Genomic DNA, 72,089 nt, shown 5'->3' on the forward strand with positions numbered 1-72,089 from the left:
TTGCTTGCTTGGTGAAAGATAGTTCCTTTGATGCCTTCATATGATGGGATAATTTAATGAACGATCAAAGATACATTCTATAGACAAGATTTTCCTAAATGTTATCCATCGCTAAGGGGAAGGACAGCAGAAGACCTTCTAAGCAGGTTAACTCGGAGATTGCCATTGATCTGCAGGGTTGTATTTCTCTGCTGAGATCATTAGACGACAGGCAAGAGAATCTGACACTTAGGAGTAGAAGCTTTGTCAGTCGTTACAATCCATCAGAAGAGATGTGCCTGTGAAATAGGCAAATACGAACAGGAGAGGTACTACCAGCAGAGAGAGAGAGAATAATAAATGATAACAAGGTACAGCTTCCTTCAGAAGCTCCCGAGCAATCTCACTCTTGAATTCAGGTGTAAGGAAACAAAACTGGAGAAGATGCAGGGAAGGACTCCAAATATGATCAAAAGTCTAGAAAGCACCTATTGAAAAAAGAAACACCTGGGCTTGGTTAGCCTTACAGAACGAAGGCTGAAAAGAAATCTACAATTTTGGTCTATGCACACTGCAGGGGGCAAAGGGGAAAACAAGGAAATAAAAGGAAAAGATTCAACTTATCCTACAACTGGATATGAAGAAACACGTAAACAGTAGTGTTAGTAATATCTAGGCACATATCATCAGTGTGTTAGCAAGGTATTGCAGCAGAGTTAAGGTGGAAATCAAAAGGAGTTAGTTTTCAGAGCAAAGAGGTTTCTGTTTTTTAGACTCAAGTTTGCTTAGGAAAAAAAATTCCGCGTGCATCTGCTTCTATAGTATACTAAGCCTGGTAAATGGTTAGGTCCTTTCCCTACTGTTTATATACCTAAAATATAAGCACCTGTAACCATTTAAAGACACTAATCAGGTAAAGCTTATAGATACGGCTCCAACCAAATACATTTGTAAAAACCAGTTCCACAGCAATACACAGCAAAATTAAAGGATAATAAAATATTGCAACTCAGATTTTTGGCAAACATTTTATAATTTTTATATAAAAATCTCAGTAAGAAACCAAGCAGAATATCTGACGGAAACATCTGCCTTACAACAAGTTCAAAAAAACCTCACAAAAGAAAAAGTGAAAAAAAGGAAAAAAAAAAAGTAAAATCCCCCCCCAATCTTTTTTAATTATAAAGCAGAATATCAACAAAACACTTAAAATAATCTCAGATTGTTTGGCAACTCATCACATCATAACAAGAGACACATTTGATCATAAGAAAAGTTTAACTTTATATACAACTTCACTTGAACATTTGCTCTTACCAGAGTTAATATACATTAAAAAAAGATTCTGGCAACAATACCAGGTTCTATTTTTAATACCTGCGTATAAAATGTAACATAAAATGCTGAAGCTCTATAGTTAGGAGAAGTGACATTTGCTTTCAATGGGTCCCTCTGCTGAAAAAGACAAATACTGAAAGAACAGGTGTTTAGTTGCAAAATGAAACTGTCTCATTTCAGGGTAGTGTTGGCGGACTGTGAATAAATCTAACCTAATACTATTTATTTCTTGAGGTTGGTAGTAAATTCACAAGTGAAAATATAATCTAGGAAGATTACATTTTAAATTTTATACTTTGTCACAAATGTGAACAGAAAGGAGCCAAGTCCCTTTCACTATGCTAAACTACTTTAACGCATGCGAGAAAATATACTTTACCAACTGTCTGAGCATATTTTAGAGAACTTCAGGTTTTAAGACAGCCCTGGGGGAGCGGAGGGGAAGTTTCCTACTGACATCTGCATAGAATGTAAAATATATAATTAAAAAAACCTAAGGTATATACTAAAGTTTACAGAACAATGCTTTCCATATAATAAATAAAATGTCCATCATTGATTAGATTCATACACAGAGTAAAATACAACCTATTTTTACAAGTTTATATACAAAGTGTATTAGTAGGCCCAGGGGTGCCTCATGGGTTGGAAGCATCTGCATTAGCATGTCACATTGGGAAACCCCAACTTTCCAAGTCAGTGATAAAATATATAACTACTTTGTTTTTCATTCAGATACAAAGTAAACTTATATTTCATCTGAAATAAATGTACATAATATTCTGTATAAACAATAGTTTATAAAGCTGTTTAAAATGTAACTTAAAAGTACTGCATTGTTTAACTTAGACCTCTGAAACAAGCACGTGCAAATCCCTTTGCTTTAAAAAAAATAGAAGCACAGATGTTTTTTTTTCTTTTTTTTTCTTTTGACTCTTCCATGAACAGTACTAGCTGGTAAAGATTATCGTTTTGCTTTCTTCACTGGTGTCTCCTCTGTTTTCTGCTGGCCTTTCCTCCGTACCACTGTCGGGCTGTCTTCCCTTTTACGCTTGGTACACTGCACCTTTAACCTGAAAAACATTATTAATAATTATTTAACAATGGTAGGACCTGTAAAACAAAAAGGGTGGTCAGTCACAGCCCTGGTCAGAGGATGCAATTGTCCATCTCTGATGAATTACCTGGATATATTATCTAAAAGCTTATAGTAAAACATTATATACCAGCAGAGACCATAGGGAGACCCTGCACTCTCCCATCATGTCTTAGCAGGGTACCACATCCTAATTCTGTATGTTGGAGAGTGCTCCAGATGTAGACTCTGAGGCTAGAGCTCTCCTCCTTCCTCCTCTTTCTCTTGGAAAGACTTGTGGATTGTTAACAGAATATAATGAACTACATTATCTTGTACTCTGTCTCACAAAGACAGAACAGCAGCAACAGTGGCTTGTCTCACATACACAAGAGGGAGTAAAGGGCAGCCATCATGTACCCTTATCTCTAAGCATCCGTATATAAACCCACCATGTTTCAGCTGCAATCAATTAGAAGTGTGGCTTCAACTCTTGGCCATTCATAACCATGTGAAGAAATTAACATGAGGGGAACTGTGACAGCTGATCAGTGCACGATACACATGTTCCTGAGGTTCAGTTTGAAGACACTGCCACTTTCCAGAGGGGATGACAACTAAACGTACTTGGCACATAGCCTATTTTACAGGTAAACTACAAGATGAACAGCAACCGTGCCTCACATTTATTACTCCCTTGGCATTTTATACTGGGATCTCAACTTTGGAAAGTGTACAAGGGAAGGACGGAAAGGGAAATATTTTCAAAACTCGATATAGGGACTTTCAGAGCTTCTCCTCTTTTATCAGCTGATCTTAGAAAGATCTGACACATTAGAATCATGTCATCGTATGTTGCTTTAATCTGAATTACAGCTGCTCTTCCTGCCATTCAGGAAAGAGTCACAGCTCAAGTTAAAATACTGTATAACAGCATTTTCAGATTCTCCCAAGAGGTTTTTGAGGACTGAGAGAAAAAAATTCTAGTCTTCAAAATGTTAGGAAGTGAAGAAAAAGAAAAGACGTAAACAGAAGAAAATCCTTTAAAAGCTTTTATATATCACAAGAGGAGAGAACAGCGCGACGCTAGACTGCTGTTCAGATTCTGAGGCAGTATATCACATATAAGGAAAGGATCAATGTAGTGGTTTCCAAAACAAATAACAGAAGTGGATTCAACTTTAATACTTACTGTGTCAATGGAGGAGATTTATTAATTTTTGTATCACTTGGTGATCTTTTTTTTGCTGCTAGGTTCTGTCGTTTTCTAGGAGAAACTGAACTTGGACTGCTGCCTTTAGAAGTTGCACGTGTGGTTGGCTTGCTGGGCTGCTTTCTGTAATACAAAAGAATGATGAATGTATATATAACAAAATGCTTTTACCAAGTCACTTTCTTCTTGCATTCCAAGTGCAGAAAATTAAGACTGCACAGTATTTGCAACACGTAAATCAAAGTTGCCAAAAGAAACAGTGAAGAAAAAAATTTGCATGCTTCGAGACACAAACTGCAATGCCAAGCTGTGTATTTTCAAATCAAATGCAGAATCAAAAGGCTACTTTACTGACTACAGTCAGTCTTTAACTAAATAAAAATCTTAGCTCCAAATCTGCAATAACTCTGGTACATAAGTGCCCATGTTTGAAAAGAATAGCTTGTAGCAGCAGCAGCAGAACAAAAGAAGCAAAGGCAAACAGGCTGCAGAAGAAAAGAGAATTTGCTTATCCAGCATAAAGAACTCGTCTTAGCTTCAGTATCCACCAGTTCAGAAACATGAAAAACTGGTTACTGGTGATCAGCTTCATAGTTTGGAAAACAGGTTACTTAAGTCAGAAAAACTGATAATCCAACAATACTGCAGATGAAGAAGCAGCCTCTTCCACAGAATTATTCCCAAATGATACTTATAAAATGCAGACTGTTTGCAGCACCTTAAGATAGAGATGCTTTGTTACAGTCAGAGCTAAAAGATAGCACTGGAAAGCTGAGACACAAAACAAACGCACACATCTGTAAGTCAAAAAGCAGATGCTTCCACAAGCAATTAGAATGAAAACACTAGTTTCTAAAATTTCATTACAATTTAGTGGTAAACCTTCACAATTTTTATTTAAATAAAGACTACGTAACTATTTTCTGATTCAGCTCTGAAATTATGAATTCAAGAGCATACTGTGAATAGTGCTTCCAATAAGCCCCAAAGGCTAACATATAATATTATATCCTTAGGAACGAAGGAAATCCAGTGATTTCACAGAAATCTCACGACGAACATAAAAACCAAAGCCCGGACTCCAAATCTGTTATGAAAGGCAGCAACATAAATTAAAACTTCCCAAAGCTGCTATCTTTCTTTCTTTCCATAACAGAGTCAAGAGGATGAGCTCTGTTACAATTCAGTTTGCCTACAAAAAGGCAGACCTAGGCTAAGGGAGACGAACGGCTTCTTGAAAACAGAACTCTCGCTATCACACTAGTCTTTTGCAGCAAGATTGCCTTCTGGGCTTGCAGATCACCATACTGGAAACGAAATCCTCCAGTGCTGCAGATTCAGATATTAACTTGGATAATATTTGGAAAAAGAAATGGTCATTGAAAATTACACTTTCACCTTGTTCCAACTCCAAATATCAAATGGTCAACTGCACAGTCAAGTCAGAGGTCCCTTTTTACCTAACAGAACCGAGTGCCCTTAGACACAACTTCTGAGAAATCACTAGGATGAAGACTGCCAACAGGACCAATTCTTACCTTCTGACATATTCAAGTACATCTTTTGAGACCCTAACAGTTTCCTGCCTCCCCTTTTGTCTCTATATCCCTAGAAGAATGGTACTAGAACCAAAATTATTTGGGAAGCTCTCATCAATTTAAAAATAAAATAAAAAGAACAACCCAAAAACACACATCAAAACCCCCACAAGAAACAAAAAACCCCAAACAAACCCCACAACAACTGAGAACAATGTAGAAACCCCCCTGCTATTGGTGTCTCTACACGCAGTTACCTTTGAGCCTCTAATCTTGTGGCTGATCTAGTTGTGGCCCCAGAATGTGCTTCATCGTCTTCCTCACCATCTTCTTCCTCACCTTCCTCCTGCTCTTTTAGTTCATCTTCAGAAGACGTTAATTTCCGACGTTTTCTTTCTGGCTCCAGTGTTTCTGTCCATGTAAAATTTTACACATGTGCTATAATTTTCCAAAAGCCCTCCAAAAGGATATGGACACTTAGTTTAGAAAAGGTATTCTATTCACAAATCCCATTTTAAGTAAGTAATTTTCCATTTCCTTTATCCTTCAACATTTTTAATTCACACTTGTTTGACTTAATCTTGCTAACACATTCACCATGGTTTACTTATGCAGCTCATAGCCAGAATTCATAGAAAATTCATGAGGCTTTATAGAAGCATCTGGGATGTAGCAATTCTGACATGAGATTACAGCAATTTACACATATTTACATAATATTTATACTAGCTGTAACTCAATGATTTTTCCTCAAGAAAGGAAAATTGAATAAAGCTTATCTTGTTGCTATTAGTAAACCGAAAGGCACAGTAGTATCTTCTCATTCTGTCAGCAATAGCACAGTTTCATGTTTTTACCAGTTTCCTCTGACTGAACCAGAGAACGCCTGGGCTTTCTTCCTCTTTTACGCACAATCATTTCTGCTTTCTCAGCTTCATCTTCCTGACAAAATAAAATGGAAGCAAATAAGACAAGAACAATTTCATTTAAATAGAAGACAGTCATTTTTCATTACATACTGCTTATAAACTTACAAATGAAAATTGTTGCACTTACATTTGTTGTGTCTTTCTTATTAGATATGTCTGCACCTAAAAAGAAAGAACAAAACTTAATCCTGAACTTCAAATCTTTTGCCAATCAGTTTAAAAAGGAGTTCTTTCAAACTGCCAACTTTGCATAAACATCACAGAAGTTCAGAAAACATTTAAAGTCTATCTAATTTAGAACATGGCTTTGTTGTATTTTGTTATATACAGAGAATGGGACAATGATTAATTTTTTTTTAAAGTATTAAGGCTTTATATGACTGACATTAATTATTGCTTTGTTGCATATGCTGTTTTAATGGAAAAGCAAAAGTTACTCACCCCTTTTAACTACTGTTAACCAATTAGAGAATGACAGAAAAATTTAGCTTAGAAAGGGCCTCTGAAGGTCATCTAGTCCAACCTCCTGTTCAAAGCATGGCTAAATTAATGAATCTGATCATACTGATGAAGATCATGTTCAATCCAATTTTGAAAATCTGTGAGAACACGGTCTCTCCAGGCAACCTGTTCTAGTGCTTAACTATGCCCGTGGTGAAGCACCAACATGGCTGTAGCTCAAAAAGACAACAGTTAAAACCCACCTAATACCTGGTACGCAAATTACGCAACCTTCTCTGTTGAAGTACTTCTTATTTCCAATTCAGTACTTCTTACAGACCGGCCTGTGCATGTTAAAACGCATTTATAAACCTACAACCCATGTCTCTGGCCTCTCTCAGTGGTGGATGCTTACCACTTCTACCCTGACTAACTCTATGATAAGAAAGAGATTATTTTACAAAGCTTGAGCTTTGTCAAACGGAATTATCTGCAACACTGCAAGGATAAAAATCCTTAGGAACAGAAGGAGCGAAGCAACTTAAACAAAAGCAAGTTTTTATACCTTTTTCCCTGCCATAAAATTGTTGCCTATTTTTGTTTTCTGAAAGCTACACAAGAGACAACACAAACTAAACCCATCACCAATCAGACTGATAGAACAAACAGAAGAATGTCAATGCAACGGCTCAAAAATAGACCTCAAAGAGCAGAAACATACTAAAATTCACACACAAGTTTTCTGGAGTTTCTCTGTCAAGATTATGGCGAAAAACCTTTTACACAAAAGCAAATGAAATAAAACGCAAAGATGTCTAACTATTCAATAAAGAAACGCAATCAAACACTGGACTGTCCACTGTATTAAGTGGACGTTAAGTGTATTAAGTATTTTACACAAAATACATCTAACATACAACCAATATTTACTATTTCTGTTCTGTTCAAAAGACAGATACTTCAAAATTCTGGTACTTTTTGGCAAATTTGTAGCAAAATGGCTTTTGATAGAGGAATACTCCATGTAAGTACAAGACATGCCTTTCTTAACAGACACAACCCTCTTTAGAATATGAAAATGCCTCAAGACAAGTATAAAAATAATAAGCTATAGTATTTAAATATCTTACTAACTTTACAGCAGCAACCACTGATTAGCGCAAAATAACTTTAGTTTCAAGTTCAGTGTCAGTATTACGAGAGAATGCTGCCTTCAGAAACCAGATAGATCTTAAGTGCATGAGTTGTACTGACTGAAAAGAAACTCTCTGCTGCCCACTCTATATGCGAGTCTGTCCCTGTTGCAAACCCGTGCGTGGAACACCCAGAAATTACCAGAATAAGTGAACTGCACAGAGGGATTCCACTTTGTTTTCTTTTCACTGCAGGGGTTTTCAACCCCTTTTCTCATATGAATGCTAACATAGGATGAAAAGCTTAACAGTGTATTTCATCCACTTTATACACTCTCCTTAATATCACTATGACATCAACAGCCTTTTACCTGAAAACCAAAGTGTTACTTAACAGACTAAATCAAGCTTTAAGCACACAGGCAGGTGTCTGTCCTTTTGAATACAAAGCAAGCCAGAATGCACTTTTACATCTTTCTCACGTTCTTGTCTGTTCTCTTTGCAGCTGATAGAAACCAAGTACCACACAGCCAGCTAACCCTCCAGCAGCAATTTTGGAGCATATGGATTAAAGCTGACATCTTAACAAATGCGGAGAAAATAGGAAACAGTCCATATGTGCAGTGCAGCCAGATTAATATCTCTGCAGAAACCTGAGCTTTTGGAAACTCCAGAAGATTTGTTTTGAAGACTTGTTTTCTCAGATTTGTTGCATGAATGTTTGTATTTGTTTACAAAGCATTTTTTAACCTGCCTTTCAGGTTCGTCCACTTCCTTTAAAGTATATTTTATGAATGCCCATAATTAAAAAGAAACATTGAAACAACCAGTGAAGTTTAGACTCCATGCATGTGAAAAATTAGCTATGTCACCTAAAATTCACCAAGGTTTGACCTCTTACAAATCACAGATGCTTGAATGGGAGAGAGAAATAGGAAAGTATCTCACTTTATTTTTTGAATAGTTTGAAGCACTAGAAGTACATTTCTGAGTAAAGTGAAGCGGTCATCTTACAGCACTTGTGAAAGGGGAAAGAAATACCCCCCAACTAAGCTCTCTGGACACATATCCACAGATAATCCAATTAACTTAACGAAGTTTGAAATTTTAAAACAGTTAATGTAATACGTATGAAAGAAAATAAGCAGAAATGGAAAACAGTCACTAAGAACGAGTTTCGTGGGGCACCTACCTACCTCTGAAGCTCTGCCATGTGCCTATGTATACAAACAAATTATTTAGTATATTTTGCAATGCATTATTCAGCACTTCACAGTGCTGCTGCATCTTTGAAATAAGTTCTGCTCTTTTTTAAAGTAAAACTCAGTAGGAATTATGGACAAGTCTTCACTGTTCTGTTTACTCCTATGTTTTCACACGTTGATAATACTGACTGCCAGAGATGATGTTTAGGAAGGACCCATGTGATTTTCTTGAAAACCGTCTTCTATTTCTTCCATCTTTTGTTTTATTTGTTAAAGTAGGTATCATTTGCTTACCTGTTTGAGGTGTTTTTCCTCTACTTGCAAAGATGGGAAACTGCAGCTGAAAAAAAAAAGTTGTTTTTTTAATTTAAAGAAAATCAGAAAAATCCAGGATTGTAGTACATAAACACTGAAGCTTGCTCTCATTCATAGTAGAACTTATCTGCAAATTTAGAAATCATATCAGTTCCAGTAACCTAATTGACACTAAAGTCATTGCAATAAAAGACACAAAGTTAAAAGCAGTTTCACTCAACCACACTTCTTAAAACTTAATTATCAACAATACAAAAAAAGTTCAGTGCAGTCACTTTATGTAATCATCACACATACAGATTTGCAGAATTATAAATTGTGAGAATCTTGGATTTACTCTGAATGTAGAAAGAGCTATGTATAATTACATAATCTCCTATGATGACCGTCCAAAAAAAAAAGTCCCGTTGCTTTCATCACTGAACACCACCACTAGGACGTCTACGCTTCCTTTGAACTAGCAACATGTTCTCCAAGCAGCCTAGGGGAAACTGTCATGCAAAGATAACAGCTCACCTTACAGAACCCTTATCTCAGATGGAGGGGAGATATTGCTCCTCCTGGAGCCAGCCTGTAACTGACTGACACACCAATCAGTCAGCACTAAGAGGTACAGGACCTTTAAAATAGTCAAACTAGAACAAGATGATTCTGTTCCAGTACTAAGGGTGTCAAGGTATATCTATTTTGAGGGGGATTTTAAAATTAGACTTAATTCTTACTTAAAAAAAAACCAACCACCACCCCACAAAAAAATCAAAACAAAACAAAAAAACCAAACACCAAGAAACACACCAGTTCAAATTAGATTTCATTAAATTAATATTGTGGAAAGAAAAAAATCGATTAGGAAAGATTAGGAATTCTGAAACAAAACTCCAGCAGATCTGTAGAAGGGACAGGACTCAAATGGCTGCCTGAAAAGCTGCAGGGACAGAACAAGCAGGGAGGAGAACTCCTGCTATCTGTAGCCCTGGGAAATTCCCAAGACTTCTGACACCCACGCCAGCTGGCACAGCACCAGGCAAGCCGACAGAAAACATGAGTTTCAATACAACTTCATTTTTAAAATCACCTCTTTTCTATGCAATAACTCTGATTCTGACATACAGGAATTCCAAAGAGAGGAGCCTTCCACCAGAAGAAATCCAACTAGTTGTACTCCACAAGTATGCCTGATCCATTACTACCCTGTGCTGTAATCCAACTGGATTACAGAAACACTCCCAACAGGATACTTTCTTCGCGGTCCATGTACTTCATGTGGGTTAAGAAATTAAGATATTGTTGAGTTTTAAAAGACAGAGGTATGTTTTATGAGCTCTTAAATTATTAACCAGCATGTGTCTAATCTTTTGAAGGAACCATACACATTGTAATATAGATAATACAACTGCATTACACAATACTTTATTTTACAGATATTAAGAGTTACTATGAGCTATTATTAAGATAGGTTCAGTAGAGAAAAAATAATAATCTCAAGTTTTCAAAGCAAAGTCACACTCAATCTTCAGGCCAAAATGACTCTCAGCACAAATTAAAGACACGTGTGCACATGATCAGAATTGCACCCTGCATACAAGTATATTGCTAGCCAGTGTAACACTTAGATTTGAATTAAGTATGTTGTACTAAAATTGATTCTGTTCGGTTATTTGCAGTGTTAATAATATAGGATTAATAGTATAATTTGCTTACAAAGTTCAGTTGTATTATTAATACTATTAATACCATTAACAATTTTGATTTGCTTAGACTGAAGTCAATTATCAAGTTTTCCATAAGATGTTTCTGACATACTGCTAACTGTTAAACAGATAAATGGCTCTTGAATCACTGTGTTTAAACACACCCAAACAAAATAAAGGCACTTACATTCCCAGTGCTCATATCAGCTTTTGACTCCCCACCTGAGGGAAGAAATACGAATTCAGAACTTGAATGTCACTATTTTCCTTGCTTTTCCACACAGGTTATTATGAACTACTTACCACCAGGCTGTACAGCTTCAAGAGGGTATTTACGAGGCCTTCCCCTTTTCCGTTTCACTATTACAGGCTGATTTTCCTATTAGAAATACAGGACAAATATACTTTTGTTACTGTAATTGACATTTAGCATTTGAGCAGTACAATACAAAGACTGCTGCTGTCTTTATAATGAGATAGTAGCAGAGGTAGTGCTTGTCAGTTTAAAAACAGAGATGAGGCAGGTTTCATAGGAAGAGACACTGCCTGTTATGAAATCCATTGATAAAGCTGAAAAGAAACAAGACAACTCCCAATTATACAAAGTTGTCCACGGCTGGCCTCAGGCACAAAGCATGCCTGAGACCGCAGTACCTTCTGTCCCCTTCCCCGCAACAACTCTCAGCTGGTCTCACAAACGCTGCTGGCTTACCCTATATATCCCAACACATCTTTTTAGTCTTAGGAAAACTCCAAACTTTGTATCTCGTGAGCCCCTTCTCCCAATGCCATACAGCACGGGCTACATCTTAAAACAGTTGAGCAAGTGCTATTAAACAGTTGATATTCCAGTTATCCCGATATACAGATCGGTGACATTCTCTATATAAACAGGGCCTTTAGTAAGAAAGGCCCCTTACTTTGAAAGACAACTTTAAGTAATGAATATGGTCAGAGGTTCAGATCACAAAGATCCCCAATCTCAGACCACAAAATCCCCACTAATAGACTTTCTCCTATTTACAAGGGAACAAGGTTAAGTGTCTCATTCAGCATTTACTGACGTCTAGCGACGTCTCCCCCCCTGCAATGGTTCTTGGTGACTCAAGCCTTGAGTGAACAAATGTAACAATTTGTTCTTTAAATTTTCTTCCACTTCCAAATTAGAGACAAAAAAAGCAAACAACAAAACCTAACGTCATTATGAGAACTGTGTCCATTTCTAGGGATCAGCAACAATTTTAATCTCTATTGTTCAGACATCTGTTTACAGCCACCACTGCAGAATATCACAAGTATATGCCTAAGAGATAACATAAAGAGTTTTAAAATCGTTGAGTGATAATATTTTTCTAAAGCCGAGTCATACTTGCTAGTGACTAAACTGCCCACATCTTAATTACCAGGTTTTCAGAAAACATGATTTCTATACAATGCAACTCCATAGAATTGCTTTCTATACAATTTATAAGTTCTATTAAATGCAGGAAGGGGAATTATTTCTAATTCAATAATTAGCCATTGATGTCTTCTGGTCTACGAGTATATATATACTTTGTGACGCAGAACTACACGAGTCTTTGGCACTTTACAGTACCAAATAAATTTTCACACCCAATTCTGTGTTGGTGAAGTCAAAGCTTTAGTACTTATTTTCAGTCTGAATCTGCATTATCTCAGTTAGTTAACATGAATAAGACCACTCACCTCTGGAGAATTTTCATTTGATTCTAGACCGTGCTTTTCCTTTTCAGGAATGTCCAGAGATATTTCCTGTTCGATGGTAAATTCATCTTCATACATACAAAAAAAAAAGCAAGAAGAGAAAAACTGTACACCTTTATTTTATTAGGCAAAGAAAAAGGTACAAGCCCCAACCTCTGCACTGAAAGCATTATTTAATTCCGTAGCTCAAAATTCCCTAAAAACATCCATCAGAAATTAGTGCTATTTGCCTTGTAGCGACAATATATTGGTCTGCCAGAATGCTTCCCTAACACAAGATGAGTTAGACAGATCTTCTAATTTAAGGTAAAAACAAAAGCTCAAGAGTGTGACCCACTGTAAAATGGCAAGACAAATACAAGCCACTGTTGAATTTTCTCCCACGTTCCATGAAACAGGAAGCTGAGGAGACAAGCTCACTGAAGAACGGTTTCAGACTTGCCAACATGCTCATTGCAGAGACAAAACTATTAATAGGTCAAACTAACATTGGGGAAGATACTCACACTGTTCACACAAAGACAGACTGAAGTTACATCAAAGACAACATTAGCACTGTGAACACATCATTTTTTATTATTTATTTTAGTACAATTAATAAGTCAACTATGACAGTGCAACTTGCATACTCTTTCCTGGTTGGTTTCTCTACCGAAACAAACAGGACTGATTTTGATGGCAAGTACATAATGATTTCTTTCATGGAAGGACACCTCTTATTAGTGGCCAGAGTTGGGAAAAGTTCTTGTCACATACCCAGATTGAGCTATTTCCCTATCCACCCGTTTATTTGCAATTAGCTTTCCTACCTAAGATACATACTGAAGCAATAATGGAGCAGATGGGTGACAGCACAGCAGAAACATCAAATCTGCTCTCACTATTAAAGGAACGAGGATTAACGCATTATTTGATAGCAGCAATAGAACAGACAGCCACTAGAGAATATATGCAAGTATTTACTGGGATCAAAGTTGCTGGGACCAAACTGGAATCAAGTTCTTAATTTCTCTCAGAATCATTCAAATGGAAACACATAAGCATTCAGTATGGGTTCAGAAAATTGCCCAGAATGGGCAGTTTCATTACCTTTTTCTTCCATAGTCCTTTTAGGAGGTGTATGCTTTACATCAATTTCTTTGGATGCTTCTGCTGTATCACTCAAGCTAACTTCCTAAATTATTTTGAAACAATGAAGAAAAGAGCATCTTAGTACAAATTAAAGATCATTGTCAGTTACTTACACTAAAAAAAAAAACCAAAACAAAACCACAAACAAAAAACCCACACCCCAATACATGAGTAGTTATTTTATTCATCAAGATTTTGTAAAAAACTTAAAAAATTTGGTGCTGAGAAGTTTCATCAAAATCAATGGGTGAGATAGTACCAAATATTCTGTGTGTGCTGTTAAAAGGAACATCTATTTTGTCTTGAATTTTGGTTTTGACTTAGAAGGGATCAGTGCAAACCCAGAACTCGGATAAAGTCTGATACCCTCTTGCAGATCTCAGACCAGTATGACCATGAAGATGCTCAACTGACTGGACAGCTGGGCTCCAGCAATGCTCCGTGCAATCCCAGGCTCCTTAACTATTACACAGATTGGTCCGCCACAGCTCAAAGGGATTCAGGTGCTGTGCCCAACACCACAGATCCCTGCCTTTTCATTTTTTTTTTTTTAATTGTCTCCCCCTTGAAAAGTGGGTAGCATTCGATAGTTGGTTACTTTGCATTCAAGACAATGCAAAAGTAGTTTACAGTCAATAATGAAAATACCTCCCAAAATAAACTGCTACAGAAATAATAACTTAAGACTTCCATCTTATTTACATTACAATCGTAGAACATTAAAAAGAATGTTCTTGAAAATACCTTGATGTTATCAGGTTTTGTTTTGGAATTTTGCTCCTCATCTTTCCTCACATCCTGAGCAATCAGCTGGCTGCCTGCAAAAACAAACAACAGTTCAAGTGCTACAGAAGAGCCTTCTGCATTCATCAGATTTTGATGCGACTTTTATATCAGCTCATCATTAGTGTGATTCAAAAGATTCTGACAAGTAGCATCTTCTTTACAAAAATATGAAACGAAAATTATGCTAACCCCGCTTTGAAAAGGGAAGACAAAACAATTACAAAAAAGAATTCCATGTTACTTGTTATGTTATAGATGGGGTTTAGGGTTTTTTTGGTGTTTGTTTTTAAAGATAAGCTAAACATTGAAATTTGACAGGTACCACACCAAGAAACAGAACATCAACCTTAACTTTAACTTACCCAGAGACAGAGAAAGCAGTTAATGCTAGAGTGGGACACTATAATGAATACAGCATGGCTTCTAATTACCCACTTCATCAAATCAAAATTTTAACAAGCAGAATAAAAACTGCTATTAAAAAAATGACATTATTAATTATCCTAATGGTTCTTTTTTAATTGTTCTGATGCTGAAAAGACAAAAGCAGTTGATAGCAGAGCTTGGATATTACGTAGTCCAGTCTCATTATGTCAACAAAATGTCTAACTTTTCTAAGTTAATTTTATCTAACTTTAACTTAGAAATGTTTATACCATTCAATGGACTGACTTCCTTCTCACTTTTTGCTTCTAAACAGATAAAAGGTTACACTAGAACTTGGTTCTTTCCAATCTAATAGAAGGAAGAATCCAGCCTCACTACTGAATGGCTAGATTTTCCTCTGATGATCAGCTTTCCTCAGCTTTATAGTCCTTCCTTCTGTTTTATTTAAAAAGGACAAAATTTATAATTATTTTGGAGACTAAACAAAAAAGTTTGTTCACTTACGATCAAAAAGATTATTATAATACACTTCCACGCAGTATTAAATTTGTTACCATGTTTTTATAACATTAGTATTAAAAGTTGTTTTGAGAATAACAATTGCTTTGGAGTTCGGAATTCCCCATGTTCCATTCTGTCCTCCAAAATACCATTTTATGGCCTAATTGCAGTAGAACTTTGTTTTGCAGCAGCAAAGCTTTACACCAGTTTGTGTCGTTCTGTATCACTTACATTTTTCTTTATCCATTGTTCCTGAAGATTTACATTGTATTCCTCTAGATCTATGTTCTTCAGTTACTGTATCTGAGTTTTCCACCTACACAACAAACACAAAGAAAGATAACTCCTTACCTTCTTTTTTCCATAAACTTTATAAACACAGAAGGGAGACAGCTTTTCCTACCTGCTACTTTCAAGTAGAACATGCATGAAAATGGAAAGCAGCAGTATTACAAAAGCAAGGTATTCCTAGAGCTCACGCAATGCTACTACTGTAGGATAGCACCATGAAGGAACTTCTGACTCGTAGTATTTTCAGAATTTCTAATTGATGTTTTCAATGAAAAAAAGGTCTCAGTTTTAATGAAGCATTTATGTGCTTTAAAAGCAGTTTATCATGGCAATTCACACAAAATATTTTGGATTTAAAAGGATACTCTCCTACATAGAGAAACAGAAGTATCTCATTAGCACTAGAAATGTGGCCAACCAGCGTTACAACATAGCAATAAACAAGCTTACTACTCAAGTTTAAGAACCACAAACACATATTTTTAGCTTGTCATCTGTATTAAATGTCTTGTTTCTGCTCCATAAGAAACACTTTACATTTGCAACTTTCCCAGTCATTGCTTTTATACTTATAAGCTCCAAGTTCTTGTGAAATCACAGTAGCCTGCATTAAAAAAGCAGGTTTCTAGTCCTGATCAAAAGCCCCAAGAATAATCCCTATTTTTGTCCTCTGTTCTCAAGGAGGACAATTAAGCTTCTCTCTTCTGCCAGTTAGCAACAGTCTTGAAATAGTCATAGACTGTGGAACAACAATACAAGAAGATTTATTTACTGGCAAATTTGAAAGAATAATTAGACATCAACCTACACAGCTGCACAGTCTCAATACACATAGGCTCTGCATATACAAAAATAATATTTTCCTTTAGAGAATATTTAATGTAAATAGAAGTAAATGCAAGTAAGGAAAAAAAAAAAAGAGGCAGCACAGACTTGGAGAGTAAATTTAAAACCCAAGAACTTACATGTAAAGTTTCTCTTTCCAAAGCAATTTTCCTCTGCAGCAAATCTATTAAAAATAATTACAAAAATAATCAGAAAAGCAAAGCAAGAGCAAAGTATCATAGTATCCTCTACTTCACCTCTCTGAAAGGATTCCAGACTGCCCAAGACTCTATAGAACTTACTTTCATGCTGGATCATAGGATGAAGTAAACTGTCATGAAAACTATCGTGTAACATTATGCTTCCACAGACCTAAAGTTCGCCTAATTGTACTAGTGGGAGCTGTAGCTCACACAGTGCACATACGGAAATTGCCCAATTGCTAGACTCTACTGTACTCTAATTCTGTCTCTGATATGGAACGCTAAGGCTCTACTTTATCACAAAAATGGGGAAAATAATTATGAATTATAGGAGCTGATGAGTGCTCTGCACTTTTGAAAAAAATTCCCTAACTTTCAAAGCCATTTCATATAGATACATGAAGAGAATCATAAAGAAGCTGCTCCATGGAGCGTTCTACAAAACCCTTAAAGTCGGATTCATAAAGGCACTGGATTAATATTTTAATTAAAAAAAAAAGCTGCCAAAACATTCCAAGCAGTTTTCCTTTCAGCTACAATAAGAACATAAAGCTACGATCCAATAAACCCACTTTATTCTACATAGAATTTTACATAATTTGTAGCTCATTTCTTAAATATACACGTTTTAGCAACAATTCTTCCACAGCTATACTGTTTAGTTGCACAACATCTTTCAATTTTTAAAGCAGTGTCAAATGAAGAGCTAGATCCTACCCACTCAAACAGCAATGATTTGTTTACATTCCAAGGAATCTTGGACTACTAAACTACTGTGTCTGTTGTTCATACTCATGACAGGACACACATTTGTCTTTTAAACAACTTCCTTTTACGTACGTTGAGCTATATGTATATATGCATGAATATATATATATATATATATAAAAAGAGAGATTATTGTGTGGTGGGGGAGAAAAAGAAAAAAAACCCTCTACCAAGAGCTATAAAGCATTATTCTTCAGTGTGTGTCATATCCAACATGATTTACACAACAAATGGATTTTTGTTAAACATTTTACATGGAACAAGATTATCACAGCTAGTTCAATCTGCACATTTTAAATTTTAAGTACTGTCTGTCTGGGTGACTGAGCGTTGTGAAGTGGCACAGTTTTTCAGGCACTTCAAAGAAACCTCACAATAAAGAAAAACTGGTTACAGTTTTGGATCTGCTGTCCTGAAGACCGCATTTTTCTAACCCATTCTGAGGGTTTACATTTTCTTTCTTATGAGCAAAGCATTCCTCTTATTACTTAGATGAATACACATCCATTAAACCAGGTATGTGAATTTGACCTAGCACAAGAATAAAAAGGAATCCGAACTTTTATACCAATGCTCATATCTCACCTTACTCCTAGTTTTGCCTTCTATTTAGTAAACAGTTATTTTGGTATGCATGTCTAAAAATTTGCAGGTAAGCTTTACAGTGCGTCCTTTTATAGCATTTAGGTTTTTATCTGCAACTTTCCGTAAGAGGAAATGCATCTTTAACCTCTTTGGACTCTATATACAGCAGTATCACTGGTACCTCTTGCAATTCACTTTGGCTTTGCTTGTTACTCCATTAACTGAGGATTAACTCTCAGCTGGTAGTATTATAAACATCTTTGTAATGCATCTGGAGCACAAAATCCATCAAAATGGGAACAAAGCAGGGGTTTGATTCTGCTTTAATAGGAAAGCCAAACAATTGCAACATTTTTAAAAATAATGTGGTTTTGGGAAACAGATATTTTTTTTTCTTCTGTTTAAGATCAGTTTAATACTTGGAAAAGGAATTACTAAGCACAGATATAAGTTGACTAATTGAGATTTCTAGCTATGTGATTACCTACTTATAAGTGCTCTTCAAATTTCAGTGGTGAACAAAAAAGAAAATTAAAAATCTTTCTGTAAAGCCTCTGTGACTTCAAGTCATGCACTATTTACTGTTGTCATGTCCTCAAAGGGCCTGTCACAACATCCGAAATAAGGATGTTCTAAGTTTAGAGGGAAGAAAGCCATTCTTTGGCAAAGTTTCTGTATCTTTCCCAAGCAAACTTTTTTCTGTATTTATTGCTTTTAAACAGAATGTTAGCAGCTTGCTACTTTGAAATTCTAAATGCTTTCCACCTTGCTTTCAGCATAACATATTGGAGGAGAAAGCTGATGCCCCCCCGCCCCCTGCCCTTTCCCACAGACCAAATGCAAAGCCACATGAGCTCCTAGAAACATTTCAAGAAGATTTCTGCAGGCTTTGCTTCAACCTCTTTGCACGTATCAAATCTACAACCCCCACATCGTAAATAATAGTCACATCAGTATGAAAAGTAAACTGCTGTCAGTATAAAAGTCACCTTTTTGAAACTCTTTAGTAGGAACATCCGCACATCCCTCTTTGCTTCTTGGAGTTTCAGGCTGCTGTGGCTAAACACAAAATCAAAGGAAACAAAAATATCGCAGACATCCAGAACAAGTATGTCTCATTTTCCTCCCCCTCATGTCATGATGAACATCGTCTTATGATCTATAAACTCATGGTTTTTTCTTTTTTTTTTTTAATTTAAGTTGCAGATCAGCTATATGTTACCAATGCATAGATAAGTACACTCAGATACACTGCCATGTGAACATGGCTACACTGACTCTAGGACCATCGTATGCTGGCAAACAGTACAGCTGTTTGCAGGTGGAACTCAAATCAATAAAACCCACTACACTGAAGCTGACTTGGATTTTCCTGAAGTGCATCCCAGGCATCCAAACCATGGTTCAGAAATACTTAACTGGTCTGCCCTGGAGCTGAAACCAGTAACCCTGTGCAGATCCATCCTTTCAGAGATGTTTGGGAGCCTCTGAACCATGTTCTCGCTCAAAATGCTTATCATCAGAGTTTGGCAAGATGCGAATACATAGATTCAGTCCTGCGTTTCAATGAAGAATTAACCCATCTGGAATCCTGGCTAGGATGGGCCACAGCACAGACATACAGAGAGGCTCAACTTTGGTCTTAGACAAGCTATAAGGGACCATGAGCCCCAATATCCTGGATTATCCAGGATGCGCTACTCTTCTGTTACAGCAGATAACGTGCTGTAGTTAGCACAGCACAGAACGGCAGCAAGTGTTCCTCAAACACATAGTCTAAAGACTGGCACAGAAGTGACAGAATGAAACAAACAGCAGCGTACCTTCATAATCTCAAAACACAGTACATTAACAATTGCCAACTGTAAGTGCTAAGGCATGTATGACTATTTTACGAGTACTATCACAAGAAACATGCATACAGTATGACCACTTCTAAAAAAAGCAAACTTGGATGTTATGGTCACGGGAGGAACACGGCTGGGCGGGGAGGAAGGGGCAGGGATTGGTTTCACCACAGAATAACACGGACAGCCCACAATTTAAATGCCAGCTGCTTAGAAAAGCACAGCCAAATAATCTGAAAAATGACCCTTTGAAAGTTTTCAAGTTCAAATGCCATTTTTCTGCACAAAAATAAAAAGGTATAGTAAGAAACCCTAGCAAGATATAATTATACAAGAAATAGTATAGTCAAAATTTTCAAAATAACATAAATACCTCTTCAGTTCTCAAGTTAGTTTCAAATTCTAGTTCTTCTGCCAACTTTGGTAAAGCTGCATTATTGCCTAATGAAATACAAATATGTTAAGATTATTAGATTACATTATGCTGTATTTATCTCATGCTACAGCAGGATGCTATTTCTCAGTACCACCTCATGAACACAGCACAGGAATTTAATCCCTTCTTGTAGGCAACGGAAATAATAGCAAGTCTGTCTGCAGCAAACCAGATCAAAAAAAATAGCTTGGCATCTGCAAGAATACAAGTAATTCTATGCTTTCCTTAAGTACGAAAGGATTGGAAAATATGGGCTACCAGGATTTACCATAGCTTATTTACAAATTCTGACTTCAGCTTTTTTTTTTTTCCCTTTAAAAAAATATCAGATTTTCAAACCAAATTCCAAACAGCAAACCTCTGTATTAATTAACACAGAGCGAAGAGTTAATACTATGGATAATATTTTTCTTAAAGCGACAATAAGACATAAACCCGTAAGTTCTAAAACTGTAACCACTGAAATTATCCCATTTTCATACAGACTGAAAGCGCAGGAGCCCCTTTTGTGTCAAACCCCCGCCCATTTCATTCCCCACAGGAACAACTGTATGCGTGTAACATCTGAAAAACACGCCACGCAGATAGCATCTTCATATGACTTCTACAGCCTTTTGGGGCACCTATTTCAAAAGGCTGTTTATACAGCTTTTCCTAAACAAAAAGAAATAGTTACGATAATTCATCGATGATGCACGTGAAGTGATTAAATTGTGGTTGTGGTCCACAGAACAAGACCACCATTACTACTGGTACTTACAGAGGCTACGTAATGGACAACAGGGATCGAGCAAAGGACCAAGACAGGAATACTCAAGTGCGCAGTTTACATTTTCATGGCTCGTGTTTGCTTCTGTTCTATAAATACTGAATATTTATATAACTACATAGTTATATAGTTTATATAGTATTTATATAACTAGATCCCAAAACCTGCAGAGTAAGCTTTCTCACCCCAAATATCGATACAACTAGAGAACAAAGCCAACCTCTGAGAAACTGGACCTATGCTCACGTTATAAAATGTTAGCGTATTTTTTTGAAATAATAGCAAGAACAGATATGAGAAGGAAAAAGTTTTAAACGCAGTACTTGATCGGCATCATTCATTCTGCTTCCTTTGATATACAGATAGATAAGCAGATTTCTTTACCATTTTTCTACAGTTTAATTTCTCCAAAATTTAAAATTAAGTAATAATCTTGACTTGATCATGCCATCTACAGAATTTATTAATTTTCATAAACTTGGTGCTTCAACTACTCTGAAGGGTCAAAGGAGAATGGCTGAAAAATAGCAGGACGTTCAATTTCAAAACACTTTTATAACAAAACCCATCTGCAGCTCCACGATAATTACCCCTTGCAAACTACTTCATATATTAGCTCATAATTTCAAATCAATGTATTTTAATAACTTTTTTGCACTCTAATAACATTTTTTTCCAACATACCTCAGATAAATCTGTTCAGTCACTCCTATACTCTCAGAATCACATGCCTATTTAAATGTGTCACCAATTCTTAAATATATTATTAATAGTTATTTTTCAACCAACACAGAAATCAGGTATATTTGAACAGCGTTAAGTTATTTCTAATTACAATCATGGTAAAATGCATCTATTTTTGACAGCTTACAAACTGAAGTGTTAAAACAAACAAACAAGAAATCCTCACCTGAATTAAAGGTTGAGTTACTTTTTTGAAAAGTAACTGCAATTCCAATATCATCTATTTTGACCAAGTTTGTTTTGTCATCACTGCTGCATAGCTCTTCTACATGCAACACAGGGAAGTCACTTTTTTCCCCCAATTCTGTTTCTATTGTCACTTCACCATGGTTGGTATTTACAGTCACTTCATTTGCAGAAACTAAGGAAAGAGCCTGCGCCCTAGGCAGGGGAGTCCTTATTTCAGAAAAGTCATTTTCTACAAGTAAATTGGAGTTAAATTTATAGTTTACGTTCCTTAGGTTTTCACTCTCTACTGCTGCCTCTGAAATCATACAAGACAGTTCCGATGTAACATCCTCATGCAAAACATCTTCTGCTTGCTCATCATCCTCACTTGCCTCTGAGGAAGGACTTGGACTCGCGGCAGTCTCTGTACTGATCTCCACGCAAAGGGCTTCATCTACGCTCATGAGGTTCACTGAATTTTCATCTGTTTCTGTGATTTCACTGTCTACTGTGGTCTGAGATGCTGCTGATTCTTCCCTTACGCCACTCTCATGGGCCTCGTTCTCTCTACCAATGACAAGCAAAGAATTACTGCTTTTTTCTGGGTCTGTAGTCGATAGGATGCATTCAATCTGGTTAGCAGTATTAAAAATTTCCTCACTTTTGTCTTTTACTTCTGTACTCTCAGCTGCAAGTTGACTTTCTTCTATGACTGTAAAGGTGAAGAGGCTATCACATTCTTCCATTGTGCTCAAAGTGATCACTGCCCCCTCCTCCTTATCTCCTATACTTGAAGCGGCATGTTGGTCTTCACTGTTGGTGGCAACCCTCAGCACAGGCGCTCCACATTCTCCCACAAAAATCACAGAACCTTTGCTTTTTGCATCTGCATTGAAAGCAGCTAGTCCAAACTGTTCATCTGCAGTGGTCTCCACAATCTTACATTCTTCTGATGCATTTGGAGAGATAATGGCTTCTTCATCTCCTTCTGCTACAATGAGCTGACTTTCAGCTTGCGGTGCTGCACTGATCAGGACTATCTCACATTCTTCTGTCATGCTTGTAGTGATCATAGCAGCTTCGTATCTTCCTTCTGTTTCTGAAGCAGGGAGTTTGTTTTCATCTTGCATAGCTACACTAGACATAGGAGCTTCAAAACATTCTGCTGTACTGGTAGAGATCATTACCGTTTCATTTTTTGACTCTATGTCTGACACATGTTGAATTGCCTCTTCTGTGACTTCACCTGACATTAGGATTACTTGTTCTTCCACGACACTTGTGGAAATCATAGCACACTCATCTTTTTCTTCCTTACTGCTAGCAGTTGGGTGACTTTCATCATCATTGTTATCATCTCCTCCTGCACTGGATTCACTAGGCATGGGAACCTCATATATTTCCATATCTATAGAAACCATAGCATTCTCATTTAATTCTTCCGTTTTCACAGAGGGGAGCTGACCATCATATTCAATAGCCGCACTTGACATAGGAGCCTCAAATTCTTCCACAATACTGGTGGAAATCATGGTGCACTCATCTTTCTCCTGCTTACTGCTAAAAGTATGCACACAATCTTTAAACTCTGTAGCTGTACTGGGCATAGGCACCTCCGTGTCTTCAGTATCTATTAAGATCACAGAGCTTTCCCCACTTTCATTTGCCCTTGCAACAGCAAGTGGACCTTCCTCAGCATCCATGGCTGAATGTAAGGGAGCATCACTTTCTTCCACTGTACTGGTAGAGATGACATCACCTTTTACTTTTTCTTCTCCATCAGCAGGAATAAGAGAATTCTCTTCTGTTGGAACTGCACTACTTATAGAGGCATCAAATTCTCTGCTGTCAAAGGAAGTCATGGCATTCTCATGTTCGTCTTCAGTGTCAGACTGACCCTTATCTTCCACTGCCATAGCACTAGTCATGGGACCCTCACATTCCTCGGCATCTAAGGGAATCAAGGCACCTTCGTGCTTTCCTATAAGCACATTCAAGGCACCCTCATCTGCAGCACTTGCGCTGGTTACACTGCTTTCAACAATCCCTTTTGCATTTTTGCAGTTTGTGCCACAATTACTTTCTTTCTCTGCACTCGTCATGCTGTCAACAGTAAGCGTATTTATATTTGTGCCAGCCACTCCTGACTCAGCTTCCATTTGTTCAGCAACTATGCAGATAACGGAACTTTCACCTTCTTCTGCACCTATACAAATAAGTGCATTTTCACTTTCCATTCCTGTACAAGTAGAAGCATGCTCATTTTCTTCGTTTCCTCTTCCTGTACTGGTCACAATGCCCTCACCTTCTTCATCCTCTTCTTTTGAGCCTGTACTAGTCACAAAACCTTCATCATCACATGGACCTACACTGACCGTAGTGATACCAGCTTCTTCCTTTGCCCTTGTACTGTCCATTAGACTTTCACACTTTTCAGCTTCTAAACAAACTGCAAACCCTTCATTGCTGTCTTCTAGCCCTGTGCAGACTACTGAAATTTCAGCATCATCTTCTGGGGTTATGCCTGTGCTGGTCACTGTGCTTTCACCGTTTACAGTATCCTCAGATTTGTCACCACTGGTTCCAGTTGTGGCACTGTTGTTTGTGACCACTGTAATAGATGCACCAGTTACAGTGCTTTCTCCTTGGGCATCTGTACCAGTCACTGAGCAGATGATGAAGTTATGACCTCTTTCTTCTGCACCTGTGCAAGTCACGGTGCCTTCATGTTCTTTTACTTGGCCAGCTCTCACACTGCCCCTGAATTCACCTGAATTGTCACCACTTGTCGACCCTTCACCTGTTTCTGTCCCTGCACTAGTTACAGCACCATCACTCTCCACTTCACCTACGCAGGACACAGAACTTTCCAATTTGCCTGTATCTACACAAATTGAAGTCTTTCGCTTTTCTTCAGAGCCTGCACTAGTCACAGCATCATCTTTTTCTTCTGCCCCGGCACTATTCACACTGTCTTCAATTTCTACTCCGCGTGCATTGACTGAATCCTTACCACTTTCTTCTGCATCAACCATGGTACAGTCACCATTTTCTTCTCCTTCTGTACTTGTTAGGAAACTTTCACTTTCTGCTAGTCCTTCAGTGACAACACTGACACCACCTTCTTCAGCTGCTGCAACAGTACACTCACCAATATCTGCTCCTGTGATGAAACTGCCGCCCTCACTACTTTTTACCCATATGCCTGTTGTGAAACCTTCATCAGCTTCTATGCTTGTGCAGATTAATGTCACCTCGCTTTCTTCTTCTGAGCAAGTTGTTGTAGCATCGCTGTCCTTTTCAGAATGTGATGCACCCTCAGCTCTTTCTTCTCCTGTACTAGTAGCCATGACAGTGCTCTCAATGATCTTTTCTGTGCTAGTTCCTATCACAGTGGCTGGAGTTGTTTGTAGGCTGCTGTACAACAAACTAAGTTTACTACTTTCTGCACTGGTACCTACTGCATTGCTTTCATTTTTATCTTCCATGCCTATCACACTATTCCCTTCTTGCCCACTGGCTACACCAGAGCCTTTGACTATTTCCTCAGGAACCCTTTCAGGCACTAACACAGAGGAAGACTGTATCATATCATCAATATCACGCACTTCATGCTTTTCGACATTATCCATCATTGTGCTTCTTTCTCCCTTTGTGGAAGGATCTGTATTCGCGCACTCTCTCTCTTTTCTTTTTAGGAGAAGTTCTTTTGTTGCTACATCTCCACAATCTTCCGTTAGCTCAGTCATCAAGTTTTCCTTTTTTATTTTCAACTCGCTTCCCCGAGTGCTTTCTGACTTTGCTGCTTCATCACAATCTTCTTCCCTAGGTAACCCAGCTGTACTGTCTTCCATTGCCTGTTCATCAGGCCGGGGCACCTCATTATCTTTTTCTATACTGTTTGTCGTAGTGGTGCTGTCATCATCATCTTTCTTGACAGAACTGAGCACTGCGCTATCTTGTTCTGCGTATACAACCTGTGCCGCATCATTCCTCAAAATGAAAGTCTCTTCAAATAACAAAGTACCATCTGAATTATGGCATTCTTTAGACATACTACCCAAGGAATCTGTGAAATCAGAGATATCCATATCCATGGACTTTGTATCAGCAGCATCTTCCCTGGAAGAATTGATTGCTAAAGGAACATCATCTGAATTAGAATTTATCACAGTTTTTAAATTCTTTGGTCTTCTGCTATCTTCTGAAGCTTGATCCTTACTGGGAACATTCAGTAAGATTCTACCACTTGTTTCATATACAACGCTCATCTTATAGGTCCCTTGTTTATTGGGTCTTTGATCCATGGAAGCTTGTTCGGACAAAGCGTCTAAGGCACCGACTTGTTTATTAGGGATATCTTCTTGTTTAACAGTTTTTTCAGCTGCAGGCAGAAACTGCAATTCACAAGCTTCAGGATCTGACGAGTTGTGTTTTAATTCCTTATTTGAAATAGAGGGAGATATTTTTTCTTTTGCTGCGTACTTGGCATTTGTGGCTTGGAGTAAGTTTTGAATGCTTTTTCCTTCGATGTTAGATGCTTCCTGTACTTTTGTTTGTTCCAAATCAAGTTCCATCAGCTCTTCCTCATGACCACAACGCGAGTCATCATTATTCATACTTGACTTTTGAGGAGCTGGAGCATGGCTGCTTTCAGTTGTGTTAACTGATTGCTTTTCCCCTCCAAGTAAATCCTGGTTTGATACACTGCCTTTTCTATTTTCACAGGAGATCTTCTTACTTTGTTTTTTATCCATTGCCACTGTGTTGCTCAATACTTTTTCATGCCCACTATCTATTTCTTTAATATCTTTATCTTCCAATTTGGTACTCTCTTCCTTCTTCTTTATTTCCTTGTTGCTGTGCTTTAAGTTTCTGCTTTTGTGACCTTCAGCAGAGAACCTTCTTTCTAATTTGGAATTGCTTAAATCTTTATCACCTCTGTGTTTCTCTTTTACGGATCCTTTTTCTCCAGAATGCAACTTAACTCTGTGACTGAAGTCTTTTTGTGATCCCTGAGTTGATTGCGTGCCACTCACAAGCTCAAACTCAGCACCACTCTCCTCAAAAACTTTGTCTTCATTCTTGGATTTGCGTTGCTTATCTGAATCATTCTCTTCCATGCTCTTATCTTTGTCTAGTTTCTGACCAGTCTCTTGCTTTGTTAAATTATCCTGTAATTCTGTTTCGGATGCTTTGAATTGTTTACTATGACCCTTTGACTTAGACTTTAACAAAATCTTGTCTTCTACAAGGCTCTTAGATCTTCGTCTGTCTTTATGAACACCATCTTCTTGTTTCAAATTACAATCGGAGTTAGCTGATTCTATTTCATGTTTATCTTCTGAGTAGCTTTCACTCCTTTTGTGTGATGCAGAAGAAAGTTGCTTTGAGGCACTTAGTGAATCCTTTTGTGGCCTAGAATCACTCAGGGACCTTTTGGACTTGTATTCTGCTCTTGATTTTTCTGTCGAGAGATGTCTCTCTTTTTTATTTTCCTTACGCAGCAATTCTTCGGCTTTTAAGGTAGATTCAGAAATACTTTTTCCCTCTTTTCCTGTTATTGATATTTTCCGTTCACTTCGGTGTTTACTTTTTCTTTCAGATTTGTCATCTGAGGAAACCTTTATTTGTTGATTATGTTTCTGACCACCATCCTCTCCTTTCAAACTCCTCTCAAATGAATGGAGTTCAGCATCTTCACTTGACTTGTGAATACCATCTCCTTTATATTTGTGTTTTAAAGAAAGTTTGTCTTCTAAAGTTGTTCTTTCCTTTTCACTTTTATCTCGGTAAGACTTGGCTTCTTTTTTGGCAGCATTTCTCATGTGTTGAATTTCTGTGTCACTATCTTTTTTGGCCTGTTTTTCATTTTTAAATTTCTGCTTCTGTAGTTCTTCAGTATTGACTTCTGCTCTATCCAGTTGTCTTTTTGGATCCCTGGTTTCACTCTCCTGCTGGGCTCCTTCAGCCTGAAGGGAGGTGGAGGTTCTTCTTTTATGTTCTTTTTCTGGTTTAGAATCACTTTTGCTTTCCTCAGTTGAATGCACTGATTCTGAAAGTCTCCTAAGCTGTTTGGAGATTTCATTTTTCCCATGATTATGCTTCAATTCTTTGGAAGAATTTTTTTCACAGGTCTACAAAAGAAAGTTTTTATACATATAAGCAAGTGTTACACAGTTCCTTCACTACGTGACCGAACAGAATTGTTAAAGGCAAACTCTCCATAAAAACAATACACCAGAGAACACTTAACATTGTAATAAAGATTCACCTAAAATATAGTTAGCAAGAAAATGAAACTTGCCATTTTCATTGCAACTATCTGCCATTGTGGAAAAATCCAAAGAAACAGAAGTTAACCTTAAGCAGTCCATTTGAACTTGAGCATCTTTTCTTTATAAGTGATTTTTCTTTCTAAAATGATTTGAATGGATTTTTAAATGGACAATCTCAATTTCAAATACTCCACAAGTTATTTTAAACAGCCATTACGCTGCTTAAAAAAAAAAAAACCAGCCAAAAAACCAAAATCCACAAAAGAGAAATCTAGACTTCCAATTGAACTTCCAGCTACCACTTTTCTTTTTTGTTACTAATGTTGTTAGTAAAAAGTCTCACCATAAAAATTCTCTTTCCTTTACTGTTTGACTACATTCAGTTTTCATTTAACTTCCCAGTGAGAAGCTTAAATAAATCAAGTTCCTCAACTCTGCATACAAGACACACTTTGCTCTTTTTAAAAACTCGACATGCCTCACAGAGTCAGGCTTTAATTATATGGTGTGTTCTACTACAACATGCACGGGCACCAAACATATAGACTGTATATTCTAGCAGCCACTAGAATTCAGAAAAAATTACTACAGCCATCTCAGATCAGTAACCCAACCAAACTAGCAGTAAAAAACTAATTCATGAGAACAAATGCAACATTATGCAGTTTGGTATGGACATATGAACAAGTACTATTACAATTAAAAAGGAAGATAATGAGGTTTATATTTAAGAGACGCATACCTCATTTGTCTTTTGCATTTCTTTAGAATCTTCTTCAGATGGCTCATACTTCTTTTTGCATCCATCTTCAGCATGCCTGAAACAGGTATTTGGACAATTGAAAAAGGAAAATCAGTATCAGTCTAACATTAGTTTGTAAACTTTCTGCTTTTAAAGCTGAAGGAGAGAGAGAGAAATGCACATTACAAATATTGAAACAGAACACAGTCACACAAGTTTTGACTAGTCAATTTGTCCAAGCTTTTTTCTCTTGGAAAATTACATACACCAACTTCACAGATATCCTCTGGACATCCCTGCTTTACTACAGTCGTCCCTGTAAAATGGATAAGAAATCTCCTTGCCATAGAGAAAAATCCACTCTCCCCTTACTTAGGGGAAGAGTACTTTAAAGATACTGGTTTTATCTTACAGAAACTTGGCTCATTTAACCCGTATGTAGACAGGTATCTACACGTATACATACCTATGTAGAACATCAATTTAAAGACCAAGCCAAGCTGACTGACATATTAGATGCACAAACATCTAAAAGCTGTCCATCCTCATGCCTTTATTACCGTTCGTCATGTGAAAAGCCACATAAAAGCTGCTACTTCAGTCTGAGCTGCTGTATATTTAAGCAGCTGTAATTTCATTTTCTGCCTGAACTTCATGCTTCTTAGTAATAGAATTATGTGAATATTTTAAGAGGAAATTGTTAAAGTGGGTAAGGCTAACTGCAAAGGGAAGCAAACCTTTTCAATCTGCAAAACTGAATATTCAAAAGCTTTATTTCTTTTGACCAAATACATTAATACCTTGAATCTCTTTTTCTTTTTCTGCTCAAGGCTACTTTTTTTTCTAAAAATTTCTGTTCTTTAAGCACATCCTTAATGCTGGTACCAGTAGCTTTTGACTCAAGACTTCTTGATGAAGGTTCTTCTAAGTTCAAGCCACTTTTTCCTAAAATAATACATAAATGGTGAAACACATAAGCATGTCATCATATTACTGTTTCAGCTATTAACGTGACTGAAAGCAGTACAGAGAGTACTACAGTTTAGCAGAGAGTACTAGTTTATATAGGTATTTATTGTGTTAAAGCAATGTAATGATACATGAAAGACTATATGAAAAAATGAACACATGGAATTTTGTATAAATAATTTGCATTACAAGTTTTTCCTGTTACATCACTGTTGAAATGTTGCATTTTTGAGGGCAATGACTAGGGACTTATTACCAATATTTTATCTTGAATGTTTTTTTTCCAGAGAGAGAAAGCGAGAGAGGTGGGGGGTAATGTTATACTTCCCATACCTTTAGCATTTTGATTTCCAGTTTTCAGGGATTTTGTTTTTTCTGCAGCCTTCTGTTTACGTTTTTCTTCAAGTCTCTCTCTGTTAATTTGTCTTCTTAGGAGTCTCTCTTCTTTTTCTTTGGCCTGGAGATACAAAAACAAGGAAAACAATTTAACATTAGGTCAAAGAGTATTCTTTGACTACAAATGTATGTCTAAAACACAGAGAAAACAGAACATTGTAGCTTGAGGCAAACTAAAAAACAAACAGTCCTTAGAAATCATTATATGAAAGTTAATGGAATCCTCTTAATACTTCTGTGAAGTGAAACTAGATGAGTTCCAAAGAGTTCCATTGTTGCTTAACACTGCAGACTGAGACTATGCGAACTTCTCAAAGAATATATCTTCTTTTTATTTTATTTATATATAATATGTATATATAACATATAAATAGTGTGTATATATTAGATATATAAAATTAAAAAAATAAATATATTTAGCCAAAAGAAAAGGATCTAAAAGCACTGCTGTTCTCTCTCGTGTGTGCTGATCCTTCTTCAATATAGTGAACATGTCTCTTTCTATTCTCACTGGCCACAGACATGCTACGAACTACCAATTTCATGGACAGCAATAACTACATTTGCAAAGAGATGATGTAATGAAGTAGCCTGCAGTAGTCAACACAAGCCCAAACTACACAAAACCACACTGAAGGCAGGCTGCGGGTAGACATGGGCTAATTTTTCTACCCAAATTGTCATTATATACTTTAAATCTACTGAAGAACAGGTTTTTCATATGTGCAGCAGTCCTCACTCTCCATATCAAATCACTCAGTTGAGAGAGAATCCACCTATTGCTGCGATTCTGCGAAGAAACGGCATGTAATTAGTAAATCCTCTGTCAACACCAAAAGACTATTCATTCTAGAGCAGGGGAAAAAGGTGGCAAAGCGTGTCATTACTTTCACCACCAGAAGACTTCAAACTATAACCACCAGAGTGCTTCCCTGGAGAGCAGATCATGAAATATTGGTGGAAGTTTGAAGGAGGGGCAGTTGTAACACAAGGGGGGCGGGGAAGAAAAATGAAGTGAGAAGAAACAGAAGACTCCCCCTCACAAACCACCACCAAACAAGAAGTAGAATCTCTGTGCTGAAAAGTTTAAGGAGCTAGAATGTGAGCATTAACAAAATTCACACTTACAATAGACTGACGGCGTTGTTCTACAGTTCGTTCATCATCAGAATCACTGAAATATTTGGAGTACAGGAAAGGCTTACGAACATAAGCGTGACGAACAGGCTTGGCTTTCCCATCACTCAGCTCATTAGCATGAGGCTTTGTCTTACTTTGACTGCTTTTCTCCTCTTCATCTGAAGAAAGGTTAATGAAGCGTAGAGATATATTGATAAATTAGGGCAGTGCTTTCAAAGTAACTTTTGAGGAGCGAAAGCCACTCAAAATGTATTAACAATCACTTATTCTAAAAACAAAAACAGTTAAAAAAATTAGACCCTTTAACAACAAAGAAAATCACTAGATTATGAAAACCTGAAAGGTATATTCATATGTTTGTGCACACCATTCAGCCAAAAAACTGCAATACACAAACCCCAAAATAAGCTGGGATACAACAACTGGGCTTACCCCCTTGCCTGTAATCACGTTGCCTTATTTACATATACTGTTAAGTAGTTAATACCAGATAAGAAGTCAGAATATAATTTATGTTATGTATTAAATTAAGCTTCTTCCCTAGATCAAAAAAATTTGTACAGTATTTGAGAATGTAAAAACTAGATAGGCTTACTGAAATATACACGCAAAACACGTTGTTTATACTCATGTAAGTATTATTCAAGTAAAATTAAATAAACCTATTTCAGTTTTAGGAGGGTTATTAGAAATACAGCAAAAACATTTGTGCTCCATACTGTACAAATAATTTGTAACCCTGAAATATACTTAAGGCTTGTTTTCATTTCACAAATATTTAGTCAGAACTGAATGCAATCTGTCATGTGTAAAGGTAAAACCAAAGCCAGAGAATATGCAAGTAATTCAGTGCTTCTAAATAATATGCCTAGAGCAGAAAAGATAAGTTCACAGCATATTAGAGACAACATATTCAGGTACTAAGGCACTCCGTATTATGAAGTGGAAAGTCTTATTAACTGCAAAAGCCACATATCCGCAGAAAACAGAGTCTGAGGTCTGCTCTGGACAAGGAGAGCACAAATAGGTAACCCAGTCAGTGAAAAGATTTGGTGTTTGCAAACCCTTAAAGCTGCATCCATTCCTGTTCCTCCTACTGTGGCCAGGTAGAATTGGGAAATCCCTGCAATCCTAAAGCTCTAAGACTGACCTGATCTGCAGAGTCAGCTACAACCACTACCATGGGGTCACAAATAAAGCACTCCAGTGTTAAACCAAATTCATTGCAGAAGGGAGGGGCAAAAAACCCATACGAAAGTGACACATTCATCACCATTAAGTTTTTTGTCGGCTATGAAATACGGTAGTACAAATAAGATTTACAATGTTTAGAGTGTATGAAGCTATTAAAAACAATATTCAAAGTATGTCCACTACTTGTCTTTTGTAATTGCACAAATACTATCCATTCCACATTCAGACTCCTTCTCGTAACTAAGTACAATAAAACACACCTCAAAGCCTCCAATTTATAATATGATGCACTCAACGAAAGCATTGCACATTCTTTCTTTCTACTTAACAATCTAATTATTTTACCATCTGATGTGATCTCCCCCTCTTCAGTACTGTCAGAAATTACAGGCTCCTCTTCACTCTCCTCTTCAAAGGAAGAAAGGTCACTGGTGTGGACAGAGCTGACAGTGATGTCACTGAGTACATCCATATCTGAATCTACTGACGTATTTTCTTGCAAAGGAAAAAATAGAAAGAAAGGGCTGTAATGCAGCACACTGTATTTGAGAAACTTTTCTTATCAAAACGATGATTTTTCCACTGAAAACAAAATTATCTTAAGAACAAGAAATAGGGAAAAAAAATCATAACGCCTTAAAGAAACGTTCTTAGGCTGACTGCGGTTTACTCAAAACAAAATTCACCCTGGGGTACAAATAGAAACTTAGAAACTTTAAACGAACACTGGAATCGTTGAGAGAACTTGCCAGAGTAAGGCAGATGACCAATCACACACTTGAGGAGTCAAAGCTCATCCGATTCCTAATGTGAGTACCTCAATTAAGGGAGATGAACCAAGACCTAGTGGTGGCTAGCTAGACAAATTTACCAGAACTAGCAAAGAAGCTACATTCCAAATACAATTCAAATTCACCTCTTAAATATGCTTAACCGCCCCCCACCACCCCATATCCATATTTTAAGGAAGAGCATTGTCCACACCATACCTTCTTTAGTGCTTTCAGTTGGTCTGTGTTTATTGCTATTTTTTTCTGGAACTAACTGTTTCACTGGTTCTGACTCTCTTGCTTGTTTTTCTTCTTTTGACTTTGTAGAATCATCACTTTTCTTTGAATGGTCAGACTTTTTGTCAAGTTTTTCCTTCTTTTCTTTTCTTCTTTCACCTTTTTCACTGCTGTCTGGTTTCTTGTCACATTTATCTAATAATTTATTCTTTTGATCTTCACTTTCCTGTTGAATTTCTTTACTTGTTTCTTTACTTGTAAAAGTCAAATTATTTGTATCCTTTGCTGAATTTTTTATTTCTTCACTTTGGCAGGGAAGCTCATTTAAATCTTCACACTTTGCAAATGTTTCAGACCCTTCTCCAGGAAGATCACAAATTGCTCTCTCTCTGTCTGGCAAGTCCTCCACGTTTCTCTCTCTCTCTGTGCTACCATCCACACTCTGCTGAGATGAGAGTCTTTTTGCAACTCTGTCATTGTTTTTGGGATTTGAGTTCTCTGTTGAAGCCCTGGCAGCACTTGCTTCTTGATTAAGAGAAGTTATTGTTTCCAAAATGGACATTGCATCACTAGCTACGTTGCCACTAGGAGCTGTAGCAGAGACACCTTGAACAGTAAGAAAGAAAATAGTTCACCTTAGTTTCCGTAATTCTGTTCAGACAGAATTTTAAGCAAGTGAAAGGAAAAAGAATAATTATTTAAAATAAGTAAAACTAACTGAAAGGTTTGATTGATTTAGCATCTAGAGATTTTTGTTTAAAGAGAGAAAAAAAAAAAAGGAACAAGAAGTTGCATTCCTGCAGTGATTGTAATCAGATTACCAGAGATTCATTTTACTGTGACATACTACTGTTCCTGAAATCAGCTAAAAAAACCCCAGGGGTTGTCTATGGGAAGGATGTTCTCAACACAATCCTTGAGCAACTTTACCATTTGGATGATGACTCTGGCAAAGCACAATATAAAACACTGTAGTTGAAAGTCTGTATTTTGTACCTCTGGTATCTCCATAAATGACACAGAAAATGGACTCAGCATATTAATTGTGTAACAACAAGACTATAAGAAATACCCTGTCACTTTCCCATCTCCTTAGAAGCAACTTTGAAGATGGATGGGAAAGAGTTAACTGGACTAGCACTAAGAACTGCAGCTGGCTTGTTAACCCATGTACTTTAAAGGAAGTGGGCCTCACAGGAAAAGGGCTAGGATTTAAATAAAGGGTCTGGTTACAAATAGATGGACTGCTGTGGAGTCTCTTAGAAAGGGAAAGAATGGACAATTACCTGTAGGAGTGTTCACAAGTTGATACCAGGCAACATAAATGAAAATCATAAAGCAAAAGAGCTGTGTTTATAAACAAACTAAAGATTGGCTGATTTACAGCAGAACTTAAGTTCCTGAGAGGACCTTAGCCATTCACATTTTATGGCACACAGCAACTGCATGAAGTCAGCTGTCTCATAGATAATTTTTTCCCCGATCTACCAACGCATAAAAAAAAACATGGATCGTTCTCTTACAGCTATGTCTTATCTGATCCTATAATACGTAGATAGCCAAACCCCGAGACCAACTTTTTTCCCCTGTAGTAAACTGATCCCTTCTAATCTCAAGTGGAAGTGACCAAGTGACATGGTGGTACATGAAGACATCGCTCTTGCCTTCTACCTTTATACATACAGTAAGAGACACGTATTATGGTATGCTGCCTGGCGCTCAGCTTGTTAATACTGATGCTAACAATCTTGTGCTGGCAGCAAACCTAGTGAGTGTTTCCTCTCTCTTGATAAACAAACTTTTGTTAATAGACTGCTCAGAGAAATGGCAGAGTACCTTGCACTGTAACAGAAGCATCTGTTTTCTCCTCACTTGGAGCTGTACTGGGGCCTGCCTCCTCTTTGTGATTCAATGTGGCTAAAAATTCATGGACAGCTTTTTCCACCTGAGGTCTGAATGTGTGGTTGATCTTTGGGTCCACAACCTGAGAAATAATTCTGTCAATTCCAGATTCCAACATTCCAGACCTGAAACAAAGTTACATGAATACGTAGTAAGAAAAATTACTTTTCAAGAATATCTTAATGAAATATGCTCATTTAGATGTCACGTAAACACTCTTAAGAACCTCCAAGGAAGCATTAACATTTTCTGAGCATCACTTCAGGTATGTGTTTAGCCAGCTGCCTGTATTTCAACAGCTCCGAACACCTTATGAACTCAGAAAAAAAAATAGAGAAAAAAAGCAATCCAACTGCATGGAATCAGCAGAACAAACAGCCTGTTATATCACTACTGGTCATGCTTAGAAATGTTATCTAACTGTCAAAGCGACATTTGTGGAAAAGAATTAAGAAGTAACCTGATGTTATCAATTCCCATGGCATAAAACAGACAAATTATAGATGGCACGAGGGAAAACTACTAGACCAGTTATTATCACTCAAAGTTCCCCAATACAGTGTGACACCTCAAAGTTCTGCAGCTTTATAGAACACACCTAATGTTCAGTAAAATAAAAAAAAAAGCAAGAGAGAGCTTCGTACCTCTGGGTTCTCTCTAGATTCCTGTAATCTTTTGTGGAACATATATTGCCTCTTGTCTTCATTGCTTCTTTAAAAAGAACCAAAACCCCCCAAACAACAATCGTTCCCCTCCCCCCCAAACAAAACAGCTCCTCAGTACCAGTTATCAATGGCATCACTACAGCATGACTGAGTAAATTTGTTCCCAAATCCCTTGTTTGAATCAAATCAGTGACCAAACTCATGCTACTTTGAAGAAATTTCCTAATGTTTCTTATGACTCTAATTTTTTAGAAGAAAAACTAGAGGAACCCTCATGAAATAACGTAACATCGGGTAAGTGTCTGACATCATTTCAACATAACAGCAGCTCTGAAAAACCTCTTCTCTGTCTAGCTAGATTTACATCCAGCTTTTTGTTTTGTGAGCTTAGCTTTGTACTTCACCGAGCCTAGTTTGTCAAACCCTTTTAATTTTACTTAATTGAAAACTTGATGATAATAGCAAAGATAGACTTTAGCTACGGTTTTACATCCCAAGCCAGAAACAAGCTTTCTACCCCTGCATCAACTTGGATCAGAAGAAATAATATATGCAGTCTAATTCTGACTAATACTGATGTTGAGTTGCTATCTGAAATAATATCACATTTTAAATGGTAAAAAAAAAAAAAAAAAGCTTCTTCAGGAATTTCTGTGAAGAAAGCACACACTTGACAATTGACCTAGAGCCCCTGTCACCTCTCAGGGTACGTGAGCACGTTCGCTGTCACTTACTTGAGAACCTGCTGCCTAATGTTATTTCTCAGCTGGTTCTTGTTGAGATGAGGACTCCAGGTATGAGTTGCCAAATGATTGGAAACAAAGTTGTCAACGCGCTGCCTCAAATTCTGGTAGGCGGGCTAGAAAGCAACAACAGAGAGGTTGGACGGGAGGGTTTGGATAAGCCGTCAGCCTCCCGGAGGCCGGGCTGGAGGCACCGGGAGCCCGTCGGACCCCACCAACCCAGGGAAGGCGCCGCCGCTCCCTGGCGGCGACGGCAGCGTGTTCAACACGCCCGTATAGCTGGGAGCACTCCCCCAAACCCGCCGTGTCTCCACCGCCGGCCGGCCCACGCTCCCCCCTGCAGACGGGCCCTCCAGCTTCGCCCCCGGGGCCGCCGAGCGCAGCCCGGCTTCCGCGGGCCCGGCCGCAGCCCCGCACGGGCCCAGGCGGCCGCTCCCCCAGCAGCGAGCGCCGGACGCACTCCGCCGCCACCCCCGGGCCGGGCCCGGCCCGGCCCGCCCCCGACCTGCCGGAGCACCAGGAGGAACCCGCCGGCGGGGCGCCCGGACTCCCCCCTCAACCGCCGGGGCGCCGGGCCCGTCCGCCCCCACCTTGGTGTCCACGTCGGCCAGGCAGTCGCGGCGGAACTGGTCGAAGAGCCCCTGGCTCTTGAGGTGGTTGACGATCATGGAGACCAGCTCGGGCTCGGCCGCGCCGCCCCCCACGGCCGCCCCGGCCCCCGGCAGCGGCGGTGGCTGCTGAGGGGGCGGCGGCGGGGGCGGCGGCGGCGGGGGCTGCGGTTGGGGGTTGCTGGCCATGGGGGCGGCGCGGGGCGGCCTGCGCGGGGCGCGGCTGCCGGCTCTGCCGGCCGGAGCCCGCGACGGGGCTGGTTACCGAGCAGCGGCGGTGGCGGCAGACCTGACCCCGGAAGCGAAAGGGAACGGAGGGAGGAAGCGGCGGGCGACGGGAAGGGAAAGGAAGCAGGGGGGACGCCGCCGCTGCCGAGAGCGGCGCCATCGGCGCGAGGCGAGCACTGGCGGCGCGGCGCGCAGCCGCCGCGGGCCCTTTAAGGAGACGGCGGGGGGCGGGGCCGCTCGCGGCCCGCGCCTGTGGGGCCCCGAACCGGCGGCGGCGGGGAGGGGGGTGGCGGGGAGCGGGGAGGGCGGCGGCCGCGGCGGCCCTCAGCCCCCGCCCGCCTCGCCGGTTTCCCCCCCCCAACCGGCCCCCGCATCGGTCGGCGGCGGTGCGGGGCGGTGCGCTGCGGGCAGGGCGGTGTGGGGGGTGCCCCGCCGCGCCGTCCGCCCCCTCCGCCCGGCGCCGCGCTGCTGCCGCCGCCGCACTGCCCGGCGGTGCCCCCGCCGCCCCGCCCCGCGCCCCGCCCCGCCCCTTCCTGCGCTGGCCGCCATCATGGTGGGGGCAGCGCCGCGCGCTTCCTCCCTGGGGCGGCGGGAGGGCGGGGTCTCCGCGCGGGGCGGGGCGGGGCGGCAGCGCGCGGGGCGGGGGTGAGGGAGCCGGGGGCGGGGGGTGATTCCCCTCAGGGCGGCCGGTCGCTGTTACCGGCCGCTGGTCGCTGTTACCGGCCGCTGGAGGCCGCGTCCCCCCGGCCCTCCCTCCTCTGCTTCGGGGGAGGTGCCTGCCGCCACCCCAAGGCTGGCGGAAGGCCTAGGCCGTTACGTGGGGTCCTGTGTGTTGCCTCGGGCTCTCCGTGAGAGGCCTGGGTTGAAGCAGCGGGGTGATGATGCTGAAAATAACTTGAGTTTTAAGCGTGTTTCCTTTAGATTTCAATGTATTCCCACGTGCTTTTCTAATACAAGTGTTTTCAGGCCGTGTCTTGTTTGGCTCTTAGTAGATTAATCCCTTCCATCATTTATCCCAGTGTTAACGGTCACAACTATTTAATATGCCACCCTGAAGTCTCCTCAGCAGCTCTTCTGAGTACCTTCCCTGCCAGCTGGTCATTCCCAGGCTGACCTGTTACGACTAAAACAGGACCTCAGAGGCAGTAAGCAAAAAAAAAATCTGGAAAAAGATAAATTAATTTCATTATAGTTGTGACAATAAGTGAGGGGTAGTGCTGTGTCACTGGGTATGGTTTGGCTCTCCAGTCTCTTGCCCAGGTGACTTGAGCTGCTGTCCTAAACATGATGGGTAAGGATGAAAGGAAGTATAAAAATGTACTTAAAAATAGAAAGAATGAGTGGTTTACGGCAAAAGAAAAGGGACTTTGCAGTAATAGTGTTTCGGTCATACAAATTTTCTGGCACTGTGAGTGGAGATCTTGTCCAGCTACAAATGTTAGAAATTGCCCTCTGCAGTAATCATTAAAAATCAGTTTGATCATAAAGGCAAGAGCATCGGGATTGTTACTGCAGACTTAAAAGCAGGTTAGAAGCGTAAAGAGGTGTAAAGCTTAAGCTGGCCCCTGGTTTTCCTGCTGTAAAGTTAATTACTCCTAGACTATTTAGAGCTCTGCAGAAGGAAACAAATATGACAAGTATTTAAAAGTATTGTGAGATTTTTATCTCTGGATATCAGAATAATTTTAAAAATCTGGCCTCTATTTGTGTAGTATTTTCTACACGGATATCTAGAAGGATTAAAGTACCGAAGTTTAAGAGGGGTGGGGAACCTGCTGCTCAGAGCCTGGTACAGCCACTACTGTGGGGGCTGCAGACTCTGTGACATCTCAATACAGAAAAGTTTCTTCACTGCTGACTAAAGATCATGTAGCACTACGCAAGAAACGGCAGAAGCGAAGGGTGTCGGTAAATGTATCTTTAGATTTTCAGAAATTGTACGTGACTTACTGTGCTAGCGAACAAAAATTTCAGACTTTACTGGGAAGTTAACATTTTCAGAATTTTGTGTTAGGAAAAGACACTGCAGTGTCGTGGGGTTTTTGTTAGGGTTTTGTTTTGTTTTGTTTTGTTTTTGTCTCCCCCTGCTCAATCAAGGGTGGTGCAGAAAATAAGGAAAAAAATTCTTCTTTATTTTAACAGCATGAGCAAGGTAGTCGCCTCAGAGAATAATATACTGTTCACACACAAGATGTCACGGACAACCTGGAATAACTGTGGCCTTTGTCTCAGACTGTGTCAGTGAAGGAAACATACTAGGGAGCAGGAATCCATTAATGAGATTTGGGAATTTAAGGGCTACTAGGGATCAGTTATGGTCAGTGGTCTGAAAGTATTGCAAGAAGCAGTCCATACATAATTGATTCAACAGCTCAATGTGAAAGGTTGTTCTGTGTTCTGAATTATGTACCATCCCATGTTTCATGCAACTTTCTGAGTGTTGCAGGCTCGTTGGATATCTTATTTATCAAATAAAATATCTTTATCCTAAATACTGACAGAAAATGGCTTTTTTTGTCATCTGGGTCCAACTGAACATTGTCTTATGGGGAGATGCTCTAAAGGAAACTGGAAGCCTCCTGAAAATAAACAAAACATGAATTTGAATGATATCAGCCCGTTGTTGTCTGTTTGGTTTAAGGATGCTTTGCAGTCTTATGTTAGCTAAGATATGGTTACATGAAGTCTTGTATGCTAATAAAAAGATACATTATCTGTTGTTTGCACTATACTCATAGAATCATTTTGTTGAAAGGGACCTTTAAAGACCATCTAGTCCAACCTCAAAAATAATATACAGCTATACAAAGTATTATGAATGTACGACTGAGTATTAAGCCATCTTGCTGTTTTCAGTGAACTCACAAAGGAAGTTATGTATTTAAAAGTAACTGTTTCAGTTGTTCTAGAACTATTCAGTACTTGTAGTTGTTTATTTTTTACTCACTATTTATCCTTGCAGTTTACTGTAATTACTGTCATTTGGTGTAGTTACTTAGTGATGCCTGATACCCAGTGCTAGTAAAATGTTTTTATTTGTGAGATAATAGATTGAAAAAGACTTCTCAGATAATTAAGAGAAACAGCTTGGTGTGAATGCAAAAGGTTTGTTTTTTTCAGTATTTTGTCTTTCTGAGTTGAGTAATCTCCTTGTTTACCTTCATAGCCCCAGTTAATTTTCCTAACGTAAATTTCTCTTATCACTTGAATTTGCACATGTTTCATATCTTCCCTTTTGCTTGGAACAGTTCTTTTTCCAGACAGTCCTAAGAGTACTTCTCCTTAACTTTTGCTTTTTCCATATTCACCTAATTCCTTACATTTTCACTTATGTAAACAGTTGAATTACATATAGTGTCCGTTTGGCTTATGTCTCGCACTGCAAATGTACCTGCACTGTGTGCTGCTGGGGCTGGCAGAATATTTCATTCTCTTTCTAGCTCTTTCATGGGAGACTATTTAATTCTCTGTCTAGCTTCCTAGCTTGCTTTTGGTCCTGGAATCAGACACAGGGCTGTAGGGCTGGACAGACCCATTTCAGCTATTGCTGTTACGGCAGCAAGGCATGTGACTTCTGATTTCAGGTTAACATCTTTTTGTCTTGGGTTATGGTTGAATAATTGGGGTCATAAATGGAATAATTATGCCACCTCCGAAGCAGAAAATCTGCTCCTAAATAGTAATAAAATAACATGTTGAATTTGGAAATACTGGTAGTAGTGTAAGTCAAAATAAAGCACCTGCAATAGCTCTTTCTTTTTCAGACGGTGTCGCAGAAATCTTATTCTGTGAGCGCTTACCACAAGCATCAAATCCAGTGGCCAACACTCCCAACTAATTTCATGGGTGTTAATAAAATTAAATTCTCTTGAAGTCAGTTCATACTGTAGCTGATAAAAGAACTTGTCAGGTTAGCTGATGTTGTCTGTTTTTTCCAGTAAAACACTTTTTTTGTGCATTTTTTCCCCTCTATCCCAAAACCTGTTTATTCAGTGTACGCTGATAACGAGTCTAAATTTATGAAGTATCTGAAATCCAGGTGACTGCGGGATTAAGGAGGTAAAAAGAAGGCAAGAAGGTAAAAATTCTTCACACTGCATAGGCATGAAGTGCTGATCTGAACAAGTTTGTTTTTGAAACGAGACGCCCGTTCTCCATGGTGAGGTCTCTGTTCAAAGTTCTGCCCTCTCTAAAGACAAAGTGTTGCTGGCAGTGTTGAGTTACAGGGCTGAAAATTTTCTTTAGACAACGTTCCTCTTAAATCTCTGTAGTTTTTTGCAAACGAGGGTGAACAGAAAGGGGAGCTGTTTAGAAGCAATTTGAGTTTTCTGGGAAAAAACAAAGACTTCACCAGGACTGATTGAAATGCCTGAGCAGATCCTTGCGTAGTAAAAGCTCTAAAGCTACCCAACACCAGCTAGAGATCTGCCCTGAATGAATTGCTCGTTTCTTCCTCTACATATGTGGTAAATCCTGTGCCTTGCACCATCTGTCTTACCACGGTTGCTCCACTCTCCAAGGCTTATGTTCTTTTGGTGTGTAGCTTATGTATTGTTTATTGTGGTACAATAAAACGCGTAACCATCAACAGTGAATTGGTTTGTTGTCTAAACGTGCATCTCCTGATGTGTATTTCACATTTGCTTGCTCCTGTGCATAAACAGTGTATTTTATGATTGTCTCTAGTTTAAGAAAGTCTCACATTTTCTGATGTTTGCTGATACCGGATTTTTTCCAAAAATGGCAAAATTATTATGCCTAGGAGAAATGTCAGTAATCACAATCTAGTCCACCCTGTTTTGAAACAGCAGAGAAGTGGTGCCAGCATTGCTGAGGTTTTATGCTTCGTCGATAACAGCAAATGTGGCTTCAGCTGAGCTGCGGCATGAAATGCTCTGGTTGCAAGACTAAAATGCAGCCGAGAGAGTGGCTGTACCTTCAGTTGGGATGGGATCGGAGCCATGTCCATATCTTTACGTGGCACCAGTTGCGGTGGGTGAAATGCTCTTGGATTTCCAAGGCTGGAAGATAGGATTTTATCGTCTTTTCTGAATAAATGAAGAACATTTGGCTAAACTGTTTGTTGCTTAATAAGTGCTTAGGAAGTGCTCTTCCTGGCTTTACAACCATGTTTCTTTCCAGGTGTTGCTAGTGTTTTTATTTGTTCAAGCACGTATATACATACATATATTATTTTTTTTTTCATTTGGCACTGGCAAGTAGGCCCTATGTAAAAGGTTATGCTTCATGGATTCAGTGTATTATCCAGTGGTGGAACAGCAAATGTATTTTCATTCAGTAGGAGGCCGCTGTCCTAAGTGTTTTCCACAGGCGAGCCTTTGGCAAGCAAAAGGCTTGGCAGAAATGAAAACAGTGACTGGACAACAGGTTTTAAAGTGATGAAAGGAAAGCTTTTATTTAAACTGGCCTGTCATGACCTTGTGCTGACACCTCTAATATTTTTTGGTCCCTTCAAAAGAGATTCCTGGAGCAAAACTAGAAAGTGCTGTGAGATCCTGGTTCTCCCACCGGAGCTGAGCAGGGTGATGCTTGCTTTAGTACAACGGAGGCAGCACATGGTAGGTAGCTCCATTGGGTGGCTAGTTAGAGATACACTGAAGTGCTCTTTAAAAACACTAAAGTTTTCATGTTCAGCAGCCAATACTTTTGGTTGTATTTGCTGGGAAGATTGACTGGTTAAAGTTCGGAAAGTCTTCTAAGTCTCTTTTCAATAAACTGCGTTTTCTAAATATTTTTCATTGATGTGCAGAGAAATGAACTCATCTTTATTTATCTATCTTTTACATGTAAAAGTGTAACTTTATCTGAAAGGTTAGGATTATTTTTTGCAGTTTCAGAACTTCAATGTGATACCCCGTTTGCAGATGATGCTTTTAAAGTACATTATTTTGAAGGTACAGCTATGCCTCTTTTCCCTTTTTTCTCATTTTTTATTTCTGTCAAGGCCAAAGAATGAGTTCCTGGATCGACAAGTTTTGCAAGAAGATGAGCAGAGCGTGCTTAGTGAAGGACATTTGAGAGCAAAAAAAGATTACTGTCACAAATAGCTTTAATCCATAGACTGGCTTGATTTTTTTTTTTTTTTTTCTGTAACCAGAAAGAAATTTTCAATGGCAGGTGGAGCCTTGACCTGCCTGTGAGAGGAAAGTCCATCCATGTGGCCATGGCTGTGACTCCAGGTACAGCTCTTTGGGCTGCAATCTTGTCCCTTTTCCATGGTAATGAGGGAAGGGAGAGAGGCACTACAGCTTTTTTACCTCTTCACAAGCAATCAATGACTAATTGATGCAATATGGTTGGGATTGTTATTGGCATCTAAGGGTTCAGACATGTAATTCCCGCTAATGTGATTGATGATCTCAGCATATCCTTTTTTTTTTTTTTCTTTTTTGAAATGTAGGTTAGGTTCCTGCGTGCTAGAGAAATACCATTTTATTTCTCCATTCAGATGAAAAATGTCCGAATGAGTGACTGTCCTCCCTGTAATAGACTTTTTACTTTGCTGTTTGTTTTTGACTGGAAAATACATGTTTTTGCTATTTGTGTACAGGGAGACAGAGGAAAACTTAATGGAGGCTTGTTTTCCAGAGAGAGCACAAGAGATTATACACTCTTTCACTTTTGCTTAAATGTAGTTTTAATGGTAAGGTAAAATGGTACAGCTTAAACATGAAAGCAGAGTGAGCGGATACACGAAAGCACGACACCTTTTATATCAGCATTCTTTGCTGACTGCAGCAAGGTGAAATCAAGGTGGAGGCATTGCTTAAATGGGATGCATGAAGCCTAAAGTAGAGCTGATGGACTGAATTTTGCTTTAATTTATACCTAGTGTAGTTCCATTGAAGTCAGCAGGGAGATGGATCAAAGCAGGACTTTGCTGCTAAATAACAGGGTGCTCAAAATTGCTCATGCCATGATTTTTGCAACCTTGGTTGTAATCTTCAGGTGAAAATTAGAGTTATTGTATCTAGTACAAAAGTAGTATTTTCTGTGGAAAATTTTGAAAACGTGGTTTAGGAAAATAAAATCAAAACCAGGAAAAAGATAATTTGGGCTTTTGACTTGTGCTTTTGTGTAGAGGGTGCCACACGTTCAGAGGAAAAGGGACGCTGAGTCACCTTCCAACAGCATTCTTTTAGGAGAGGTGGGGTGGAGGGAGGGAGCAAGGTGGGTCATTTTGTTGCTGTTGACCTACTTTCTGTGCTTGGTTCCCCATACCACTGGGCAATTACAGAACGCTGCCCAAAGACGTTGGTAAGGCATGAGTGTGCAGAGAAAGGGCTGGTCTGAAGGAGGTGTAGGTGGAACGCACCACCCTGCTGGGTCCGGCTGGGAATCGAGGCTGTGGGTTGGGTGCAGTCAAGGGTGTTCCCCCATTCCCAGTCCACTGCGGATCCCACTGGATACCCAAGCAGCGTGCCTGGGATCCTTGCCTGGATCTTCATCGAGCAGGGAGAGAGGAGGAGAGTATTCCACACCTGAGGCTGGTCCCACTGTAAATCCAGGTGGCATGCCTAAAAGGGAGCTCGGAGATTCCCTACCTACCCCAAACTATTGCACTTCAAGGCCAAGGGCAGCCCTTGGGGCTCCTTCGGAAGGTGGGACACGGGGAAAACAGTCTTCAGTGAAACAGCAGAAGTAATAATGCTTGTTCAAAATCTTTCCTCCTCACCTATTGATTTGCACAAAGATGATAGGATTTTAATGTCTTTAAGATTTGTGCTTTTCTGCCAGATTTCATTAAAATTGGCCAACCGTTTCAACAGCTATGGGGCAAGGGCTGGAGAAAGACTGACAAATGGCTAAATAATTGTTTCCTGGCAAAAAAAAAAAAAAAAAAGAATAGAAGCGTGGATCTGCTAGGATAAATTGTATATGGAGATAACCAGCTCTGAATATATTCGGAGACCAGCTGCTCTCTGAATAGGAACTGATGTAGGAGTCAGACAAGGGGAAACAATCCCAGACTAGTGCACCCGCTCACTCATGGTAGGGAGTGTGAGAAATGCAGAGTTTTCTATTTCATTTGTTTAACTGGACGAAAATGGAAAGTCAGGGAAAAGTATTAACAGTATTAACTATGTCAGTCCCACACACTCAAGCATCCCGAGTTTGATCCTACAGTAGGAAGAGAGCATTTTTAAATGTGTACGAGAGTAAGCAATCTGAATGTATTGGTACTTTTAGCTTTTATTTTCTCCTAGCAAGGTTTGAAACCTTCCTGAAATGGAGAAGTGTGATGTTTGCCCCAGCAATGGGATTTGTAAAAAAACATCGAACATTTTTTGTGCTCAGTGAAAAGGAGCTATTGAGGCTGTAAAGGAGGAAAACAGCTTTGCAAGAGCCTTTTCCTCCTGTTTTAGGCTGGCTGGAAGGAGGACGAGTGGCCAGAGCACAGTGCTGCTGGACCCATCTGAGCATGGAGGGGAAGACTGCTTTGTCTGCAGCCTTTTCTCCAGACATTGCCTCAGGTATCACAAACCTGTCCTTTTTTTATTTTATCCCGTGGTCTTTGTTGCTGTGTGTTAATGATCATCACCTCACTGGCTTTGTTAATGTCATGCAGCTTGTTTTTTAAAAGTAGTTCTTAGGAGAGCAGCGTTGCACTTCGGTGGATTTATTTTGTAGTTAGAAATTTCTTAAAGCTATCTCTATTTGCTGAAGGGTCTTTTAACAAGCTGTATGGTATGCTTTACATAAAAGCAGTTCTCATTTCTTTCTCATTATACACTGAGTTAAAAGGCATATTCTTCACTTTTATCAGTAAGGTGCTGGGAAAATTTTGGGCAATGACCCTCTCTCCTGTAGGTCGTTGTGTGGTGGTGGATCAACGAAAGGAAACGTCATCATCCAAAGTACCTGCTTGCTCAGGGTTCTCCGAACTGTCTTAGCAGTTGAAACTTCAAGAAAGCAGGTTTAGAAAGACAATGAAAGGTTTAGAGAATTAAATACAAACTGTATGCCAGTAACCCTCTGCTCTCCTTCCCAGCCTGAGCTCTACTTGCTTCCTTCTCCTAAGGACTCTTGGGCAAGAACCTGCTCTCCATCTCTGTCTTTCACCATTGCAGGAACACCCCTGTTCCCAGCTAGTACCAGTAGATGTTTCTGTAGAGGGAAGGAAGTGCTTCTGCATGTGGCAGGGGTCAAGGTGTTTTTTGGCCTGCTGAAAGCACGTGTGTGAGGTTCAGAGGCTGGTAGCTGGGTTGCCTCGCCTGAGAAACGAGGACAACTCTCCGTGGCCCTCAGACTGCTGCCCTCAAGTGATACACACAGTGGGATGTTTTGCGGTGTTTGTTACTGATAACAAAATATTCCAGTCCTGCCAAGGCTGCTGGCATCAAAGGAAATGATCTAAAGTGGTTACGGTTTTCGCAGCCTGAACGTCGAGTACAGATGGAAATTTATTTCTTTGACTCTCCTAAAGTCTGAAGTCCTTTCCCAGGACTGTTTGATTTCTCTTGTGAGAAAGTAGAGTCTGAAGTTTTCCATAGTTTTGATTGTATCTACTTCTGTCCATTAATGAAAAAAGCACCGGCTTCCAACTCTCCCTCCACTGAGACAGAATAAGTAATTGCCCACGCTGGAGAAGGATACTGTAGTCTCTTTTTTCTTGCTTTCTAAAGTAACAAGGAGGGAGACCATAAAGCTGTGTAGCTGTTGAGAGTGCTAAAGGGGAAAGGAGCTGGTGCTACAAAGTCCTGCCTCCGAGCCAATCTGTTAGATCGTCCCACAGTCTGTCTGTGCATACAAACAGAACAACTCTCTGTGTCCTGCTCTGTGGCTCTCTCCTGGCATGACCTTGGGAGGTATTTTTTTCATCTTTGATTGCTAAATGATTGTTAAAATCAGCTTTATTTAAAAACTAATATGAAAACCTCCCTGGCAAGATCTGGAAATGTTCCTTTGTCATTTAAAATATCCTTCTGTACTTGCTTGTTTCAGCCAAATTTGTGATTTACTGCTCTGCTTTTCAACAGAAAAGAGTCTGAAGGGACAAGATTATTGCAAATACGATGTACGCAAACTCCCCATAAACTAAAATCCTATACAGCATAACAGAACTTTCTTTACAAGCCTGCAATAAAATATCTCAAGAGAGGAAGGGAATCAGGAGAGAGATACATGAACTTTCAGAACTCAATAAAGGCTGGTAATAGTGAAAGTCTGTGAAATCTACTATTCCCGAAAAACATCTATAGCACTAGATTATGCCTTGACTTTCCCTGCCGCAGTTCCATTAATTGTAGTGGTAGAGTACTGCGTGTAAATCGGGGGGGGGATTTTACCTTCCATATAGCAGAAGAAGGAAGGACAGAGTTGCCATATGCCAAATTTCTCACTTTGCCTGAGGGACGGATTAAAATAATTTATTAGACAAGTAATCCAAACCTCTGGGGCAGGTGAAAGTATTTCTAGATTCTCCTGGGATGTATATTATAGATTACTCCTCTGATATTAAAACAGTCAGAGTAACTGGGCCGGGGGGGGGAGGGCTTCCCACATCTGTTTCCTCTGCAGAGCTATTGTCAGATTCTCTTCCTTTCACAAAATAGCAAAGTCTTCTGACTTGTAATTTCAAAGATAGATCCTTCCTTCCTTCCTTCCTTCCTTCCTTCCTTCCTTCCTTCCTTCCTTCCTTCCTTCCTTCCTTCCTTCCTTCCTTCCTTCCTTCCTTCCTTCCTTCCTTCCTTCCTTCCTTCCTTCCTTCCTTCCTTCCTTCCTTCCTTCCTTCCTTCCTTCCTTCCCTCCTTCCCTCCTTCCCTCCTTCCCTCCTTCCCTCCTTCCCTCCTTCCCTCCTTCCCTCCTTCCTTCCTTCCTTCCTTCCTTCCTTCCTTCCTTCCTTCCTTCCTTCCTTCCTTCCTTCCTTCCTTCCCTCCCTCCTTCCTTCCTTCCTTCCTTCCTTCCTTCCTTCCTTCCTTCCTTCCTTCCTTCCTTCCTTCCTTCCTTCCTTCCTTCCTTCCCTCCTTCCCTCCTTCCCTCCTTCCTTCACTCCTTCCTTCCCTCCTTCCCTCCTTCCCTCCTTCCTTCCTTCCTTCCTTCCTTCCTTCCTTCCTTCCTTCCTTCCTTCCTTCCTTCCTTCCTTCCTTCCTTCCTTCCTTCCTTCCTTCCTTCCTTCCTTCCTTCCTTCCTTCCTTCCCTCCTTCCTTCCCTCCTTCCCTCCTTCCTTCCTTCCCTCCTTCCTTCCTTCCTTCCTTCCTTCCTTCCTTCCTTCCTTCCTTCCTTCCCTCCATCTTGTTTAACTCCGGTTTAACTGCAGTTAGAACTTGCTTCTCACAATTGCATTTTATTGAAATACTGCTCTGTGTAATTTCGATGCTATTTGGGATGGCTATTTGCACTAGCATATGAGCAAGCTAGGAAAATGTAAATAGTACATTAAACGAACAGGGATTTTGGATAATTTAAAAATATTAATTTTATGCTTTTTTTGGATCCTTTTGCTCATGGGCAGACAAAGGAAACTTAAATTATGGATACTAAATTTATTCCATATACTCATCTAGGCTTATTCTTCCATTCTTCAAACCAGCTCCCTGCAGACACATTTGTATAAACAGAAGCATGCTAATTAAAATTGCCAGGGAGACATGATCTATTTAAAGTCTCAAAGCACAATTTTACTTTTAGGCTTCATATTGTGATAGTGTAAAAGAGCAAAGTTTCTCTTCAAGGTTTAAATATAATGAAGTGAAAATTTTTGTTAAGTATGTGCTATTTGGCTGCATGCTGCTCTTATCTCTGCTAACATGCACCTGATTTCCTTTTCTATCTTGCCTTTGTTCGTTGTTAAATCTCCAGCGGTCTTTCATGTTTTTTAAAGGACTGCAAAACTCATTAAAACTTTGCAATTGTTTATTTCCTTGTGCTTTCTCATTTAACCCTCCTTTCACAGTTCCCTCAGTTTGACGTAGAGTAACAAACTTTAAACAGTTCAGATGTACTAGTGTCTCTACTGATAGTATTTACATGTCTATTTATTATAAGTCTATTTATTTCTTCTGGCAACATACAGGCTTAGATTTGATATATATATATATTCGTTTCAATCTAATACCTAAATTTTCCAAACAAGGACCACATAATTCCATTTCTTCTGGTCTGTAACAGTGGTCATGACTTTTTTCCCCAGGATAACAGTTCCTTTATGGTTTTTCTCCTTATGTCTTCTCCAAGATGCTGTGTCAAAAAAGTCTTACCACGGGGATGCTTGATGCTACTCAGTAGCTATGTATATTTGAACCTAATTTCTTAGGTCTTCAGAGGAAGAAGCTCTCCAGTATTTATATAAGGGGCACATTCCCTCCTGTAGCCTGAATATTTTGAGCCAGAAACCTGAAATTTGTTGTTGAGGGAAGTGTTCCCACATTCCCTGTGACAAGAGGCAGGCAGTAATCCACAGAGCTCATCCAACCTTCCTCAGGCCCAAACTCACCTCCACGACAAAGCTCTCCGTTTGTGCAGTGGTGTGTGACTTGCGCGTTTTAGCTAGTCTCTGAAGCGGGCAGAATTTTTAGGCCCTCTTCAAAACCATGTATAATAGCCAATTTGTGATTTGGTTGCCACTTGCTCCAAAATGGCAATCCCAAGACAAGAATCAACAGCTTGTTTAGTGGGTGATAAGTCTGTTCGCTGGTGGGGCAGGAGGAAGCAAGAGAGTAAATGAGTAATTCAGTGCATACACTTGTGCCTTCAGCACAGAAAAGTTCTTTTCACTTGTAGCATTATTGCAGCAATGTTTTTTTTTACAAGAATAAATTGTTTTCTGACAATTTGGGAGCTCCTGTTTTTGCTTAATGTGTGTGAAGCTCATGGCATTGCAATGCCTAGTTCACATCCCTTTGGATTTGAGGTGTGTTTGTTCATGTAACTGATGCAAACTTGATCCAATTTACTTTATATGCAGCCTAAAAGCATTTTGCTGAAATAATTTGTTAGTAGCCTCTACCTAAGTGCACTCCTGATCGAAGCATGGGGCAAATCTCTTGGTGTTGCTCCACATTAGCAGACATCAGCCACAACTTTTTGATCCTGTAATTCCATGATATTCTGACTGTGGTACTGAAGCTGACTTAAGCAATTTAAGGAATCCCTGCCAACACAGGTTGCTCGTTCCCACATCGGCGTCACTGTTTTACCTGCCATCACATAACTATTAGTGGGTCTTTGGTGTAGGCCAAATTACTGAACTGAGCTAGGTGAAAAAAGTCTTCCCTCCTTCTGCAGGAAAGAAGCCTCGATCAGTTTATTGATTCGATTTACAGTATGGATCTGCACCAGGCAAAACTGCGTTGGTGCTGCAGGCACAGGAGTGGGAACATACGGCTGAGAGGTGGGAGAAAAGGAGGGACTCCTTAGGAGAGTTAGGAGTTCGGCATAGTTTCTGCAGCATGGTTTAATGCAGAGGTTAGGTGCTAATGACACGGTGCTAGTCCCACACAAGGTCTTTTGGGGCCGTACAAAAGTAATTTCCCTCCAGATGTGCTCTAACTTTCTTTGTGTGGCTTTGGCGGTGTGCTAGGAGCCAGGCAAACTCATATGGCCCCAGTCCTGTGTCCAGTGGCCTCTTGCAGTAACTCCTGAGTACATCAGGCTGGATTTTCAGTTGTGTGGAAAACTGTGACATTTTGCTTTTGATTCAAGCCTGAATGAAAAATACATTTCCAAAATCTGAAAAGAAGAGCATGCTGAAATTTATATTTTAGCGTTTATATTTTTACATGTATCTAGTAGTGTGTGCCATGCGTGCCGTGTTGAAATAGACTGTCGTGTTTCAGAAAGAAAACAAGGCAGGTATTTCCTTGATTATTTATTCTCTCTTGTCAATATGGAAAGGAATTAGCAATATAGCATAATGGTGCCTGCTCCCCCTGGTAAAGTAAGAAATTGTTCTCATGCACTACTTGGATATAGTCTGCTTTCCTATAGATTTACCCATAAATGGTTAGCTTTGGTGTTTAAGAAGATGTGAGCTCTGGTGTGAAGCTTCTTCTGTGGTTGAGGCATTTATAAGGTCTCCATTCTATGTAGATCTGGTAGCTCATAAGGGGTGAGAAGCTGCAACTCCTCTTAGAGCACAAAGCGGGTCCTCTCCCCTCTCTGGCCCTCTATTCATTGGGAAATGCGGTGCAGCCCAGGCCCTGCGTTTCCTGGTGGCTATGGCTGCGCTGGCTGCCTTTGCAGCCCTCTCTCTGGTGTGGTGAGGAGCCTCCACTCTCGCCTGTGATGGAGCAGTGGTGTGCCCCTGGCTGTGGTCCAGCACTGCCTCCTGTCTCCACCAGCCACCTCATATGAGGCCCTCACACCACTGCGGGACCTCATTGATCAGATATTCCATCTCACTTGGTCAATTAGTGGACGAAAAATTGGATGTGAGCCAGCAGTGTGCGCTTGTATCCTGGGCTGCACAGAAAGAAGCATGGCCAGCAGGTCAAGGGAGGTGATTCTCCCCCTCTGCTCTCATGGGACCCCACCAGGAGTACTGTGTCCAGCTTGGGGTCCCCACCACAAGAAAGACAGGGGCCTGTTAAGAGAGGTCTAGAAGAGGCCCACAAAAATGGTCAGAGGGCTGGAGCATCTCTCCTGTCAGGACAGGCTGAGCGTGTTGGGGTTGAGATCTTATTGTGGCTTTTCTATATAGAGAGGGGGCTTATAAGAAAGATGGAGAAAGACCTTTTACAAAGGTGTGTAGTGACAGGACAAGGGGCAATGATTTTAAACTAAAAGAGGGTAGGTTTAGATTGGATATAAGGAAGAAATTCTTTACTGTCAGGGTGGTGAGACACTGGAACATGTTGTCCAGGGAAGCTGTGGATGCCCCATCCCTGGAAGTGTTCTAAGTCAGGTTAGATGGGGCTTTGAGCAGCCTGGTCTAGTGGGAGGTGTCCCTGCCCATGGCAGGAGGGTTGGAATTAGGTGATATTTATAGATCCTTTCTAACTCAAACCATTCTACGATTTTATGATAATATGAGCTCATCATCAGCTGAAGCCGACAGAAAGGGGACCTGCTGGCTGAGTATGTTTCTTGATCAGTCAGCTGCTTTCATCCGCAGATAAAGTAGGCAGCTTTGGGGTTTTATGAGTCTTGGTTTGGCTGGCGAGGCAAGTTAAGAGCAAGGGTGGGATCCGGACTCTGCTGAAGTCAGTGGCAAAATCCCCGTTGATTTCGGCAGAGCCTGGATTTCACTGCAAGTGCTTCTTTTTCCCATTCCCGTTGCTACCCTCCGTTTTGTCAGCAGGTGGCAATCTCTACTTTTCGTCTGAACTTCAGAAAAGTTCTGTGTGCACAACACAAACTCTTCTTTTTATTCAAATGGCTGTTTCTGCTTTGCATCGGTTATTGTGACTGGGAGCTGGGTGAGATCTCATTCCAAATCTCTCTTAACGTTTAAACGCTTACTTAGTCATCACAGTATTTTTAAAAGCAGAACTTAGAAAGCCTATTGCTTTACAAGTCACAGTGGTTCCTTTCCCATCCCCAGCTCTCAATTACAGACAGAAACTCCTACAACTCAAAACTGAGCTCTATAAATGGAGTGTTGTGTATCATATCTTTTGCTGTGAACCATACACATTAATTAACGTGCCAGTACTCAGACCTCATAAACTTGCATGTTCCTGCATCCAGACTTAATGTCACTTATTAATATTTCAAATGAATCTTGTAAACAGATGATGGGATAAGAAAAAAATACAGGTATTTTCATGCCTGTTGTTAAGTGTTTGCCTCGCGTATTAGGTCCAAGCAATCTAACATCCTTTCCTTGTGGAACAATTGGCCAATAACATACCCAAGGTCAGCAAGTCCTTGGGCTCTCTGCTGTGTGAGTGCCACTCTTGCAAAGCAGCTGTGTCTAAGGCTATTTCAGTACTGACATCCCCTCTCCCTGCCCCATTCCGAGACCTCTTTTGCATACCAAAATGTATGGCAGTGCAAGGTTTCATATGAAAAGGAATGAATACTGATTTGTTTGCCTAAGCTTTGTGAGAAATTTGACATCTCTTTGAAATCAAAGATACATATGTAAGTCTTTTCACAACAGGTATTTTGGTTTTAGCCTTGCTACCTGAGAGACACAGGCAAGCTAAAACACCTTGTTGGTTGCTTGTTTATTGGTAGTGGCAAGAAAAAAATAAGTTTTTAATTGTCTAACTGCCATTTGCTCTGGACTATAATACCTAGAATCTGCAATTTAAATACGGTCTGTGTTCTGACAGCTTGAGGAAATTTGATCAGTATTATTAGGAAATTAAGTTAAGTTACAGCTAAGTTAAACAATTATGCTAAGGGCATGCAGTCCACCAGAACAAATGAACCTGCACAGATTTATTATGTCTGTTGGTCGAAAGCAGAGTATGAAACATTATTTTTGTTCAGTTAAAGAAGTACAGTGATGGTTTTGTGGAATTGGGGTAGTTACAGTAACAGATAAAGAAAAAAGTGCAGGTCATTACATTTGCAAGCGTACCTTTCAAAGAGAGTTGCTGTTTTTAAGACCCTCATCTACTTTGTTTATGACCTGCCTATGCCCAGGTGTATTTCTGCGCTGCTCATGATGATACCCGAGCATCCACCGGGTAGCGGCCATCTGCTTTCACCACAGGCAGGCAGCTGGAGGTTTCACGCTGGAGCAGAGTCACCCAGGTTTAGGGTGAAATAAGAGTGCCATTATCCCCTGGCAGCCTGCAGAGGCACTGGGCATTGCGTTGCCCTTGAGTCTTCTTAGCTGTGATGGGAGCTGCCTTCCAATTTCCATATTATCCCTTAGGTAATTGTTCCAGGTGCTTAGGTGCCATGGTGACGACTTCTGTCAAGACAGATAAGTAGGAACGGTTGCTGACTTAAAACCAGTGAGCTACTCAGGCCTGGAAAATGTGCTGTTCTGAGGCAGCACTTGAACAACAGATGTTTTAAGATACACATTTTGGCTGGAGAGGTTGTGCAGTCTCCATCCTCGGAGGTTTTCAAGACCCAACTAGATAAAGCCCTGAGCAACCTGGTCTGATCTCACAGCTGACCCAGCTTTGATAAGGAGGTTGGACCTGAGCCCTCTGGAGGTCCCCTCCAGCCTGCGTGGTTGTGATTGTGCACATGGACTGCTGCATTGCCTCAAGGCTTGAACCTGGTCAAGCCCTGTTGTGCCTCTACAAGTCCTGGCCCTAAGACTTACACCTCTGCAAGTACTATTCACTTCCAAGGTGTGCTTCAAACAACAGCTATCCTTCAGTAGTTCTGTGAGCTGTTATCTCATATTACTGCTGGGGAAACCATGGAAAAGGCGGCCCTGGGTGAAGCCCCAGGAAGCCCTCCAGGAGGGCTGAGATCGGGATTTGGTAATGCAGCTGGAGAAGGACCTGTTTTCCCACCCCGCATTCCTTTCCTGTTTTGTACTAGGGTGAAACCAGGACATTTCAAAGGAAAGATAAAGAGAAAAACCTTTTTTTCAGAATCAAGAATAACCAGCTGGGAAGGGTGATCGTGGCACATGTAAGAGACAAGGTTAACATCTCTGGGCCAATGACGCACACCACAGATCTTTTGACCTTTAGGTATTCTAGAGTTGCCTAGCCTTTTTCTAGTGGTTACCAGAAGTTTTAACAGCTTCTACCAACTTCTTTGGGTTTCTCCCCCCAACACAATATAGTCCAATTAAAACTTTTCCTTGTTGTTAATCTGTTTTTTTATCAGAATGTGCCATAACCTCATCTAGTTGGAAAACACCAGCTCCTAATCACGAGCTGAAAGCATTAGGCAACATAGTCTCTTTCTTTTGGGAATGGCATTGTCTGAACTGTGTGGCTGATGTAGGTGGATATCACAGTTCACTTGAACTAGCAACTTTGGTTATCAGTGAATGGAATCCAGACACCACAGAGTCTAGCAGATTTTGCATTCAGTTGAATTAACATCCCTTAAATGCAAGTCTTGCTCTATTTCTGGTTCGCCTACAGACATTTAATGCTGTAATCATTTCCTTTAAGAGTAAAAAGACAAAACATCCCTTTTCTTGTTGGAACGATTTGCCTGTAATGCAAAGCATAACAATCCCAAAAACCTGCCCTTGTTTTATACACATTTTTTTAAATATATTTTCCTTTTGAATATACTCCTTGGTGCAAGAACATTAAATAAAATAACAATAATAATCTAGTAATCTTTTTTTCCAGTAGTTTGTTCATGCAGTTTTGCTGTCTAACTAGTAGATCAGATTCAAAATCTATTTAACTGCAGTGTTTCACTTTTGAGATAGCATCAGGTTCCTCAAAGGTGTTTCAGGATGTTGTGACCTCCAACTAAATATGCAGTAAATGGCCACAGATTTTTCTCTGATATTTGGACCTAAGAAAGGCAAAGTGGGAGGTAATAAAACAGGCTCAGGCAGACTAGATTCTGCTGGACTTCTCTGGTGTCACTCCTTGTAAGAGCAAACATTTAGTATGGTCCCAAAGTGGAAGCTGCTGGAGTAGAGCCCCCCTGAGGGATCCGGAAGGTAGAGAATATGACAACAGTCATCAGTGCTGGGAAAGGAAGTATCAGAGAGAGAATCAAATATTGTTCATGAGGCTTTTCCTATTTCATACCTTCATTAATACTTTTTTTGGAACATAGGGGAGCATGCTGGCTGACTGGAGTTGGGAGGCACTGTTCATCCAAAAAGATAAAAGGGGATATAAGATGGAAATGAGGACTGGAGTAAGAGGAGTGGGATGTAATTCAGTAGTTCAAAATGCAATATTATGTAATTCTTCTGTACTCAAGGTAGTTATCATGAGGAAATGCCTGAAGAAGAGATCTAGGCATACAACCTGAATTAGAAGACTCCAGTCTTCTAATATGAAGAATCTGTGAAAAAATGGTATGTAGTACATCAAAAGAGGTGCTTCCAGTGGAGATAGGGAATTCTCTAGAAGAATTAAAGCCTGGAAGGGATTATGATTGTTCTGTATAGCTACATGGTTGTAATACTTCTGTGACTGGTTCAAAACATTGCTGTAGTTTTCCTTTAGAAATTATGCCATTGAGAACTCAAGCCCCATGTTTTTGCAGAAAGCTTATTAGAGCCAGTTGCCTGTGAAAAGGGAACAGATTTGCTCCATGACTTGCTAACTATTCCTTTTTTGGAGCAAGTTCAGGAAACTTTGCAAGATGAGCCTTGCAGAATTTCATGAAAATTTCTGTCCCACAGGAGAAGAGCAGTTTGGCTAAGCATGAGGTTCATTAACTTTTGGGTGACCTTTTCACAGGAGATACATGGCTGTTGCAGAAGCAGGTAATGAAATGCTGATAATTTTGCAAAACCCAGAAAACATTCCATAAATGTGGCTAGAGGCAACAATGCGAAATCCGAAGAAATAGATTTCCTGCTTCTAACTTGTAGTTAAAAAATAAAGCTGAATTCAAAGACAAATCAAATTGTGCAAGATTATGAATATGATTTAAGGAGAACCAGTGTTGTTGGAGGTTTTGTTTTGTTCTTAGCATGGAGACACAGTATTTTCATTAAATGGATGAATAATAAATGGATTAACCTGTCAGGGAGGAAAATGGCATACTCTGCTCAAATTCTGCAGCTATTTTGGGGAAGGTGACAAATGTGTGAATGGAGATTAGGCTGTTTTTCTTTTAACCCTTTCTTCCCCCTCCAGAAAATGCCCTGTAACTGCAAGCAGAAGAGGCAAGGCAGGTGCCTACAGAAGGGTGGGGATAACTGTGCATGTGTGGGTTTTCTTTTAGTGGGAGCACTTGCCTGTAAACAGGAGGTGATATACCAAGTAACCCGGGATTCCCGGAGCACAGGAACAGAGCACGCAGTGCTAGGGCACATTTGATTATGTCCTCCTTGAGAAGAGCCTCACAGAACTCATCTTTTGGTGGGGTTTGCCAATGACGTGTCTAGTAATGCAGCCCAATGGTTAGTTAAAAATCCAAAAGAATGTCGGTTAGTTACTGTGACCGGTACCATCAGCAAAGTTGCATTTTCCATCTGAGCTCAAATGAACCAGAAATCATTAAAATATACCAAATGTGATACAAGGTGTATTTTTTTTAGTGCCACTGTTTTTAAGTAGAATGGTTATTACAACTTGAAGAAGTGAGACCTCCAGCCTATTTTTTTTTTTTTTTTTGCAATGGGATTGGGAAAGGGCTGAGAATTTCCAGTCTGACTCATGAACTTTTTTGTAAACAGCTTCTTGGGAATTAAGGCAAAGAAACACGTTTGTCATTCTCTAGCCCAACAACAAGTTTTGAAGAGCTATCTTCCATCAGTGAAATTCCATTAAGGGCATCGTAGGTAAGTGTGAAGGCTTTGTGGGTTTCAGGTTGTCCTGTAGAGTTCAGATGTCTGCTCTCTACACAGGTCCTTGGGGGATGTGGATCTTTCTCTGTGAATTCCACAGAATTATCATAATAGAAGCTTCGTGTTTCCACTACCATAAAATGAAAAGCCGACGGCCTGATTATAATCAGTCAAATGACTATCATCAAAATACTGATATCTACTTTTAAAAGTTAGTCTAAAATATATAGCCAATAATCAGAGGTGGGGCTGAGCCGTTGTCCCTCACCTCTGGAGAGAATTGGGCTGAAGCTCTGTGCATCAGCCTCCTCAACAGATGTTTTCAAGCACGAAAACAATGCATTTAAGGTGGGGGAGAGAGGCAAAGGGATTATGAAAATCATTGTGAGCCATCCTAGCTTCACATTAGTTATTTGGTTTACTTTTCCTGAGTGTTTCTGCGGGGAAAATGGCTAAGAAGCATTCCACGTGCCATCTTCTGTCACCAGAGCATTTCTGGGTTTTATTTGTAACTTGAATTAATTTTGGAATTGGTTATATAGCAGTAATTGGCCCTTTATAACATTTTCCCTGACTTGCTACTCTCCTAGGAGCATTTTGGGTTGAATTGGTTACAAAGTGTTAGCAGCCTTACAGAGGGGAGCTTGCAACTTCCACTATCTCCTTCACAAGTGTTTTTCTTGCTATATAGAAGACTCATAAATTTTATAACCTCCTAATTCAGAGTTCTAAATTGCCATCTCAGAATATTGAAAACAAACCTAACCGTATCCAGTCCCTGTGTAAATGCCCTCAGCCACAATTTGAGTGACTTGAATTTTCTTGGCAAAGTACAGCAAGGGCAAGTCTATATAGACAAATTCGGTAAATCTGAGCCTCTCTGCCCTCACAAGCGGGCTGTATGGCAATGTTAGTAGCCTGGGCATTGATGGCAGTGCTTTAAGCTTAGTGAAGGTGCTCTGTAGATCAGAGCTAGTTCATGTTCACACAATCCAAAGCTTTGCCAGTGAATTTCGGGGACTGTAAGGTAAACATGGGCCAACCATTTACTTTGGGCTGTGTTTGTACCATGTGTTAAGCCTCAGTTTGGGCCCTGGACTTTGGTCCAGCAATGGTGTTTTAACATCCTCAGATACAGGTCTCAGCTGGGAGGGAATAGGTACCTAATGTGTATGATGCAGATGTAGCTTTTAATGTGCTAGAAAACTAGCTCTATCCTGACTGTTGATGCATGTTTATAGGTATGAAAGGTGTTGTTTGCTTTCATTTCTTTGTTCTTTATATCAAAAACCAATTCTGCCTTGCAACCAAGGAGAGTATTTAATGAAACTAAACTGAATACTGCCTGTATTGAGTCACTCGCCAGATTAGACCACAGGGCAAGGGCGTTGTCTCTAGTCCAACGATATGTAGGCTTCCAATTTTCCAATAGAAATAATTCCCAGTATCTACCAGAATGAGAAATACATATTAACTGTCTTCCTTAAAAGTTAAGAAAAAGACATACAGAAGATGATAATATGCTGAGTACTATGAGAGTATTTTATAAATGCTTTGTGATGATAAATCAAATGTCATTTGTGCATAGTGCCTGATACTGTCTCCTTCATTTTTAGGATACAGGTGGAGATGATCACAGTCCCCTTAATGTGCCTGAGCAGGGACTTGGAATTGAACTAGGAGTCGATGAGTGAATGGAGAATAGAAACTCATCAAATGCTGTGATGTCCTAATGGACAGGAGTTGTAGAAGACAGAAGAAAGCAGTGAATGACTGTAAAAACCAAAGTTCTAGTTGGAAAAGGATGGTGGAGCTCTGCTGTGTGTAAAGGGTGGGGGGAGGCTTTTATAGGTCTTGATTTATAGCAAAGAATGAGGGGAATTTTCTTTTTACTATCCCGTTACTCATGGTAGGAACAGAGAAAGTAAAGTTCATTTTCCTTTTGGAAGTTGTGTCTTCACAGCTGAGAATCCACCCTATGGCTGCCTGCTTTCTTTCCATGCCCTCTGATTCTCGTGCTCCAGATTGCAGCCTAGTTGCCTGGCTGAAACTGGAATTAGTCCTCTAACCACAAATAATGTCAGAGAGAATGGGGTTTTGCAGTGTAGCAAACTTACACAGGCAGTGCCAGATGGTTTTTTACAGTCCAGTTTGGCCCATGAGCGTTTGCTCGTGTGAGTGCATGTGTGTATTAAAAAAAACAAAACCAAAATCTAGTAGCTGCTGGTAACCGGACCATCTGGTAGCTGTTCCATCCAGTATAATGTCATTTACTTTTTTTGCTTTTCAAGCAGGTCTGTTTTTAAATGGCTTATTTTAATCACCAGAAACCACATATGTGCCAGTCAGTCGTCTAGTAGTTCCCAGCACTCTTCCCTCTATGCAGCCTCCTTCTGTCAGCTGGGGTTTTCCCCAAGATGCCACTCACACTGATATCAACTTTGTCTTTTCCCCTAGGCATCTTCCAATTTTGCATATGTGGTGCGTTTTTTCCAGCAGAAAGCAGTTTCTGTCTGTATCTTTTCCTCTTTGTAAGGAAGAAGTCTATTATTGCTAAATACTCATATCTTTTAGCAACCATTGTTTGGTCTCGTTCTCTCTTAGGATGAGATCTGATCTCACCTACCCCGATGAATGCTTTAAAATTTTAAACAATGAAACCCAAGTTTCTCACAGCCTTCCCCTTGCGCAGCTGAACTGGTTACAGAGCTGCGCAAGTCCCCAAAGCAGGTGCATGGAAAATCATGGCTAACTGCCTTCATCAGTGGGGAAAAACATTTCAGTACGTTCAGTCGATCAGGAGGAAGGCATAAATGGCCGTTGGCTAGATAGTTTCTCCCATATCACCCTCAAGCATGCTGAGCACCTGAGGCGTCAGTAGGTGCCATTGTTTAACTATTTGTGCTCTTACCTAATGTTTTGAAGAGGATTCAGGGTCATGCAGGGAGTGGCTAAACTCAGTATGCTTTCCTAACTAATTGAACTATTTCCTCTAGCTTCTTCACATCTCGTATGTGCGTTTAGTGTCCATGAGATAGTGTTGTGACATCCTTCCTTCTGGTGGGAAAAGCTTCCAAAATGGGGCTTCTACTGTGAACACTTATGTTTGTCTTTCCCAGATACAGGTAGGGAAAAGGACTCCCAAATTAGCTACCTGTTTTATGTGTGCAGATGCCCTAGCTCTTTCTCCTTGTCTTTGAAAAGCACGGCAGATTTCAGATTCTGCTTATCCTTGAAAAAACACACTGCTGTTGTTAATATGGCACAGGGTGATCTCTATTTTCTTTTTCCTTTCCATCTAACTGTAATTTTTATTTGCGAAGTACTGTGAAAGGGCTTGTAAACAGGGCTGCACCTTTGGTGTGCTCTCACCCTGCAGTATCCCTGCAGTCGGGGCGCTGGGCTGTGCGATGCAGAGGTTGTAATGCGCAGCGTTGCTGCGAAGGTCTGCTCGCTTGATTTAACAACTCTGCATTACTGGCTCACCCATAGGCGTGCGCGGGCTGTATCGGCCGCCCCAGTGTAGCTTTCTCAAACTATGCGATTTCTAAAAGTGAACAGGACGGATGGTGGGTTGAAGTAGAAAAACAAGAAAATGGAAGCCTTCATTTTTAGACAGTCTCTGTAGGATAGCAGGTAATAATAATCTGAATTCAATACTCGGCTAATATTTTCTTTCTTGTGATCTCTATAGTTTCATTTTAATATATTAAATGAGTTCTTTAGCTTAGTCAAGGGGTGAAACCGTGTACCGTTTTGGCATTTGTTCACATGAAATGCATTTCATAACACGCATTTTTAATGTGTGCTTCCTCTCAAAAGCTAGCACGACTGTGTGTACTCTAGCATTGCACGCAAAACTAAAATACATGGTTGCAGTTCCACTTCTTATTTTAAACTGTATAATATTGTATCTTTTCATGTGAAGACAAAGTTCATGTTGAATGAATGCATGATTAGATAATTATAACTTGAAAAACGTATCCTAGGATGGAACTGTATGAAGTCAGTTTTAGAAGCAGGCTTCTCAGCAACAATCTTCGCTGTCATTAAAGAACCATGGCATTACTATGAAACAGAAATGCTTTGTTTTCTTACTACTCACAGCATTGTCCAAGACAGTCAACTGTGATCAAGAAATTGGATTGGCAACATATTGTATCTATGACACCATACCACTATTGAGGCTGAAAATTATAGCTGATTGATTTACAGACAGGATTCATGGGTATTTTAATTTATGAAAAATATTATAGCAGTAACTCTAAGAAAAATACACATAGACTGGCACATTTACTGACATCTGGAAGAAATCTATGGGCACAGGTCCACTGCTTTGTACACTTGTGAGCCCTTGTCAAGCAATTGCATAAGTACATCCTTTTCATCAGAATTTAGTCCCAGTTTTAGAAGAGAAAATCAGTGGTGTGAGAAGCCACCTGTTTAAGAAATGTGCTCTCCTGTTTTTGTTGTATTCACGAGCACACTACCAGTGGTGTGTGGCCTTAATGTGTTGTCAATAACAGTTTCAACAGATGAAACCAAATCTTCAATATCCACTTTAATAGGGAAAACTTAAAGGAAAAATATGAGGTTCTCACTATGTCTTTTCGGAAAACACGGTTGCATGCAGAAAAAAAGCAGAGTCAAATATGGATCTTAAATACACGCTCATGTAAGCTTGCAGCTCTCAAATGAAATAAAAGATCCTGAAGCAATAATCATGTCAATATTTGTTCATCAAATACAACTTTTTCCAGAACTCGGAGAAGAAAACACTGGCTGACATATGTTGCTTCCTTGGTGCTGATGGTTTCATTTACATACAGGCACTCCAGAATAAATGCAGCACTGTGTAGCAGGATGTTATCTCTGAGAAATATGTAGGAAGCGACACCAATTGCCAAAAAGGGATAATAAACTATATGCGTTTCGGTCCTCCTTAAAAAACCACAGTGTGAGCATGTATCGTGTAGAAAATTTAACAGCGTAAGCCCTGGGGACTATATGTGGGACCTGTCAGTGTTCGCCATGACACTCTTTCAGTTGTAGAGTTCCTGGAGGATTAATTCTTTTTTTCTGCCTTGTTTAACTTGTATTTGTAACCAATAGACAAGAGGTTACACAATAGGCACCCGAGTGCTAGCCAAATACACAGATTTCGAACAAGCTCTTGCGTAGCAGTGTAGTGGTATGCAATGCTTCCTACCATCTCCAACTATCCCGAGGACCCTGCCTCAGCCTCAGAAACATCAACACATTCCCGTGACTCTGTTTTCCTGCAGGCAGTGCCAATCCCCTAAACCTACATGGAAAGGCTTGGCGCTCCAGAAAACAAGAACAGGAGCCCACACAACCTATATCTTTTCCCCAAACCAACCTGCAGAGCTCCAAGGAAAATTAAAGGCTTTGGACCTCGTGCTTCAGACCTCCGATGGCTGGGTTTCAGTTTACATGTAGTGTTAGTTAAAGCTTTGTGATAAAGACTATGCTCAAGGTTTTTATGTCTCCAGCATAACAGAACTTCCTACAGATAAAGGTTACGTTTGACTGTGTTGGGAATAGAGATTTCTTGACAGACTGTCTAAGATTAGACCGAACACCCACAGGAGATGACAATAATCCCAAACCTACTATCTTCCTCCTCAAGTGCAAATCTTTGTACTTTTCTAAGCGGCATAATAACAATTAGAGATGATATATAAAGTCCTACCAAGACTGAACATGGAACATATATACATGTATGCATATAAAATATCCCAGGGGCTGTGTGACTGCTGTCTGTCATGTCACCCAGGCACTTCTGGACCTTATCTAGAACAGCTGGAGAAATACTGGCCCAGCCCAGCTGGAAGCAGGACTAGAGGGTGTTCACAAAGAACACTGTGAGTAATAAACAGCGTAAGAAAAATCTCTAAAGAAGAGAGGCTGTAGGAATTGACTGTACTTACTTTAAAAAAATAAGACAAGATATTAAGAGACATAATGCATGGTCTAGAAAAGAATACAGAGCAAGTGAGGCGGAAAACTCACCTGCATTCCCCAGTGAGTTCTTGTTCCTTTCGCACAACAGACCAAACACCCACCATTTTGAAAAATACTGATTGAATGTAACAAGAGCAGGGCCAGCAGAAATAACAGTATGAGTGGGGTATACAAGGCAAATGTGTGGGCAGGTTAATAAAGACTTACCAGTGTGAAACAGCAGTGGAACTGACACTTGGAACTGTCTCTTTCAGTAATGACATTCGGTAGTGAAATTTTGTTTTATTTTGCGAGCAGCTAATCCCCATGCTGCAGGTGTCCATTAGCATTGCAGTGCGTTGCTGGTGGCTGCATCCCTGCTCTCTCCTGTATCTGTGGCAGATTCCTTCTCTTTCATCCCAGACCTCCTACCTCTCAGATGCTCTGTGCACAATCCCATTTTCCCACTGAACTCCCATGTTTGCACAGCTCCATGTTTCCAGACTTGGCTTTCCTCCCCGGGGACCCCACGCTCATCCCTCTCCCTGCTGTCATGTTCCTCCCAGTCTGGCTCCCACTTGGCAGCCCCAGTGCTTCTGCTTTCCCCTCCATACTCTTCAGTACCCCCCCGGCCCTCATTCCCCCCATGTCCCCAAACTGGAACCCTCCTGCTTTCCCCGTCCCCCCACTCCTCGGGGCATGTGTGTCCCTGCAGAGCCTGCAGAAACCCAGGGCATTGCTTATATCAGCAAATACATGAGAAGAACAATAAACTGTTGAAGGAAGAGGTAGAAAGTAGCACGTGTTACCTGCTCCCCAGAGCTGCCCCCATTCAGCCTCTTGGCACACCCCCAGGATAGTGGTGATTTGAAATTATTTTGTATTTACAGTGGGGTTTCTAGCGTAACGTGGATTGCTAACCTGTTGTCAGCCTTTGCATCAAAGAGGTTTCATTTTCGGATGATAAAAAATGCTGGAACAACTTATGATATTTCTGTAATGAGGTATCATTCTGTTCCACGTCCTGAGGCAGTTTGAAAGAGGCAGACTATCAGTCCTCTTCTGGGAAAATCCTACAGATATTGGTTCAGGGGTTTGTGTAACCATTTTACATAGTCTTCTGAGATTTTCCCATTGCTAAATCCCTCCTTGCAGCTTCATGAAGACTGTGCTTCACCCAGTTTGCGCCTTTCTGTAGTTTTTTCATCAGCAGAAAGAAATGAAAAAAAAATTTCTAGTCCAAAAGAAATGTAAAAGGAAGCATCCTTTATCCCTTTGTGTATAAAAAAAAAATACTGTGCTTTAGAAATGTCTTAGTTTGAATCACGCAAGAAAGAGTCGTTCTACCCCAGCGGTCACATCCCTATTTCATCCATTCTGTGGATGGTTAGAACAAGGGGAGCTGAAATCAAGCATTTCTTCCAGTGAATTACGAAGAATGTCTGTTCTGAGCCAGCAAGCTATAAAAATGAGCAAAATGATATAAAAACCTATTAGAGGTAGCAAGAGATAATGACGATAATATCCATAATGTACTGTTTCTGCCACTTCATTCTGCATTAGAGACTATTGTTGAGAATGATCTGCCTCACCAGGTTCCTGTCTGTCCTGCTTCTCGCCTGGCTGCAAAGACTTGCCCGGCTCAGTGTACCGTTCACTGACCAGACACGGTAAATCAGAACTGCTCTAGTGAACCCACCGTGGCACATACTGTAGGTAGATGGTACAAACCTATTTTTTTTTTTTTCATACAGCATCTGCCAGACAAAGGTTCCAAGAGATGAACTGATAGCAGGGCCAGTCCACGTGCAGGCCTGCAAGGCCTTTGCATCCCCAGAAGAGAAAATGTTCTCTTAAAGCTGTAATGTCAGCATATGCACCTATTTTACCTCTTTCCTTAAGCCCTAGAATCAATTCTCTTCCTACCTGATTGTTTCGTAGCGAGTATTTGCTAAGGGGCTCGGCTCCACAGAAGCTGGGCTTCTGTTTTCCTCCTGGGCAAGGCTATGGGTATATATTCCATATAGCATGAATGCAGTAAGTATTGCAAACAAAAAAGGTTTTATATCTGTCGGTGTGTTGAGAACAGTAACACTGCGATCCAGGTATGTGTGCAGAATGTCCAGTGCAGCAAAGGCAGTGGATATAAACAACAAAGCCAAAAAGTGTCAAGCTTTCTGTGCAGGCACAATAAAGTCAGCCCATGTAGCAAAATTTTGAATTTTCCAGGATTTCCAGATAGCTACGATTACCGGTACTGACTGAATTTGCCAGGCACTTTGTCAAACTCATTTTTTTTTTTTTTTCCCCAAGTAGAATGGCCACCCCATTTATGGGTGGCCAGGCATCTCTGGAGAGGAGGAGACCATACCTAAGGTGTCACCAGACTGACAGCCCCCAAATAATCAAGGAAAGGGCAGAAATGAAGGAGAGAGTCTCCCACTGCTGCCCAATGTTCCTCAAAAGGCAAACTTTGCTGCTAACTGAAAATCAAAGATCGCCAAGCTCGCTCATTCTCTTGGCTAACCTGGTATGAAACTCCTATAGCTGTTGGGCAAAAGGCTTCAAGGACGGGACTGGTGGTACGGACATGGATGTTACCTGGGATCAAGAGCTCAGTGGCAGCACCGTACCTGTAAAATGGGCTGGATGAGGGAGCTGCACAAGTACTTCAGCTCTCTGAGGGGCCAGAAAGGTCCTAACTCACTCTGCCAAGATAAATTTGTGTTACAGAAGACAGCTTCAGGAGAATGCTTTTTATTTGCTCAGAATAGTTGGTTTTCAGCCCATATTTTATTGTTTGTTGTATGTCAGACATCCATTACTTTTATCTTATATGCTTATAAAACAAAGCACATTAGTTAAATTCCTGTTTTGCAACAGAGTAGCTATTCTAGTGCCGTTTGAAGTATTTAGCAAGCATTTGTAAGTGAAAATAATGCTTTTTGATGGTGCACGTCTCCGCTCTCATCTACCCTATGTCACGCAGATAGCTCCATGCCTAAACTCATAAATCCTGCAGAAGCTTGGGACAATTCAAAAGAAGCCTGTAACAACCCGAGAATAAGTGTACTTGGTTAATAGACCAGTCTTCATCTAGTCCACCTCTTTGTGATGCTCAGTAAAGAATATAATATGCAAAATACAATTCATTTTGTGTAGGATCCCCAAAACATTAGGGTAGCATAGCGTTAAACACTTAATCGTGGCAAACAAAGCACTACTAAAGGTACCTTAACACTGTAATATTAAATGTTACCATTTTAATGGTATGTATCTGAAGGCAGCATGTGCTTACTTCTAGTTCTGACGCAATTTCATATAATACTTCTGGAAAGTGGCACCAGTTAAGACCTTATTTTTAGAAGAGAGTAAAATGGAATGGGGAAGAGGCTTCTTTTTATCTCTGATCCAGCCAATTCTAGTTGAAAAAAAAGAAAAGTTAGAACAAATATGACCAGCTTTCTTCTTATTTTTGTAAAGTTCCCTTTATGTGTATTTTCAATTAATATGAATTAGGAATTTGAATTAAAATAAAAAATATGGTGTAATAAATATGCCAAAATCTGAGAAGTATTTTGGATGCTGGAAAGTGTTTTCCTGTATATCTCTATTTTTTTCTTTGCAACAGAGTTATTTCAAATCCAGCACTATACTTGTATAGAATCTCCTGTAATGTGTTAAATTTTAAAAAAAATGTAATCAGCATTAAAATGTGTTTGACATTAGCATGAGTTTAGTCTGAAAGATAGTGAGAGAGAGTGTGTTCAAGGTTTATTCTGGTGTTATTTGTTTCATAAGCGCCATTAAAAATATCTTTAAGGTATGCTTCATTAGATTCTGTATTCATCTCCCCTAATTATCTGGATAAAAGGGTCTTCACCTAAGCTATGAATCCAGGCTGTGTTTATATTACCAGATACAGCACTGCAATCCTCTCCGTGGTCCTCATCCTCAGATGTCTAGTCCAGCCGCAACCCAACTGCATTTCTTAGGGTGAAACTGGAGTTTCTGCTCTCCCTCTGCGTGTCGTGGCTGTTTCTGTAGGAAAATCTGAGCCCGTGGGCTGAGGGGGAGCCCCAGCATTTCTCCGGGCTGATGGCACAGCGACCAGGACTACAAGAGACACCATGGATTGATTGCACAGTACAGACATACTCCAAATCGCTAAGAGAAAGGGACCCCTCCAGAAAGTGAGCTGTCTGATCCTAAGGTCGGCGTCTGAGATGCATGGGATAAATTGCCCCCTGCAAGTGTCTCTCTCCTTGTCTTGACAATATCCCCTTGAACAGGCACTTCACTTTCAGGCAACTGAAATCAGACAAGTTGAAACCCACCCTGACTGAATACCTGTGTTTTTTCGGCGGCCCACTGAAAGCATAAAAGAGACAAGTGTGAAATGTGTGACTCTGCTGAGGTTTTGCCATTGATTTTTATTGTCAGTGGCTCTCCTCTGAGCATCCCGGAGCTGGATCCTGAGAGTCCTTCCCTGAGAAACGGGTTGTGTAAGCCTCAGGGGTTTGAGTATGTTTCCCTTGGCAGCCCCCGTGAATGATCCAAAGGGTACAAAGGCTGCTCTGCTTGGGGTACACACTGCCGGGGTGCGTGACCTTGTGGGGCTTCACCAGGGAGAGAGGCAAGGGACCTTGCTGTGCCAGTCCTGCTGGGAATTAGGCATGAGCTCAGTGCTGAGCTCTTCATCCTGAGTGTAGTTTTTTGCCTAGAAGCAAAATATTAACATGCCTCGGGGACTTTACTATTTGTTAGCAGCTAACAGTGCCTTAGGACTAGATAAAAGCTTTGAAAATCTGTGTTTTGGGTGTATTATACGGCTCTCAGGGGTTGAAGCCCTCAGCTGCTTTCTGGGAAGCTCCTCCACGGCCGGTTATTCTGTCTCTTGTGTTTCTGCTCCATCCCTGCGTAACACCTAACATCACTATCTTCTCCCAGATCAGGCCTGTAGAAACTTGTTGGAGTCCTTATAATAACCTCTTTATATCTTTTGTCACCTGAAAATGAGTACTGACACTGCCTTTTACTGCTTGCAATCTGAGGCAATAAATCAAGTGCACTGTCACACACACAAATCCTCTTGGTTTTGTCATTGTCTGGCTTTTAATTCAGCCCAGACTGGATATTATTTCTGGTTTTAGACCAAGTACAGCAATTAGATGCTTGCCAAATTGCTAATATTTTAAGACTTGTAAATATCAATCACTGTTATTCTGGATAAATGTTATCCAGAATTACCAATGCACAAACGACAACCTTTTAGAGTGCAGAGTAGCTACAAGATAGAAAATACCATGTTTTATCACAGGAGAGGCCAGCTACTATGGGATGTGCAGACACACATCAGGGTCTAAAATTACCACTGGTTAAAGAGGATGATCTGATAAAACATGGATATTAGAAATGCCCTCAGTTGCTGTCCTGCTGGCTAAAGGCATTTCAAAAATCAAATCACTGTACATGTGATGTGTCAGGACTTCTGGTAGTCTGTTTCCCTGTACTATTCTGCTAATGCCTGGAAAAAGTGGCAAGATAATGCCTGCAGCTATTCTGGGCAAAATCCTGCGGCAGTGGGAGCCCACGCTGTTTCCTTCGGCGCGGCACTGAGCAGCTGCAGCATTTCCAACGCGTAAGATCCTACGGAGGGGAGGCAACACCTGAAGAAAAACGCAGCCTACGTATCTGTGTTTTCTTTGTCTAACCGAATCATAGACTGGATGTGGCAGAGTATCTGTTACAGGCTGGGGGCTCCTTTCATGTGTTCTTTTCTATCAAACGTCTGTGGAACAAGATTAATATTTTTAGCTGCTCTTTTGTTTTAGTTTTGAAGACATGAATCCTTTCAACACGATTTCTGATAGAATCACATTGCCTAATTTCCTGTGTTTGAAGCGACCTTTTTCTCTGCTTCTCTCTAAATGAAATTACTGCAAATTCATTATTCATAGCATCAAGACAGAGACCCAGTTGTAGAAAGTCATGAGGTTTCTTTCTTTGAAAGTCGTTTGAAATCCTCAGACTTAGCTTGAACATACCAATATCTCATGACAGTGTCAGCAACATCATTCTAGAGAAGTACAGTGTAAGCTAACTTGGGGAGATTGGGGAAGCTTTCTGTTACGGAAATATATTTGTGACTAAGGTGATAACTTTTTTCTCTGCCATGGGAAGTTCTTGATTAAAGTTTCTGGAAGCTGCACACACTAGATAATCAACAAACGTGCAAATACTTGGCCATAAAAAATACTAGCCAAAAATAATTCTAGAGGTCAATACTTGCTTGCTCTGTACCTGTGAAAAAAACCTAAATAGTGATTTCAGATGATGAATTATCATACTTCTCACCTAGATATAGATGTATTAGTATTCTTTAGGTTTATTAGCATTGTCAGGATCTTCAGTTTCAAACAAATATATTCAAAGCTGCTTGTTTCATACAATACACTGATGAAGAAAAGGAAATCTCACAAGTTTTGTGATTTTGCTCAGGGGTTTGGTTCAGATCAACAGCCACAGTCTTTGCATGAGGAATATGCAAGCTTGTCTTCTTTTAATTTGTTTTCATCTCAGGAAATATTGGCCATGTGATTTTGACTCAGCCTAGTATGCCATTTCCGGTCTTCTCAGAAGATGTGATAAATGGAGAGAAACCAACTTCCCTAACTTCCTAGAAATTAAAGCTGTATTCTGATGTCACATCTACAGCTTTCTGATACATATATGTGTGTATCCAGCTTGTGTTAAGCTTTTGTTGGAGAGTTTTGATGAAATGTGAAAGAAAGTCCCCCGGATTTTTCTCCAGCACTGCAAGAAAACGTGTATTTATTCATTTTTGTAATCATGAAGTTAAGACTGTCTCATATGTGATTGTTTGTTTAGGCTACATGTTTGGGCTGTCTGAATTATTGAGGTTTTCGTTCACTTTCTAAGAAGAAAAAAAGTTCTGGTATCTCAGGCTAACTTAGATTCCCCACATCCTGGGTGAGTGATCTAACCTTGAGTTGGTTGAAGAAGGGGCACCATTCCATCAGCAGTCACTTCAGAAGTCCACTACAGTGATTTCTCTGTCTAGCAGGTCTGGATCAGTTTTGCAAATGTTTGCCAATAACTGAAGCCACAGTTGTTCGCGAATTCAATATTAGTTTGATTTTTCACTTAGTTCTGTTGCATATATATAAGTGAAGGTAATAGGATCTCTGCAACTTGTAACAAAAATGCAAAAATGATTTTTTTTTTTTAGTATTTGTTGCTTAACGTGGTGGGTCTATGATAGCTGTCACTCTTCTTACTTGTAACATACACAAAGCCAGTAATATTATAATACAAAAAGAGTTAAAAATGGTTTGTGTGCCAAAGAAGCGACTGCTCATTTTTAATAAGCCATCTGTTTCATTTAGAAATTGGCTGTTTATAAATTTCCTTTAGTCAGTAAAATATTGGCTTCTTCTAGTAATATTGAGAAAAACCCACAGGACCCAGCTAATAAACTGTATTCTCTTTCCACTGTGAAAAAAAAATAATCACAGACGAAGAAAAATTACAACGTGAGGCATGGTCTTAAATATTTGTGGCCAAGGTGAAGCAGCGTGGGGTGGGAGGAGATGGGTGAGGAAGGGAGGGCACTACCTGTCCAGCCCCGAGGACAAACCACCCCTGGCACCATGGTGCTGGGAAGCCGTCATGGTTGGGAAAGGTAACAGAAAGGAAAGGAAAAGGGAATTTAATTAATTATACTGATGGTCTGTATTTCCCATGGTGCTTCAAGGGGAGATCCAGGGCACGGTGTGTTCGTAGGATGAGGCTTAAAATAAGTTGATGTTTTTCAAAATAGTCTCACTGCAATTGCTGGAAAAGTTTATTGTTATCCTGCCATTTCAGAGGGCGGCAGAAGATCA

General features: G+C 40.1%; 1 protein-coding gene across 3 annotated transcripts; it reads right to left on the reverse strand.

The window, feature by feature from the left end:
- Nucleotides 1-1,002: 1,002 nt before the first annotated feature.
- Nucleotides 1,003-38,381, reverse strand: BOD1L1 (biorientation of chromosomes in cell division 1 like 1). 3 transcript variants are annotated; one of them, XM_063335285.1, is made up of 25 exons: nucleotides 37,650-38,377; nucleotides 37,051-37,175; nucleotides 35,586-35,776; nucleotides 33,732-34,355; nucleotides 33,088-33,237; nucleotides 31,537-31,706; nucleotides 30,346-30,469; nucleotides 29,844-29,988; nucleotides 29,044-29,119; nucleotides 22,022-28,160; nucleotides 20,280-20,347; nucleotides 19,049-19,118; nucleotides 16,644-16,687; nucleotides 15,619-15,703; nucleotides 14,458-14,531; nucleotides 13,672-13,756; nucleotides 12,565-12,650; nucleotides 11,161-11,236; nucleotides 11,045-11,079; nucleotides 9,146-9,191; nucleotides 6,200-6,234; nucleotides 6,001-6,085; nucleotides 5,401-5,554; nucleotides 3,585-3,728; nucleotides 1,003-2,390 (listed from the first exon to the last, which is right to left on the reverse strand). In XM_063335285.1, the coding sequence occupies exons 1-25, from the start codon at nucleotides 37,854-37,856 to the stop codon at nucleotides 2,282-2,284; spliced, it is 9,147 nt and encodes a 3,048-aa protein (XP_063191355.1). In that variant the 5' UTR covers nucleotides 37,857-38,377; the 3' UTR covers nucleotides 1,003-2,281. The 3 variants fall into 3 exon arrangements, 1 of the variants encoding a protein (XP_063191355.1); XR_010071126.1 differs by lacking the exon at nucleotides 1,003-2,390 and having other exon boundaries at nucleotides 3,590-3,728; nucleotides 5,401-5,600; nucleotides 37,650-38,380; XR_010071127.1 differs by lacking the exons at nucleotides 1,003-2,390; nucleotides 3,585-3,728; nucleotides 5,401-5,554; ... (7 more) ...; nucleotides 14,458-14,531; nucleotides 20,280-20,347 and having other exon boundaries at nucleotides 37,650-38,381.
- Between the last annotated feature and the right edge of the window lie 33,708 nt (nucleotides 38,382-72,089).

Source organism: Chroicocephalus ridibundus, chromosome 5 (genome assembly GCF_963924245.1).
Source record: "Chroicocephalus ridibundus chromosome 5, bChrRid1.1, whole genome shotgun sequence".
NCBI lineage: Eukaryota > Metazoa > Chordata > Aves > Charadriiformes > Laridae > Chroicocephalus > Chroicocephalus ridibundus.

Bases quoted from the DNA above. Each gene is read 5' to 3' on its own strand.
- BOD1L1 (XM_063335285.1), bottom strand. From the start codon at position 37,856: ATGGCCAGCAACCCCCAACCGCAGCCCCCGCCGCCGCCGCCCCCGCCG. The intron at 19,119-20,279 runs GTATTTATGTTA...TTTTGTGTTTAG, and splicing joins CTAACTTGAGAACTGAAGAG to CCACAGCAGCCTGAAACTCC. The intron at 13,757-14,457 runs GTATTTTCAAGA...AAAATAATTTAG, and splicing joins CAAAACCTGATAACATCAAG to GAAGTTAGCTTGAGTGATAC.